We start from the raw sequence: 72,089 nt of genomic DNA on the forward strand, positions 1-72,089 counted from the left end.
TAGGTTGGTGCTGGTGGTTTTCCTTTTTATAAATATTTGTCCAATGTGTCCTCCTTGGTTGTATAATGATTTACCAGTTTGTCTGCAAAATCTTGAACAATGGGATGAGTTCCTTTCATGCATTAGGTATGTGAAATTTGTTGAGAATTTTATAAATTTCTTTGTTTGCAGATATAGAATTTTGAATTCTGTCTGAGTATCACCTTTTTTAGTTTTTTCATTGTGGATATGTATATTCTGTTATGTTTGTATAGCTGAAGTGTGCCTTGAAGGTTGTTTGAATAGAGCAAGGTTGGTTGCAGCTTTCTGATTTGTTGTTTTATCTTTTTTAGTTCTGTATTTATCTAAGGTGCTTGTTTTCTTTTGTCCTGTTTAGTTTTTCTTAGTGGTATTCAGATATCAAAAGCTTCCTGTACCTACGTGTAAAGTTTTTGAACAACATTTATGGTTTCTAGATCTGTGTTGGCTGTTAGTTGTGCTCAAAATTGAGTTTGTTTCATGGTCGATAGGAGGATGTATTTAAGGTGGTCTTGGGTGTGTTGATGTGTGGTGTTTTATGTTGGAAAGTAACCAAATGGTGGTCTGACCATGTGACTGGTGTAGTTCTTTTCAACGGTAACTAGTTCTGAGTTTGCAAAAACAACATCTAGACTGTGTCCAGCAATGTGTGTGTGGGATTGTGTACAATCTTATGTAGGTTCAATGTGACTAGGCCAGTCATGGTAGCTTTTGGATGGTGCATATTGGGTTTGTCAAACCTAGTGGCATATTTACACTCTGTTTGCGCCGAATGTGCATCAACAATTTTGACACACATTCAGGGCAAACTGTGCACCATATTTAAACTTTGATGCCCGAGTCCGCGGACGTCAAAATTCCTCTGTGTGCGTCATTTTTTGGTTGAGGGAAACTGACTTGCGTTAATGACATGCAAGGTAGGCGTTCCCGCCCAAAAATTGACTTTAAGGCCTGTGCGCCTTATTTATACTCCTACATCATTTTGATGCACAGGAGGGGGCAGGCCTTAAAAAACGGCGCACAGCCTGATGTGCGCCATTTTTTAACGCCTGGGTGAGGGCAGGCATTAAGGGACCTGTGGGCTCACTTACATGGTCTCTGGTCATGGAAGGAGTCCAGAGGTGCCCTTCACTGCCCCCAGGGACACCCCATGCCACCCTCGCCCACCCCTGGAGGACACCCATGGATGGGGGGACCCATCCCAGGTAAGTACAGTTAAGTTGAGGTAAGCATTTTTTTTACATTTTTTAAAAGTGGCATGGGGGGCCTAATTTGGGCCCCCCTACATGCCACTGTGCCCAATGACCATGCCCAGGGGACAGAAGTCCCCTGGGCATGGCCACTGGGCAAGGGGTCATGACTCCTGTCTTTGCTAAGACAGGAGTCATTTCAATGGGGGTTGTGCGTCAAAAAATGATGCAAGTCCGGTTTGAGGCATGATCTTTGCCTCAAACCTGACTTGCACCATTTTTATTACGCAGCGGCAGCTAACGTCATTCCTTAAATAAGGGGCCCGCATGGTGCGTAGGAATGGCGTTAGCTGGCGGTAAATTTTTTGACGCAAACCAACGCCGGCGCTGGTTTGCGTCAAAAAGTAAAAATATGGGCCCAAATGTTTAGGTCCCCAAGAATGCATAGGTTATAGCATAGTGTTAGAAGGTTTGAAACTGTGTCTAGAAATGTGTCTAGGATTATAGAATTGCTAGATGGTGGTCTGTAAAGGAGGAGGACGTTACAGGAGGAAGTTGGTGTAGGGTTGCATCTGGTGAGGAGAGCCACACAATCTTGTCTGAGGTTGCCTGTTTTGCCAAGATTTATTGCTTGTCCACCATTTTTTCCTATGCAGTTTTGCGTGATGGCTTGATAGCCTGGAGGAATGGCTTCATGCAACACTAGGGCAATGCCATCTCCCAACTACGATTCAGTTATGAAGAGTAAGTCATGTTGTGTCTCAGTGAGTTGGTCATATACATGATACTTGTTTTTAGAGAGTGATCAGGCATTTATGAGTAGGCAGTTTGGACATTGTGTATTGGAGTTGGTATGCATTTGTTCTGTAGCAGAGTTATCAGTATATGTTGAACTTGTAGCAGGTGTGTTATTGATGTGGGTTTTAGCTGTATGAGGATCACAATAGTGTTGTTTTTCTATATTGTGTTCCTTGTCCAGCAGGCTTGGAAGGCATTTTATTGGGTCTGCATGTGTTGGTGATGAAGATAGTGGCTGTGAGAGAGATGGCAAGTTGTGTTGGTTTGTAGAGTACACTTATGCAATAGACATGGTGATGTGAAATTATGAAGACTAGCATGTTGTATAATTCTTTTGTGTCTGTTTACTGTAGGGTGGAAGGAGTATGGGTTAAGGGTAGTGGTAGAGCATGAGTCTCTAAATTGTGCAATGGATGAGAGGTGGGTGAATGGATGTTGCTGTGTTGGGGTGTTTGTGGTAGATGTTGGTGAAAATGTGAATGGTGGAGTAACGTTGGTTTTGGATTTGAAGGGTGGTAGACGGTGTAATGGAAATATTTTGAAATTGTTAGTGATTTTGATGTGCTTGTGTGTGAGTGTTGTTTTGTTTTTGTGGAGTAGTGAGGGAAGAGATGGATGCAGTGTTTTTTGGGAAAGATCTGTGTGTGAGTTACTGCTGTTGTGTGGTGTTTGAAAAGTGTAGCGAGTGGTGATGTGTTTTGGAGAAGAGTAGAGGTTGTGAGTAAGAGGGGATGGGAAAGAGGTATGATTGTTTGTGTTAGATTTGATCACCGGAAGAGGTAATGTGTTTGGTGGACTAGAGCACAAGGAATCTATAGTTGTGTGTAATGGTAAAAAGAGGAGGGGAGTTTGTGGATAGAGTGATGGAAGGCTAAGTATAGGTTTGTCATTATAAAAAAGGGATCTGTTATGAGTATGTAGAGGGAAGAACCAGTGTTTTGTATGAACTTGTAGTGTGTGTCTGAATTAATTATATTTCTATATAATGTGGCTTTGTGTTGTATTTGTAATGTGTGGATGTGTTAGCGGTATGGGACAGAGCTGTATTTTGTGTGAGAATGAAGGTGTCATAGTGTTGCAGTTACGGTAGAATGAAGTATAGGTGTGGTTTATTTTGTTTTGTAGTGGTTGTTCAGACATTGAGATCTGTATGATGTTTGTTTGTAATGTATGTGTAGAATGCATTTGCCCTAGGTCCAAACAGTTCCAAACAGGCCCAAACAGGCAACTGCCTTGTCTTCTCCACCCTTAGCCTCGAAGCCCGGGCTGAGATGCCCTGAGACCTAGGCTTAAATAGCCCTATTGGCCAATGGGACCCTAACCCTAATGAATCAGAATCCTAAACCTAAACCCAAGAGCCAATGAGAGACCTGGGTCTATTAACCAATCACAAACCTTGACATCCAATAAGAACTGTGACCCTAAAACCTTAATCTAATAAGAACCTTAGCCCTAGAATCAATCAGAATCCTAGTACTCACAGCCAATCAGAACAATATCCCCAAACCCTTAGTCCAATAGGAACCCTAGCCCTCATACCAGTCAGAACCATAGCCCTAGCAGCCAATCAGAACAGTAAACCCTAGACCCTTAGTTCCAATAGGAACCCTAGCTCTAGTACTAACAAGAATGCAAACCCTAGACTCTTACACCAGTAGGAAACCCTAGCCCTAGAGCCAATCAGAACACTAACCCTAGGCTCTTAAGCCAATAGAACTACTAGCCCCAACAGCCAATCACAAAAACAAATGCAACAACCATTAGAAACGTATATAAGGGCCAAGTTACTTTAAGCCCAGGCCCCTGTGGAAGGGAGGAGGGAGGTGCTCCTCTATTCAGAATTTTCTTGGATCCAAACAGGCACAATCTATACTTCGAAGATAGCCGATTCTATTTTTCAGGTAGGGGACACATTTTAAACCACTGAAATATTGCTTGTTGTTCACTCCAATGTATGACATTTTTAAGGCAGAAGCCAATGGGATTGGGTGTGCCGTAATGGGCTAACTGCTGGCAGGATGGGGGGGGTGAGAGATGGGCACAGTCCCACTTGCAACTAAATAAACTGTGTTCTTTTTCACACAAATGGTGTGCCATCTCCACATTGTCTCTGCATCCAGCTTTGAGCCAGGACAGAGGAGTAAGGAAATTCCAAGCTCTTAAAAAAAACCTCTACAATTTCTCCTAACTTCAAAGAAGGCACCAGATATAAAGATAGGGCCCTTAGACGTAATTATCAGTTCACTTTCTGAACCTGCTGAAGGACTGTCAGAGGACTGCCTTCTGCTGTAGTTTGCTGTGTATCCCAGAACCCTGCTTTGCTGCAACTGGAAGGACTGCCTTGCTACCTGAAACCTACTTGGCACCTTCAGAGGCCAGTCCTACTTTTTGAGCCCTGCATCTTCAACTGAACTCAGGACTGTCAGAGCGATTCAAAGGGTTAGTTTGCAGGCCCCCTATTTACAGGGACATAAATAGCTCTCACCATTTTGAACCTGCACTTTGACCCAGCACGAGGGAGTCCTGAAGCCCCAAATGGAGTCCCACCAGTTCTGGACCCTGGGTTGTGTTGGCTAAAGCTGCCAAGATAGCCAAAATCAAAAACCTTGGACTTAATGATTTTTGGCTAGAAACTGCTCTGGGAACTGAAGGAAGACAGGGACCAACCTGCTTATTGATCTGTTCAATGTGTATTGCCAGTTGGCCTGACTTTGCACCTGTTCAAGGTACGTTCTTCTCTGCAGCAGCAAATCCTGCTGAGGGGTCCTTTTACAGGGATATCCGACCTCCTGGAATTGTCTTCGGCTACAGCCTCCTGCCTCATCCAGCGTGGAATTTTCATCTTCCAAAAAAACTACTAAGGCTGAATGTAGAAATCTTCACTGTGACTTTATCCAGCGGCTCCCCAGCTATGACATTCATTCCTCTGACACCACCTGCAGCCTTGTCCTACTAAGCTTTACCTTCACAGTACATTTTTATTGAAAATTGTTCTAATTGCAAAGGTAAACACCGAAAGGGCCTAATCTACTTCTTAAATATGACCCAAGATCATCGCAGTTGACCATATTTTTTTTACTTTGACCCAGTCTTGTGTGACTTGAGGCCTGTGGTCTGTGCTTTGATCTTTTAGGCAGTAGTTTTAACCAAACAATGTAAACATTCAGAAGTCCTGTTCTACTGACTGGTATTTTATCATTTTAATGTATAATGAATTATCAAAACTGACTCTGTTTTTCTAAATTCGTGTGAGATTATTCTTTAATTCCGTTTTAACTCTATTACTGTTTGTGTGCTGCATAAATACTTTACTCATTGCTGCTAAGTTAAGCCAGACGGCTTTTTGTGCCAAGCTTCCTAGGGTTAAGCATAGGTTAATTTAGTGATTTTTAGGCTCGTCCTACCAAGAACTGAGGATGTTATTTGACCAGGGCTCCCACCCAGTTGACCAACAACGCAACTTCTCACAAGCTCTTCACTCTTCACATTTCATAGGCCCAGAGCTCTGACCTCTAGCACATGACACACATCTTCAGTAAATGACTCAAGCCCTGCTCTCTGACCACTGACACACAACAGGCCCTGGTCTCCGACAACCAGCACAAGATACAGGTCCTGGGCTCTGTACATTGAGACACAACGGAGGCCTGAGATTATGATCCCCCAAAACATGCCCTGGATTTTATGCCACGCTGTTGACACAGGGACACTGGACTTACTACTCAGACACAGAGGCATATGGTTTCCACCTCTAACACAGGGATGTTGGCTGTCATGAACTTATGCCACTGAAACACAGAGATGCTAGTTTCCCATCACTCACAAAAGTGCTGCACTCCTTACACTGATGCATATGTCCTAGACTCCCAGGCCCGTATTTAGACTTTTTTAGCTCTGCATTTGCACCACTTTTTGACACAAAAGCGGTGCAAACTTACAAAATACTATTGTATTTTGTAAGTTTGCGCCACTTTTGTGTAAAAAAATGGCACAAATGCAGCACTAAAGAATTATAAATCTGGGCCCCAGTTTTTTTACTTGATCCAAGTCTCTCAACACACCCGTGACACATGGGGCCACATGTAGGTAGGTTCCAAATTGCGACTTGCAAATTGCGAGTCAGAGCGACTCGCAATTTGTGAGTCGCAAATTGGAATGTAGGATGGTGTCCCTGACACCATCTGCGACTTGCAAGGGGGTCGCAAAGGCCCACCTCATTAATATTCATGAGGTGGGTCGCAATTTGGGACCCCCCTGCGAGTGGCGGCATTCAATGGGATGGTGGCCTGCTGCGGAGAGCAGACCACCATGACTGTGACTGTTTTTTAATAAAGCCGTTTTTTTTTTTGGGAATGCTGCCCAATTTCCTTAAAGGAAAACGAGATGCATTACAAAAACGAAAAATGAAATGTTTTTGTTTAATTTTTTCAGAGCAAGCAGTGGTCCATCGGACCACTGCCTGCTCTCAAAAAATGTTTGCAGTTCCATTCACAATGGGGAAGGGGTCCCATGGGTACCCCCTCCCATTTGCGAATGAGTTACCACCGATTTCAAATGGGTGCAAACTGTGATTTCTTTGCGACCGCGTTCACAGTCATAAAGCAATCCTGCATTGCACTGCGACTCGCAATTAGGAAGGGGACATTCCTTCCTAATTGCGACTCGCAAATCCATTTCACGATTCGGTAACCAGGTTACTGAATCGCAAAACGGGTTTTGTGCATTGCAAAGTGCATTTTGCACATCGGAAACAGCAAAAATCTCTGTTTGCGACGTGCAAAATGCTTCCTACATCTGGCACATTGTTTCTAAACTTCCTAGTCTTTCTCACAAACATGGATCTCAGATTCCATCACCCACTATAGCGCTCGAGTCCACATGCTGACTTCAAACATCTAGGTGTTCACAGGAATTTTGTGTTCACACAATAGAGCCCTGACTCTAGAATTCGTATTTTACAAAATAAACCTAATGTCTATCCCAAGGCAGATTCAGATGTAGCTTATAAGATCAAAACGTAAATTCCATATACCCATGTCAAGATCCTGGCATGCCACTGTACCCAGTAAAAACACCTAGGCCCGTATTTATACTTTTTTTGCGCCGCATTTGCGTCGTTTTTTGACGCAAAAACGGCGCAAACTTGCAAAATACCATTGTATTTTGTAGGTTTGCTCCATTTTGCGTCAAAAAGCGGCGCAAATGCGGCGCTAAAAAAAGTATAAATACGGGCCCTAATCTTACATCTTCTCCTGTCCTCAAAAGCAGAGGTCTCAGGTAATCCCTTGCTAGGTATGAGTTGGTAATATATACCTGTTTTTTGTATTCTGGTACTTTTAAGCATGTGTGTGTAATTGATATAACAGAACTATAATACCCAAGAGCAAATGAAATAAACACGATTGGATTAGTTACTAGCACCTTAACCACAGAAAGTCACACCTTCCTCCCTAATTTGCTTCTAGAACCATTAAACCACTCAAATTCTTTTGCCCTTATCACCTCCCTACTGTCAGCGTTCTCCCACTCACTAATCTGGAAGAACGGAGCTTCTTACAGCTGCATAGTTCACCTATAAACATTTAACATCTTTCCTCACCCTAATTGGTCACCTCATAAACCATGCATAATTTATAATGCTAATTTGCTCAACAAACAGACATGTGGCTAAGGGCCAGATGTAGCAAAACGCCAATTTGCGAGGTGCAAAGTGCGAGTCCATGCGACTCGCAATTTGCACCTCGCAAATTGGTATGCAGTACGGTGTCTCAGACACCGACTGCAACTCGCTATGGGGTCGCAATGACCCACCTCATGAATATTCATGAGGTGGGTCGCAAATTGCGGCCCCATAGCGAGTATAGGCACTCGCAAACATGGAGGCCTGCTGTAGTCAGCAGACCTCCATGTTCGTGACTGCTTTTAAATAAAGCAGTTTTTTTTTTCTCTTTGCAGCCCGTTTTCCTTAAAGGAAAACGAGCTGCAAATAGAAAAAAATACCGAAACCTTTTGTTTCGTTTTTTTTCAGAGTAGGCAGTGGTCCATAGGACCACTGCCTGCTCTGAAAAAATAATTTTGTGAGCATTTTCACAAAGAGGAAGGGGTCCCGTGGGGACCCCTTCCCCTTTGCGAATGAGTTACCATCCACTTCAAGTGGATGGTAACTGCCAGTTGATTTGCGACCGCTTTCGCGGTCACAAATCAACTTAAATCGCGGTGCGAGTCGCAAATAGGAAGGGAACACCCCTTCCTATTTGCGAGTCGGAAACACATTTTGCGAGTCGGTTCCGACTCGCAAAATGTGTTTCTGCATCGCTTGAGGGCTTTTGCACCTCGCAAACAGCGTTTTTCGCCGTTTGCGAGGTGCAAAAGGCTACCTACATCTGGCCCTAAATTCTCAGCCCCTCTTTCCTCACAAAGTCACCTACATATTTGCTTATTTACAATGTTCCATGTGTTTTCATGCTGAGATAGGGATGCTCGTTCACTTGAAGGATACCGAACTCTTTAATGCACATCCAAAACTATATATATGTATATATATATATATATATATATATACAATGTTGATACACTTAGGCCCTCATTACAACCCTGGCGGTCGGTGTTAAAGCGGCAGTAAAAAAAATGGAATCATGACCATGTCGGAAACCGGCAACACATACAACCAGTTTAACACTCCGACCGCCATGGCGGTAGTAACACACATCGAAGCGGTAACCGCCAACAGCCAGGCGAAAGACAATGTTCCACATACAGAATTACAACCCGCCCATCCACCAACTTTTCCAGGGTGGTACCAACGACATCAAAAGCACGGCGGAAACAGTACTCTGAAGGGAAAACATTCACCTCTCGACACTCAAGGAAGAACGAGGACGCCATGGAGCCCGAGTTGCAGGTTTTCCCCATGCTGGTGTATCTTCTATATACCAGGAGTATTAACACCAGTGACGACAACCACTGTGAGTACAGCACCTAGCCCACAAGGGGGGGTGGAGAGTGACACACACACGCAACACATAACACTCCCACCCACACCCCCACCCCCACCCCAAAACCATACACACAACATGCTACAGCATCACATATACACCCTGTAACCCTCAGAAATAACGCAAGGACAAAAGGAATGGAGTCAAATGAGTGTAATATTAGTAATACTTAGAAATACGTTCATAAAGCAGAAACAGTATGTGCAAAATATACAATATATACAAAATGCAGGACAATGCCCACTCAAAAATTGTCCGTGGCCCACTGGACCAAAACACACAGGCCAAGCCCACACTTGACTCCTACCTCAATACGGAGAGAACACTGCAGGGGCATCAGGTCAAAAACACACAGGCACCTCGGAGCGATGGGGAATGGGGGGGCACCTCAGCCGAAAGATGGTCCAACGCCACTGCTCCTGGAGGGGGCTCCATACCCACTGCTCAGTGGGGAGTGCAAGGCCACAGTCTCTCAAGTGGGTTGTTTGCCCACTGCTTGGTGCTGGGGAGTGCAAAGCCACAGTCTCTCAAGTGGGTGCTTTGCCCACTGCTTGCCCCTGATGTGTACAAAGCCACAGTCTCTATAGTGGATGCCTTCTTCCACTGGTTCTGGAGGGGGCCTTGTGCCCAGTGTGCTTCATCCTGGCAAGGAGGGGCTGAGTAGATGCCTTCATCCACTGGTTCTGGAGGGGGCCTTGTGCCCAGTGTGCTTCATCCTGGCAAGGATGCAGTGAGTGGATGCCTTCTTCCACTGGTTCTGGAGGGGGCCTTGTACCCATTGTGCTTCATCCCGGAAAGGAGGGGCTGAGTGGATGCCTTCTTCCACTGGTTCTGGAGGGGGCTTTGTGCCCAGTGTGCTTCATGTGCTTCATCCTGGCAAGGAGGGGCTGAGTTGATGCCTTTTTCCACTGGTTCTGGAGGGGGCCTTTTGCCCAGTGTGCTAGATCCTGGTAAGGAGGGGCTGAGTGGATGCCTTCTTCGACTGGTTTTGGAGGGGGCTTTGGGCCCTGTGATGCAGGATGTTTTGGAGTGCAAGGTCACAGTCTCTCACCTGGGTGACACAACAACAGCTTTTGCAGGGAGCAGGATGCACTGCAGCCCATGTAGTCACCACTACACACTGCTCTCCGGTGGTGACGGCTGCTCAGTGAATCGCAGTTGCGCTGCAGGTGGCAGTGCTGGCAGTGGTGGTGGTAGCCTCCAGGCCCTCACCTGCAGCTTCGGACGGCTGCCCACTGGGGCTGCTGCAGCTGGCAGTGGTGCTGCTTGCGGCGGTGCAGGTGACGGTGCTGCCTGCGGTGCAGGTGACGGTGCTGGAGGTTGTGGTGGTAGCCTCAAGGCCCTCACCTGCAGCCTCAGATGGCTGAAGTGCCATGGCTGGTGTTCTGTGCTCCTTCCTGCCATTGGCAGATAGTGGTGCTTGTGCCAGCTGGAGTCTTTGACTTGGCCTTGCTGATTGGTTGTGCCTCCTTCCCCTTGCTGGCTGCTGTCCCCTTCTTGCCCTTGCCAGGTGGCGGAATGCTCTTGGGCTTGGCAGGTGTTGGTGGCACACTGGCTGGGTTGACGGGCGCCTCCTTGGAGCCTCTCGCAGCTACTGAAACCACAGCGGACGTGGACTAGGTTCTGGACACCCTGTTGCGAGGTGAAGGACGGGGGGAGGGGTAGGGAAGAGGTGAAGGGTGGCGAGGAAAAGCTTCTTAGGGACACTGGGGAGGGAAGAGGGAGAAGGTTTGGGAGTGGAGGAAGAGGGAGTGGTTGTAGGAGGTGTCAGTCTGCTGTGTTTGGGTGCAGATGCATGAAATGGATGCTGTTGTGAGGTGGATGGCTGTTGGGTTGGTGTGTGCTTGCGCTTGTGTACTTTAGGAGGAGGGGTCACAGACACAGTGGGAGAGGACATAGGGGACATGTGCATGGATGTGGTAGTGATGACTGCCAGTGAGGGGCATGTACTGAGAGGCGTGCTGGTGATGGAGGTAGTGTATGAGGATGTAGTGCATGCAGGTGTGAGGGGAGACACTACTGGGAGGGAGGTGGATGATGAGGAGGAGGGGGACACAGTGGAAGCAGTGGATGTTGGTGTGACTGCATGGGGATGGTGCTTGTGTGAGTGCCTGTGAGATGAGGTGTGGCACTTGTGTTTGCCTGAGCCACTTCTGTGTGTTGACTTGGGTGATTGCTGGTCTGAAGGTGTGCTTGGGATAGGTTGGGGTTGAGGGGATTGGGATTGAGTAGGGAAGTTGGAGGTGGGAAGCTGGAGACAGGGACAATGGCTGCCATCAGTGCGGAGGCCAGAGCCTGGAATGCTCTCTGTTGGGCTGCCACGCCAGAATGAATGCCCTCCAGGAATATATTTGTTTGTTGCAAATGCCTTTTGACACCCTGGATGGCATTCAGTGTGGTTGACTGCCCAACAGTGAGGGATCTCGGCCTCCTCACTCAGGGCAGCAGGGCTGACTGGGGCAGGGCCTGAGGTACCTGGGGCGAAGGAGATGCCCACCCTCAAGGGTGAGCGGGCACAGAAGGCACACTGAGGGGTTCCTGGGAGGGCGGTGGTGGTACAGGGGGTGGCGGCTGTACCTGTTGTTGGGGTGGGGACAGAGGTGTCCGCCACCACCAGGGAGCTTCCATCGGAGGAGGAGTCACTGTCGGTAGTGTCCCCTCCTGTCTCTGTCGTGGTGCTCCCCTCGCCCTCTGTCACACCGGTGCCCTTACCTTCAGTGGATTCGGCCTACAGGCCCATGTGGGATGCAGGTCCCTCCGTCGCCGGTGCCTCTGCTCCTCCGCCAGATGATGCTAATGCACACAAGGACAGGGTGCCAAAATAAAAAGGGGGGTGGAGACAGAGGATACACCTGGTCAATGGCCAGCAACAACACTACTGTTGGCATACACAACACACAGGGATCAGCCCTATGTCCTATGCCATGCACAACCGGTTACAATACTAGTCACCAGTCCATGGGGTAGATTGCCTAATGCCATTAGCTGCACAACTGAAACCAACAGGACCTTGCCCAGTAGTAGATGGCCACTAACACTGTTGGGGTTGGACCGCTTCAGAGTCTGCCCAACAAGGGACCTACCTTGCCAGTTTGCTCTGGCCTAGAGGCACCACAGCCCACAGCCCCCACCCAGGTAATACCTTAATGCGTGCAAAGTCATGATTCTGAATCTGTACTCACCTCCTTTTGGCTTCTGTGATACCTTTTAGCGCCAATCCAACTCCGGATAGGACACCACCAGGGTACGGAACATCAGGGGAGTCAGGGTACGATGGGCATCCCTTCCTCATTGGGAGGCCAGCCCCAGCTGGGCCTCTGCCATCTTCCTTGCCCAGCGGCACAGGTCCTCCCACCATTTGCGGCAGTGGGTGCTCTGTCTGTCAAAGACGCCCAGGGTCCGCATCTCATTGGCGATGGCACGGCAAATACCCTTTTTCTGATGGGCACTGACCTGCAGGAAAAATACAGCAGAAAAGGTATTAGTCATACTGTCAGGACTGTCATACTCATGGCCCACCATATCCTTCCCATCCCCTTACACACAGACATTGACCACCAGACATGCAGCACTCTGTCCAGGACCCCTCAGCCCACCCCCCTACACAAAGCTTACACACACAGCACTCTATACATTCATGCCCCACGCATCATGCTCACAGTGTACTCACCTGTTTGTCTGGAGGACCATAGAGTAAAGTGTTCTGGGGTAGGACCCCATCTACTATTCTCTCCAACTCCTCCGAAGTGAATGTGGGGGCCCTTTCACCAGACACTCGAGCCATTGTTACTTCCAGACACAGGTCACAGCAGCACTTGCAGTGCAGGTCCTCTCCTGTTGAAGGTCAGGTAGCAAGTGAGTGAACAGTTAGAAAATGGTGGTCACGTCCACGGCGGTGCATACCGTCACTGCCGGCGTACATCGCCATTTCCTCCTGGAACCCATAGGGCCCAATGATAACCAATGCAAAGTTGCGTGGCGGTCATCGACCGCCGACCGCAATGGCGAACGCCAGCAGAAATACCTAATTTACATTTGCCTCTCCTCACAGGTCAGGCAGCCGCCATTTCAGGGGGGGCACAGATCATGGCACTTAACTGCGCCACAGCAGACATTGGCACATCAACTGACCCTCAAATTCACATACTGTTTCTGTAAAGGAACAAATGCATTTTATTATAACATAAGTGTGAATATGACCCTCTGCTCACCGTTTTTCTCCCTAGACTTCAACCGCTGAGGATGAATAGGAGATGGAGACATCCCCCTGTGTACAGATCCCTGGTGGACCTGGCGATAATGAAGGACAGGCACATTATCCTGACCTACAGACTTGATAGGGCCACAATCCAAGAACTGTGTGCCCAATTGGAGCCAGACCTGATTTCAGCTATCCACCAGCCCACAGGTATCCCCCCTCTAGTGCAGGTCCTGTCAGTGCTCCATTTCTCGGCAAGTGATTCCTTCCAAGTGATAATGGCCGTGGCATCAGGGACGTCTCAGCCAATGTTCTCCAACGTGCTGACCAGGGTGTTGTCTGCCCTGCTGAAACTCATGCACAGCTAAATCTTATTCCCCCAGGTAGAGGATTTGGCCACAGTGAAGGCTGACTTTTATGCCCTGGGACATATCCCCAACATCATTGGTGCCATTGATGGTACACATATTGCATTTGTCCCCCCCCCTTAGAAATGAACAAGTGTTCAGGAATAGAAAAAGCTTTCACTCTCTGAATGTGCAGATGGTGTGTTTGGCTGACCAGTACATCTCCCATGTGAATGCCAAGTATCCTGGCTCTGTCCATGATGCCTTTTTCTTGAGGAATAGCAGCATTCCATATCTTATGTCGCAACTGCAGAAGCACCGGGTGTGGCTGGTAGGTGAGCCCATGGTCCCCACCCAGTTGATGTAGGTATGTGGGTGTGGGTTTGGCCCTAAGGGTGAGTGTCTGGCTAACAGGTATCCCTAAATATTTGCAGGTGACTCTGGTTACCCAAACCTCTCATGGTTACTGACCCCAGTGCAGAATGCCAGGACAAGGGCAGAGGAATGTTACAATGAGGCACATTGGCGAACAAGGAGGATAATTGAAAGAACCTGTGGCCTCCTGAAGGCCAAATTCCGGTGTCTCCATCTGTTGGAAAATGGGTTATTGGTAAGGGCAGGTAGGTACCTACACCTAGCAACAAGCCACTAACCTCCACTTAGGTCCAGTTAGGTCTCAGTAAATTAACCCCAGCTCAACCCTTGGTAGCTTGGCAACGAGCGTCAAGGCTTAACTTAGGAGACAATGTGTAAAGCATTCAAATATCACAAAACAGTAATTAAATAAAACACAGGAAACAGTTTAAAAATCCAAAACCAATTCATAAAAATAGTTTATATTTTTATCTTTAAAATGACACAAAAACGAATAAAATCGGATAAGGGGAACCGGAGATATGAATTTTTAAAGAATTATTATTTTTCTAGCGCTTAGAAACAAAAAGCGCCAATCGGGTCATCTGGTTGCACCTCGACCGGGGCAAAGTCAAAGTTTCAGGCCGACCGCGACGGAGCCCTGCTCGGCTACAGATCGCGGGAGGCCTCGGTTAAAAAGTTACCTTCTGACTTAGTCTTTATTTTGAAGATTTTCTTCAGCGGGACGAACCTGCCAGTCCTATCCGACCTCCTGGAGCCCTTCTCCGGATACGCGATGCTGGATTCCTCGTGGAGATTTTTACCTTCGGACATAGTCGTTTTTTCGAGGTGAAAATCCTTAGGCCGGGGTAAACCTGGATCTTGATCCGACATCCATGGAGCCGTTCTCGGATACGATGGCTGGGAGGTCCCGGTCAACTTTTTACCTTCGGACTTAGTCTCTTTTTTGGAGATTTTTCTTTACCGGGACGAACCACCAAATCAGGCCGGGTCGCGGTTGAGGCAAGTCGGCTAGAATTTCCGCGGCGGGTCGGTCCCTCTATGGAGCTTTTTTACAAAAAATCTCAAATATTCTCCAAACTTCTGGGGTTTCACCCAGATGTTCTTTTGAGGTTCTTTTGGGGTCCACAGCTCACCCCAAGGCTCCAGAAGTTCTGTGATGGTCCTTGGGGGGTGCGGACTACAACTCCCAGAATGCTCCTGGCGCAAACTCCTTTTTGGCCACTGGACAGTGGTCAGCTGGTCACTTTCTTCAGGAGTTGGTGCAGGGGACTCTGGATAGCAATTTTTCACCTGTAGCAAACAGGGAGTCCCTCCTTGAACCAGTTGAAGCCAGGCAAAGTCCTTCTTGTGGTGAAGCCCAAGTGTGCAGCTGGTGCAGTCCTTCTGAGTGCAGGTTCCAGGTGCAGGCCAGGGGTCCAGCAGGGCAGTCCTTCTTCTCCTTTAGTTCTTTTCTTGTTGAAATCTGGTGGGGATCTGAGGTGTGGGTGCAGGTCTGCCAGTTTTATCCTTGCTCCTGGGTGAAAAGCAGGGGGGTCCTGGTTCTCCAATCAGGTACAGGGTCGTCCCCCTGTGATGACCACTTCCTGGGAAGTGTGGCAAAAATCCATCCCAGAAGGCAACATTCTCTAAAAATCCAACATGGCTGAATCTGATTTTTGGAGGTTACATCTGGCTGAGCCCACCCACTGGTGTGGCTAAAAATCATAAACACACCCCTCTCCTGCCCTCTCCTAATCTAATCAAGGGGACACTTAGTTGTCTGGGTTTGCAGGATGTGGGGGTGTTGCTGGTTGCTCCAAATGTCCTTCTCTGCCTTTAAAGACCAGTTTGGCAGCCCTCCCCCTTCCTGCCTCACCATCTGCTGAGGGGATATTCTCTCCCACAGGCACATTCCTTTGTGTGAAGCCAGGCCACTTCACACCTCATCAAGGCAGCTTGGCTAAGCTGCTGCAGGCTGGCCAATCAGAGCACAGCAGCAAAAACAATGCAGGGCTGAAATTGGCAACTTTTTAGGTAAAGTCTAAAACTTTTTACCTGAACAAGTTATATTAAATCCAACAACTGGAAGTTGTGGGATTTATTACAACAATTAATTTGATACCAAATTCTTGGTATGCAACATTTAAGGAGACTTTAAAATTTAAAATAAAGTCTCCCCATTCTAGCCTATGAAGGCCATTTACTTCAATGAGGGAAAAACGAATTTGGCTGTTTTTACCTCACCAGGGTTTATAAATCTATTTTTATAAAGTCCCTGCTTATAGTTACATGGCACCCAGCCCTAGAGGCACATAGGGCACACCTTAGGGGTGACTTATATGTAAAAATAAGGTAGTTTAAGACTTTGGAACTACTTTTAATTCCAAAGTCGAATTTGCATATGACTTTAATTTAAAAGCAGCCAGCAAGGCAGGCCTGCCTTTAACATGACACTGGGCACCTCAGCAGTGCACTTATGGGTGCACTAACTATGCTGTGGTCTCTAAACCTACATGCCCTACCATATACTAGGGACTTATAGGTTGGTTAACTTAGCCAATTATAATTAGCCTAATTTGCATATTGATTTTACACAGAGCACAGGCCCTGGGACTGGTTAGCAGTACCCAGGGCACCATCAGAGTCAGGAAAACACCAGCATGAAGTGGAAAATGGGGGCAAAAAGTTAGGGGGCCTCTGCAATCAGCCCTGTTTTCTCACACAAGCCCCCCCAGACCACACGCCCAGGAGACTCAGCCCAACCCTGGGAGAGTCTTCCTGGCTTGTTAGGCGAGGAAGACAGTGAAGAAAACTGGCTGTCCCTTTGCAGGGCCTACTCTGTCTTACATCCTCCTGTCATGGTCACTCCCTCTGGGTAGTGAAGCCATCCCAACAGTGAAAGGACCCATCTCAAACTGAAACTTCCCTCTAGGGGGGTCTTCCTCCTCTCTCTCTGCCAACTTGGGTAGTGAGGTGCCCACCTCCCCTACTCCTAACTTTGCTAGGGCAACACCTAGCTTACCCAAAGAGGTCACCCAACACTTGAGCAACCCCACCATGACCAACAGGGTCAGGGGGCCTACTTTGCTATTGGCCCTGGGGTCTGCCTCCCAGGCCAAGTACAGTGCTGTCAGGAAGGCTAGCACCCAGCAGAGGCTACTGACAGCTGTCAGTACCCAGAACCACACCCTAAGCTCTCCACTGACAAGTGGCTGAGCTGCTTTAGGGGCAACTTTGGGGTCCTGGCACCCCTCTTGCTGTCTAGAGTGGGGGCTACCACCTCCTGTGGCAGACACCCTCCTTCCACTCTCCCTTCTGTCAGTGCAGGGGCAACACCCTGCATCTGGACAGCTGCCTGACTTCTCAGGACTTCCTTGGGGTCAGGGGAGGCCTCACCAGTGCCAACTCTGGGCTCCCCCCCTACTGGGGCAGAAGGCCTTTGGCTCCCTGGAACTCTCTTTAAGAGTGGCCTACCCTTCTTTTTCTTCTTTCCTTTTCTTGGAGACCCCTGTCTCCTAACTGTAGGGACTGACTCCCCAGGACTTTGGGTTGGGGTGGCGCCCTGGGCGACCGCCCCATCTGGGACCAGACTCACCTCTGGGAGGTCATTGCCCAGGATACAATCTAGGGGGAGGTCAGCACTGACTACCACCCTAAACCAGTCAAGGATACCCTCCCTCTCTAGGGGCACTATGGCTACAGGTTTGGAGGTGACCTCCCCTGTGGCTATCCTGACTTTCCTGGTCTCTCCTGGGACATACATGTCTGGGGTCACTAACCGGTCACTCACTATAGTGTGACTGGCACAGGTGTCTCTCAGGCCAGTGATAGGGATCCCATTCACCTGAATGGGTGGAAGTGCCTACTTCCACCCTCAGGGATCACCAGCTTACCATCTGGTCCTGTCTCCCAGCTCAATGCTAGGAGGACTTCATCATCTGAGGAGTCCTCCTCCATGGCTACACTGGACAGCCCAGTGCTAACCACCTTCTTTGGACAGGCTGCATCTCCTCTGAAGTGACCTGTCTGCTGACAGTCAAAGCAAGCCCTACTGTCCAAGAGCTTTTTAAAACCCTGGGTCTCCCTGTCTCTGCTTGTCGGAGTGGGAGTGTGATTTACTCTCCTCCTTCTTAGGGTTCTGGGGTACAGAGGGAGTCTCTGTGGTGGGCTTACCACCTCCCTCCTTAGGTTTTTGGGGACCTGACCCCCCCCTTCTTGGAGTCTCCTCCCTGGGACTTGACAACCACCCTGGTTCTCAACCACTCATCAGCTGCCTCCCCTAGCTCTCTAGGGTTGGTCTGCTTAGAGTCCACTAGATGCTGGCGTAACCTTTCTTGGGTACAATTGGTCAAGATGTGCTCTCTCATGATCAGATTGTATAACCCCTCATAAGTATTTACTTTGTTACCAATAATCCAGCCCTCTAGTGCCTTAAGTGAGGTGTCTACAAAGTCAACCCAAGACTGGGTACTGACCTTATTTTGTGTCCCTGAACTTCATTCTATACTGCTCTGGGGTCAGACCAAACTTCTTGGTTAAGCACCTCTTCATACTAGGGTACGAATCTGCCTCCTCCCCCCTTAAGGTCAGAAGCCTATCCCTCCCTGATTTGGGGACCAACTCCCACAAAAGGGAACCCCAGTATTGAGGCCTAACCCTTCTCATTTGGAGTGCCCTCTCAAAGGCCTCCAACCACTTGTCTATATCATCCCCCTCTACATAAGCAGGAACCACCCCCTTGGGTAATCTGGGGCAAACTCCCCCACCCATGGACACCTCAACTTCTCTGTCGCTGCCACCATCTCTTTTCTCTTTCTTTGCCCACTTTTTCTTTTCTAGGGCCAGCTTGTCTGCTTCCAAAGCTATGTTTGCTAGCTGGGCCTCCAGCTCTCTTTCTCTGATGGATGGGTTCTCTCCTCCTGAAGGGACCCCCTTCCCACCACTAGCTTTGGATCTGCCCCTAGTGACTGTATGTAATGAGGACCGGTCTTCCTCATCCTCACTTAGGCTCAGATGCCCTCCCTCCCCTGAGTGATTAGAGCTAGCATCCTCCCCTGTTTCTCCCTCCTCTGGAGCTTCCCCTGGGTCTACCTCTTGGGCCTTAGCCCATGCTGTCAGGGATTTGATCAGGACTTGCTTCCTGAGGTCAGTGGTTGCAGGTAACCCTCTTTCAGTACACAACCCCCTAAGCTGGACTACTGTCAGTGTGGGTAGGCTAGCCAGATCAAGCTCCATGCTTCCCTAGTTTTGTGTCAACAAAAACTTTTTGCAAAAATTGGAAACAATAATTTCGAAAAATTACAAAAATTCAATAATAGAAATTAATCCAAATTAAATATATATATATTTTTTTTAAATTAAAAAAAACAATTTTTGCACTAGGACAATTTAAAGGATTTTTAATTTGTTTTACTTAAAACTGTAACGTGATACTGAACACAAGTACAGGATCCCACTGCTGCCACCAAAAATGTTGGAAAATGGGTTATTGGTAAGGGCAGGTAGGTACCTACACCTAGCAACAAGCCACTAACCTCCACTTAGGTCCAGTTAGGTCTCAGTAAATTAACCCCAGCTCAACCCTTGGTAGCTTGGCAACGAGCGTCAAGGCTTAACTTAGGAGACAATGTGTAAGCATTCAAAAATCACAAAACAGTAATTAAATAAAACACAGGAAACAGTTTAAAAATCCAAAACCAATTTATAAAAATAGTTTATATTTTTATCTTTAAAATGACACAAAAACGAATAAAATCGGATAAGGGGAACCGGAGATATGAATTTTTAAAGAATTATTATTTTTCTAGCGCCAATCGGGTCATCTGGTTGCACCTCGACCGGGGCAAAGTCAAAGTTTCAGGCCAACCGCGACGGAGCCCTGCTCGGCTACAGGTCGCGGGAGGCCTCGGTTAAAAAGTTACCTTCTGACTTAGTCTTTATTTTGAAGATTTTCTTCAGCGGGACGAACCTGCCAGTCCTATCCGACCTCCTGGAGCCCTTCTCCGGATACGCAATGATGGATTCCTCGGTGGAGATTTTTACCTTCGGACTTAGTCGTTTTTTCGAGGTGAAAATCCTTCGACCGGGGTAAACCTGGATCTTGATCCGACGTCCATGGAGCCCTTCTCGGATACGATGGCTGGGAGGTCCCGTCAGCTTTTTACCTTCAGACTCTTTTGGGGTCCACAGCTCACCCCAAGGGTCCAGAAGTTCTGTGATGGTCCTTGGGGCTTGCGGACTACAACTCCCAGAATGCTCCTGGCGCAAACTCCTTTTTGGCCACTGGACAGTGGTCAGCTGGTCACTTTCTTCAGGAGTTGGTGCAGGGGACTCTGGATAGCAATTTTTCACCTGTAGCAAACAGGGAGTCCCTCCTTGAACCAGTTGAAACCAGGCAAAGTCCTTCTTGTGGTGAAGCCCAAGTGTGCAGCTGGTGCAGTCCATCTGAGTGCACGTTCCAGGTGCAGGCCAGGGGTCCAGAAGGGCAGTCCTTCTTCTACTTTAGTTCTTTTCTTGTTGAAATCTGGTGGGGATCTGAGGTGTGGGTGCAGGTCTGCCAGTTTTATCCTTGCTCCTGGGTGAAAAGCAGGGGGATCCTGGTTCTCCAATCAAGTACAGGGTCGTCCCCCTGTGATGACTACTTCCTGGGAATGGCTGAATCTGATTTTTGGAGGTTACATCTAGCTGAGCCCACCCACTGGTGTGGCTAAAAATCATAAACACACCCCTCTCCTGCCCTCTCCTAATCTAATCAAGGGGGCACCTAGTTGTCTGGGGTTGCAGGATGTGGGGGTGTTGCTGGTTGCTCCAAATGTCCTTCTCTGCCTTTGAAGACCAGTTTGGCAGCCCTCCCCTTCCTGCCTCACCATCTGCTGAGGGGAGATTCTCTCCCACAGGCACATTCCTTTGTGTGAAGCCAGGCCACTTCACACCTCATCAAGGCAGCTTGGCTAAGCTGCTGCAGGCTGGCCAATCAGAGCACAGCAGCAAAAACAATGCAGGGCTGAAATTGGCAACTTTTTAGGTAAAGTCTAAAACTTTTTACCTGAACAAGTTATATTAAATCCAACAACTGGAAGTTGTGGGATTTATTACAACAATTAATTTGATACCAAATTCTTGGTATGTAACATTTAAGGAGACTTTAAAATTTAAAATAAAGTCTCCCCATTCTAGCCTATGAAGGCCATTTACTTCAATGAGGGAAAAACGAATTTGGCTGTTTTTACCTCACCAGGGTTTATAAATCTATTTTTATAAAGTCCCTGCTTATAGTTACATGGTACCCAGCCCTAGGGGCACATAGGGCACACCTTAGGGGTGACTTATATGTGAAAATAAGGTCGTTTAAGACTTTGGAACTACTTTTACTCATCTGACAGGTGGATCCCTGTACTACCCACCCAGGAAGGTGTGCCATATAATCGTTGCATGTTGCATGTTGCAGAACCTGGCCTTGAGACGCCAGGGGCCTTTTTTGCAGGAGGATGAGCCTGGAGATGGTCTTAGCAGTGGAGCCTGTGGAAAGTGATAAAGAGGAGGCAGAGGAAGAAGATTTGGACAAGAGACGTACACTGATTCAACAGTACTTCCAGTGTCACACAGAGAGGATACTGTAACTTCACCTTCCTTTGCATTTATGTGTTTGACATTGAACATGGCAGCCTAATTTCCGCATGTCTACGGCCACTTACAGTACCCTTTGGAATCTCTATTTTCAGATCTCTGTGCTCCACTCTGGCTCCTGGGGTGTTGACTGCTGCCCACTACAGGTTATACCTATGTGAATATTACAGTAGATTAGAAATGCAATGTTTACAGCTTGTTAAACGAATACATATTTGAATAAATTGACATACTCCATACTTGCATTTGTTCCATGGGTGTTTATTTAGGTGCTAATAAGTGGAGGGGGTATTGCAATGGGCTGGGTTGCTGATGGAGGAAAGTCCAGGGTAGAGTCCAGTCTATTTGTATCACAGGTGCATTGTGCAAAGGGGCATAGAAAGTGGATCAATGGCAGTTCAAGGTGGATAAGGTGACAGAGTGGGGAAGAAGGGTGACAATCAGGAGAGTCTTATTTCCTGTCGGAGGTCTTGGCAATGTTCTCTGGCTTCTGCCTGGATCGCAGGGACCGTTTGCGTGGTGGGTCTCCTTCTGCAGGGGGTGGGGTGCTGGTGACTTGTTGGCCCTGTGGTGGGGCCTCCTGTCCACTAGCGCTGGCGGAGGTGGAGGGCTGTTCTTCGGTGTGGCTAGTGTCAGGGGCTAGTGTCAGGGGCCCATTGGTGTGCCACTGCCTCCCTCATGGTTTTGGCCATGTCAGCCATCTCCCCTGCAATGGTGACCCTGATGGTGTGGATGTGTTTCAGGTCCTCCCTGATCCCCAGGTACTGTCCCTCCTGCAGCCACTGGGTCTCCTGCAACTTGTACAGTATCTGTCCCAAGGTCTCCTGGGAATGGTGGTATGCTCCTAGGATCCCTGCAAGTGCCTCGTGGAGAGTGGGCTCCCTAGGCCTGTCCTCCCCCTGTTGCAAAGCAGTCCTCCCAGCTTCCCTGTTGTCCTGTGCCTCTGTCCCCTGAACCATGTGCCCATTGCCACTGACCCCAGGTCTCTGATTGTCTTCGATTTGTGTTGTTGCCTGGCGTCCCTGTACTGCTGATTGACGTGTCCTAGGGACAGAGGAATGGGCCCACTGGGTAGGTGATGTGAAGGTGTTTCCTGAGGGGGGAGGCTCAGTGGTGGGTTGGGATTGTGGTAGGGTAACCAACTGTCCAGAGATCCCAGATGAGCCAGGTTGGTCATCATGATCCAGGCGTGCAGAGCTGCTGTCATCACTGTGGGCTTCTTCTGGGGTGGGACTGGATGTTGGTGACACCTCATCTCCGGTGACGTTGAGTGTGGGTCCTGTGGAGATGTAAATGCAATGTTATTGTATCTGTGTGTGACATCTTGTGCGTGGATATGTTTCCCTCTTTTGTTGTTATTAGCAAGGCAGCTTTGGCTTGTGTGAGTTGTGCTTTTGTTGGCTAAGTGATTGTCACTAGTGTGCATGCTGTGGTGATGGGTATCCATGCAGGTCTGTGATGGGTGTCCATGCATTGGTGTTGTATGCAGGTCTTGGTATTGGGTTGGCTGGGTTATGATAGTGGGGTATATGTGAGATGGTGGAGTGATGGGGGTGAGGGTAGGGGTAGGAGTTTGTGATGGCATGCAGGTAGGGTGGGGGATATAGTGGTAAAGATTTGACTTACCAGAGTCCAGTCCTCCTGCTACTTCTTTGAGGCCCTCAGGATGAATAATCACTAAGACTTGCTCCTCCCATGTTGTTAGTTGTGGGTGAGGAAGTGGGGGTCCAACGCCAGTCCTCTGTACAGCTACCTGATGTCTTGCAACCATGGAATGCACCTTCCCCCGTAGGTCCTTTCACCTCTTCCTGATGTCATCCCTTGTTCTGGGATACTGTCTCATGGCGTTGACCCTGTCCACAACTCTCCGCCATAGCTCCATCTTCCTTTGCAATGGATGTCTGCTGCAGCTGTGATCCGAATAGCTGCGGCTGTACCCAGATAATTTCCTCCACCATTACCATTAGCTCCTCCTCAGAGAACCTGTGGTGTCTTTGGGGTGCATGGGTGTAGTGTGAGTGGTATGTGTGAGGGGGTGTGGGGTGCTGTGTTGGGGTGTGTGCTATGTGTGCTCCTTAGTCACTTAACACAAACACACTCACAATATTTCCCTCAGCAGGTAATTTTTAGGAGCTTGTCAATTTTCTAGCAATTTTGCTCATGCTCTTTGTCTGACGCACAATCACTCACTCACAGCTTCTTAAGCTTCCATCACTCATCCTCAGATTCCAAGCTACTCACAACATCCTCTGCCCTCGATCACTGAATCCGACACCCATCTACTCACATCTCGTTTGCCCCATCTATTGCTCACCTAAAGCTACTCTTTTACAGCTTCCCTAAATCTCAGTTGTTCATCCTTTAATGCTTAGAGTGCCGTATTTCTCCAGCTGTTCATAAAAACAATCACGTCTCGGGCCTCCTACCATCCATACTAATGAACAACTTTTAACCTACTGCCACTTGTATTTGGCCCCGTAGGCCCTAGACTCAGCATTTTTCTTCATCTGGGTGGTGAAAGGAGTGATGCCCAAATGCTTGAGCAGCATGGTGTAACACAGATTAGAAGCTTGACGTGGGTGACATAACTGTGAGGATGCCGGTCTGTTGTTGTGGTGCAACTAGAAGTCATGGGGTGAAGGAAATGAAGTAAATGTCCCTGTCAGTACCTTGAATAAATGGGGGACTCATCATGTAATAGATCCTTTCTATTTTGACATTGTGTTGGAATCATCAAGGAGAAACCCTCAGTCATTCCAAAGTTGTCTTTGAATTATCCTACATTGATTTACTCCCATCCTAACATTGTAGCAGATCTTTTTAGAATAATCTATTTTCATCTCAACTCATCATACAGTCATGTAGGTGAACACTGTACTGATCCTGAAGTTGTAACTGAATCCTCCTGGAATAATATGCACTCATCCTGAAGTTGTCATACAATTATCCACAAGTATTTTTCACTCATTCTAAAGTTGTCTTACAATCATCCTAGTGTAATCTGCACTCATCCTGAAGATGTAACAGGATCATTCTAGTGCAAAATACACACATCCCGAATTTGTCTTAGAATCATCTTGGAGTAATCCAAACTTATCCTGAAGTTAACAGTTGGTATTCCTACAGTAGTAGAAGATCAACACACACTTTTAATTGTAGTAATGAGAACCCCATCTCCCAGTAGTTTTTGTGGCAATTCTGGAGTAATCTCATTTAAATATTTCAGCTCATAAACATTCTTCAGAATGGTTTGGTATGACTTCTCCAAATATTTAGACATTACTGGAGAAAGGAGTCATCAGATGACTTCAGAAGGACTCCCAATGCTCATATGTTGTCACCAGTCCCAACAAGAGCTGATCCCCTTCCCAGTTTGTTTGACCCATCTGAGGATGAAAAGATTCTCCTGCATTGTGATGGGGTGAAAAAGTAAAGTTGGGTGGGTCAACACTCGTTCTGCACAATTTCTGTTTTCTGATCAACATGAAGTTGCTTTGTCTGGAATTCTTCTGGTCCCATTTTCTTCTGGCTCCCTGTCAGTGCAGCTGAGGTGGTTCCTGCAGCATAATCCTGCTTGTATCTTAGCCTTCCTGGTTGTCTTTCATTTCCTGGTGGGCAGTCTTTATTCTCTTTATACTTCCCTCTCTCGTTTTTTACAGGTGCTTACACAGTCCGGGATTGGAGTATACAACAGCTGGACCTGACACACTCAGGTAAGTATGAACCTTTTTGTGACAAAGGATTGAAAACACATGCATAAATATACATCGTGTCCATTAAAGCTTGCACAAATGTGTGTACAGTTAATTAACCTTGAATTTACAAAAGAATCTCCAGACTACTTCTGGCAGTTGCAACTTCCTAGGCAGAAGTGTGAAATTTTCAGAAAATTGTAAACAAAGTTCTATGGTTATTATTCGAAAAGGAATTTTAAATAGTACTTCTAAAATAATCTTTTATGTATATTTACATGCTGCTGTGAATTAGCCCCAAAACATCTAAAATTCAAATAAAGAAGGAATTGTCAGGAAACATTTGTATACAAATAGTACAAATATAAATACCTGCATCCTCTTTCTACCTGCACTGTAAAGTAATTGGATATTTTGTGGAGGATGCCCAAAGGTGTGCAAGAGTATATAAAAGGGCACTCCTGTACTATTACTTTCTGTACTCATAAATACTTTTTTGAATGGGTCTCATTGGGTCTGCTCATCGGAGAATTGGTCAACTATGCTTTTAATGCACCTAAAGGTTTACTCATGTTTTCTGTCAATCTTCCCCCAGGAAATTGGAAAAGAGAAAATTGATAATACTTATAATTTGATGACTGGAAGAATAATGCATGAAAGGTTTTAAAACAAAACTATCATATATGTTATGTAAAAAATCACTACTGAATACATTATAGATGACAATTACTGTTCTGCTTGTAGAAGTGTGCTCTGTGCTTCATCCTTGCACTGCTCTGCCTCTGCCTGTCATCCTCTCTTCATTTTTCCTCTCTTTCACTTGCTTTTTCTCTTACTGTTTTTCTTTCACACACACTCTTTCTTACTTACTTGTTTGATCTCTCACTATCTTTTTAACTCTCTTTCTCCCTTTTATTCCTCTATTCATCTCTCTATTGCTCACTGTATTTCATTTAAAGTAATTACAATTGCTTTATTGGCACAGCTTTCATATTCACTGTTACCCAAGGTTTATGTGTTACATGTTAGACATTTGAATTGAAAACTATATCCCAGATTTAAGAGGGCCTAGCACCTCATTGAGCCACATTAGCATATATTTTATGATGCTGATGTGGTCCAACAAGGCCAAATTTGTCACAACATATTTACAAAGTGGTGCAATGCATGCATTGCACCACCTTGTAACCCCTTGCACCACATTATGCCTACGTCAGGCATAATGTATGCAAGAGGGCATTCCCCAACTGCGCCATTTTACCAGCTATTTTTAATGCCTGCACAGAGCAGTCATTAAATGGGGGCTTATGATTGTTTTCAATTGGACCCTATGTACTCTGCAGGATTAGTGCCAACATATTGGTACTAATCCTGCACAGTACATCAATAGCGTCAAAAATGTTGATGCTATTGCACCTACCTACCCTTTGCCATGGTGTGCTCTATATAATACAGCGCACACATGGTGGCGTTAGGGGGAGCGCTAAGGGACGCAAGAAACGTGGCGCTGCATTGCATGCAGCACCACTTTTCTTAAATTCAGGCCTATGTTCGGTATACATACTGTTAATCGCTATTCTTTCCTAGTGCCGATTTCCTTTGGTGCTTGAATGGCGTCAATGCCTCGCAGAAATTCTGCAGAGTTTTCCGCAAACTTGTTTTTTCGACAAAGAGAATTTGAATCATTTGTTCATCCTGCAGTGTTGTGAAGTTAGCCAAGCTCCTGGAGAATTCTCCATGGTAACAGTTCATTGTTTCTGTACGTCTTATTGTAGGCAATGCTTTAGGAACTGCGTTTCATTTTCCACAAAGCCCACCTTACCTTGCTGGCAAATTCACTTTTCTCTGCTTTCCCTCACCACCTGTGTCACCCTGCTTTAATCCCCAGGGTGTTTTTACGAAGTCTGCAACCTGGCATTATTTCTCGTTGTTTAGTTTGCTCTATTGTAAGCTTTCCTTATTCCACTGTGGCGCAGCTTCTATCTCTGAGGCATTTGCTTTCCTTGTGCATTGATCAGAGATAACTGGTACGTTTTCGACTTTTGTTCCTTTTTTCGTTACTGTGTTTGCCACTTACACCGCCATGAAAACTTACAAAAGACTTCCTGACATCCTATCCCCTTTTTCATTGACAGTGCATTTTAAAGTAAACATTGAACTGTCCAACGATTTAACTGAAAACTCTTTTTTATTGCAAATCAAACCCACCCTCAATATTAAATGCAGTTTAACAAATTAACTACTAAAACATTTAAGAGACAAGAATGAGGTTTAGAGGCAGATGCGGTTTAAACACATAGATTTGGGTCAAAGAAAGAGTCATAGGTGCATTACTGTTAAAGCAAGGAACATAAGGCCTCTAAGAATCCATTTGGTGAAAGTGGTTGCAATTTGCACACCGACTTTACCAGAATGTGCTGCTAGGTCGGTTCACAAAACTCAGAATGGTAGTCGGTCACATTTAGACCTACTTCATTAGTATACATGAGGCAGGTCGGAAAGTGCAACCCAATGCGTTTGTTTTAATAACAGGGATGGTGGCCTACTGAGGTGAGCAAACTATCATACCTTTAATCAATGTTTTTTTTCTTAAAAGTAGAATGTACTGCATTAAAAAAAAGTTAACCAAAGCATTTTTTCGGAGTAGGCCATGGTCCATGGGCCTATTTTATGTCAGCATTAAAACAGGGGAAGGCCTTCGTCACCTTGTGTGAATGACTTATCACTTGCTCTAAGTGGATAGTAAAATATCAGTGTTTTGCTCCCTTAGGGCCAGATGTAGCAAACTTTTGCGAGTCGCAAATGGCCCGATTCGCTATTTAAGCCCCGCAAAATCGGAAATGGGATGCAAAAATCCCATTTCCGACTCGCAATATGCGATGAGAGCCATTACCGACTCGCAAAATTAGCGACCCTATTTTGCGACCCGCAAATAGGAAGTCGCAATTTGCGAGTCGCAAACCATATGCAATAGCAACTCGCAAATTGTGACGAGTCGCAAAAAGCCCAGTTTGCACTTCCAATTTACCACTAACTCAGAGCAGGTGGTAACCATTACCAAAGTATAAAAGGAGACCCAGAAGGCATCTGGGTTACTCAAGATGGCGGAGATATACCTGATAGCAGTGAGGAGGAGAGCCCACGCCGCACAGCAGAGGAGGAGGAGGAGCCAGAGACAGGAGACGATTTACAGAACAAGGCAGACCCTCTTCCAGCAAACTGAGGAGGAAATTTATGACAAATATAGACTTAGCAGCGCAGCTATACTAGATTTAATAGATTTACTCAAACCACAGCTAGAATGCCAAACTGTGCGCGGCTGCGCCATCCCTATGCATGTGCAAGTGCTATGCTCACTGCACCTCTTGGCCTCGGGTAGCTATCGGGGGTCATTGCGGTGGCAGGTGGGGTATCCCAAAGTGCACTATCACGGTTCTTTAGGGCATTCCTAGACGCCTTACTCACACACATGTCCCGATACATATACCTACACAGGAATGAGGCAGAAATCAACAGTACCAAGTTGGAATTTTACCGGATTGCCAACTTCCCCCATGTCATAGGGTATGTAGACGGGACACATATTCAAAAATGCCCTCCTGCAAACCTGGAATATCTGTTCCGCAATAGGAAGTGTACCCACTCACTCAACATACAGGTGGTATGTGACGCTCATTATATCATCACTGACATGGTTGCCAAGTTTCCAGGCAGTACCCATGACTCCTACATTTTTAGGCACAGTGGGATACACCAACGCCTGGAACGTGGGGAGTTTGGAGACGGATACCTCCTAGGTAGAGCTGAATACACCTTGAAGACATGCACACAGGTCAATGTGCAAACCACCCATGCCTTGCTAACAGTGTACGTTTTGTGCCCAACAGGTGACAGTGCATATGCACTACGTCCATGGATACTGACTCCGTACTTAACACCCAGCAATGATTGCGAGAGGCGATACAACAGTGCACATAAGAGGACCAGGAACATTATAGAATGAACCTTCGGACTGCTGAAAGCAAGGTTCAGATGCCACCACCGAAGTGGAGGTGCCCTCCAGTATACCCCAATAACGGCATTCAAAATAGTTGTTGCATGCCCTATCCTGCACATCATTGCCACCCGACGTGGGCTACCTCTCACCCCTGAAGACCCTGATTCTGAGGATGAAGAGCAAGAGCAACCACATCGCCATCATGGGGAATAGGAGCATCACAAATCAAGGCAGACTGAGATGGGAACACATTGCAAACCAATACTTTGGAAGGTACGTGCCAACTTCTACCATACTCACCAATATAACAAAGAGTCCATGTGTTAAGTGGAAAGAAGAAATGATTTAATAAGTGCAAATAACCAAACTATGTACATGAAAAACAGTTCAGGGGCTTCAATAGTCCACCTGGCATGGGACACATTGACATCATGTGCCCCAACCCCAGGGACAGTGTGGAGCTCACACCCTATGGCGGGCTCGGCCAGCCTGGCTGGTACTAGGTGGGTCAGCAGTGCTCTGCCTTGTGCTTCCACTACGTAGCACCCTGGTGTCACCGGCAGAGACACTGCTGACAGTGGAGCCCTCCTCACTGTCCTGTGGGGTGTCGCCTCTGCCCCTGGCCACCTGCTGTGCCTCCATTAGGTCTATTGCATGGTTGATCCGGCCCAGTCCCCATGCCACATCACCCGCAAAGTGGCCCATGTCCACCTGGAGGCTGACTGTTCGCCTAGACAGCCCTGTTGTGTTAACAGCCAGCCTAACTATAGAGGAGGCCATCCTGTCCAAGCGTTGCAGCAGCTGGCACTCCCTGCGCCGTGCACTGTCACTCTGTGTTAGCAGTCCTGCCACCAGGTCACGCATAGACAGTGCAAGGTCACCCGTGTTGTTACCAATAACCTGCAATTCCGAATGCATCTGCTGCATACTGATGGCATGATTTCTTTCAAAGCGTTGCAATACCCCCCTAATCCTCCTTAATTGTTGGTTTTGCAGGCACTGACCCCGTAGCAGTTGGGCCTCTGTTGGTGTTGTGGAGGTATGCCCTGACTCTGCCTGCTGCTCTGCTGTTGTTATCCTACGTCACCTGCGCAGCGGTGGAGGCCCTGTATTGTCTGATGTGGCACTCTGGCTTGTACCTGGTGCAGGCTCGTACACCACTGTTGCAACAGGTGTTTCCAGAGAGGGCATGGTGTTGGTGGTGCAGGTAGCAGTGGTGGCTGGTCCTGTTGTCTCCTCTTTGTGCTGGCTGACCATTGGCCCCTGGCTGCTTGGGCTGGTGGGGGTGTCTTGTGGGAGACCTGTGGGACATAGGGAACAAACTGTCAGTGTCTACTATCTGTTATCAACTTCCTAATAAACAATTGCCTATGAACTGACTGCTTGACTACATTGCCCATAATGCATCATTCTGGTGTTTGCTACTCTGAAATGGAGCTATCTTGGTTGTGCATGCCCCTGTGTACAAGGTGGGTGGGGGTATGGCATTGATGGGGGTACATGCATATCACATGGTACTCACCGGTTGATGGTCCTGGCTCAGAGGTGTCCAGATCTCCCATTCCACTGACAGCCTCAGGCTCAAGGGTCTCCTCTACCCTTTCGTCCAGGGGTGTGGGTGGTGGTACCGTTGATGGTCCCCCTCCTGTGCCTCTCATCTCCCGGAGCCGCTCAGCCACCCTCTCCTTGGTCCGGGAGCGCAGGTCATACCACCTTTTCTTAAGTTCTTCCACACTCCGGTGGCTGACCCCCAGGGAGTTGACCTTGTCCTGGATATCCTGCCAAATTCTTTTTTTTTCTGTGTCTGGCACAGTGAGGGCTGCACTGCCAAACAGCTCATCATGGTGCTGACAGCACTCATCTGTTAGCACCTCCAACTCCTTCTCAGCAAACTTTAGCTTCCTTTTCCTGGAAGTGTCAGCCATGGTTGCTGGAGCTCTGTTTGTTAGCTGTGCTGCAGTTAAAAAGGGTGTGGTCCTCCCTCCTCCAAGGTGTATTTGTAAACTTCCTGGCTGTGAAGTCATCATCATGTGCCAGGAAGTGTTTTCCTGAGTGTTCTGAAGTGAATTCCAGAGTGTTCTGCAGCACCTGCTTTCAATTTTCAGCACAGTCGCAATTTGCGACACCCACTCGCAAATTGCGAGTCCGTTTTTTGCGCGGTCGCAAAAAGCGACCTTGCAAACAGCGGACTCGCTATCTGCGGTGCGACTCCATGTGCGAGTCGCAAATTGTCCTCGCACTTTCTACCTACGTTGCAGTTAGCGACTCACAAATTGCGAGTCGCAAATACTCGCAATTTGCGAGTCGCTATTTTTTACCTACCTACATCTGGCCCTTATTTCGGTTGCAAACATTAATAGTAGCATAAGAAATTGATATTTAGAAGGGACACCTTAAGCACTCCTCTTCCTAATACCAATTCCTTATTGTTTTCTAACACCATTTAATGATTAGAAAAAGCCTTTTCCGAATTGTTAATTGTGTTAGTACATTTAAAAAAGTATTTTAGCAATCACGAAATCTGTGGGTTTGCGACCGTCGAAACACTTTCTACATGAAACCCGTAGTGCTAGCATATCTGTCACGGGAAGGGTCAGAGTTAATGTTAGCATTAGCGTCAGGTCACCTGGTGGCCTATGGTCCGATTTATGACAAAGTATGTAGTGAGAGTCACATCAAGTTTGGGTCACTGAATATCTTTGGATCGAAGGACTTCATTTAGAGTTTGGCAGACAGAATACTCCTTCACAGACATGGCAATATTATAAGTGCTGTATGCTGTAACACACTTGCAGTATACACCAGTTTTCTGAAAGAGTATCCAGTCTGAAAACCTCTAAATGATTCGGTAAGCACTAACTGAATCCCAAAATGGGTTTAGTAAATACCCAAAAGCCCTTTAGCAGCCCTACACCTTGTAAGTTAGAGAAATTTGCACCCATTAACTAGCTTCGTACATCTGGCCCTAAGTTAGGTTTGGGTGGGAAATTGGGAAAGGTCGAAAGAGCTCGATTATGGTGACGGATATGTTTAGATGTTAAAGTGCCTTTTGAAAAATACAATTTTAGCAGAATACTTAAAAGTGTAACATTGAAAGTCAATACCGTTTTTCAATGAAACATTATTTTTCAATGAAAAGGTCAGTTCATTGTCAATTGCACAGCAGAGGAGAAAACACATTTTAAATTGTAAGGATTTTATTGCAATAAAACAGGATTTCTCTGTAGTGCCTTGATCTGAAATTACAAACAGTCCCTTCCGAGTATGAACTTGTCTGCTTGCCAGACGACAGAAGGAAATTAAACTTAGAAGAAGAATAAAATAATTAGGTGTACTTAGCAAAAAAAAATTATGAAGCTATTTTCTTTTTCACAAATAAACTTGTCAGGCACTTATAAATTGCAGGTATAACATAAGCAGGTATAATATTGAGTGTATTGTAAGGGGCAGAAGAAAGCATGGTGAAGGACAGGCAATGTGAATTAGAGAGACTCATATACCAACAGCTGATGAAGCACAAGATTTTCTCCTTTGCTCCCATGTCGTAAAGTTCTTCAGATCAAATTTGTTCTAAATTGGGGGGCATACTCACAATGAATTTTTGCAGCGCTGCCATATGACAATTTGAAAGGGCAAGAATGCACCAAATTTAGGAGATGAGGGCACATATTTATACTTTTTTAGCGCTGCATTTGCACCATTTTTTGACGCAAAAGCGGTGCAAACTTATAAAATACAATTGTATTTTGTAAGTTTGCGCCGTTTTTGCATCAAAAAGTGGCACAAATGCAGCACTATTAAAGTATAAATATGGGCCAAGGTGTTTTCAGCCAGTGCTGGCACACAATTTGCTGCCCAGCGCCAACACAGGCACACTTGCACCATAGTGCAAGGGTGTCTGTGTTGTTGGCAGGATTGCTTTTGTGCAGTAAGGGGGCTCCTTCCTGCACAGAAACACCCATGGAGGCTTTTTTCTCTTTCTGCACAAAGCAGCACAAGTAGAAAGAGGAACATATTTGGAGAAATAAAGCTATTACTAGAGGGCACACAGTTTTGACACATTTCCAAGTTGGAAAACCCACCACAATCACCATGGAACGCCCCTCTGATGCAGTATAAAGCAACACAGGGATCTCTATGGCCTCAGATCTATGAGGGAATGAAAAGCTACTCAAAGTGGCTTTGCGTGGCTTTATAAATATGGGTCGACACTCTGCTCCGCTATACAAAAATGACGCACCGGCCGTGCAAAGGTCTTCTAAATAAGCCCCTGAGTGTTTACCACTACAACTTTGGGGATAGATGCGGATACTTTACGTAATTTTCCTTAGAAAGGAACATGACATTAAAAACACGCACCTGTCTGCTTAGTTATCAGATAATGTCATCAAACCTAGAAGAAGAGGTTCGTTAGACCAGTTTAAAGTCAAAAAATGGTATTTGTGTCAAGAATATTCTGTCATGTTTAAGAGGGAGGGCACTGAACGATGGCAAGAACTCTCAAATTAAATTTGTGTAAATATAGATTTAGATTATTATGACAACAATGTAATGCCATCCATGAACTATCTGATCCTATTGATAACATAACACATTAATTCAATTGGTTCAATGGTGCCCTTCCACATGTAATACAACCTGTGACATTAGGTCCCTTAAGTAATGATGGACTAACTTGTCCCATGTTCGCCACATACACACCACATCCTGAGGTGCAGGCTATGCAAGTAGCTGACATATGCACACTTTACAGAGAGCTAGTAACAATTTATAGACAACTGATATAGTTCGTAATGCTGACTTTAAATACCACTCAAGCAAGGGCTGCTCCAACTGTTCATCATTAAGCCATTATAGGAATTAATCCTCAAACAGTACACTCAACAGTGGGCAAAGCACCCACAGAATGGGAAATATTCTGTTCTGGACAGCACAAAAAACAAATCAACTGGAAATAATGTTTCCCCATACAGGACCTCAAGATAAACATAGAATATTCACAATGTGCTTGCAATTTTGCATGGTACTCTCAATAGAGGACTGCACAACTTGGGATACAGTCTCTGCTGCAATTTACATGACCACACATGGTACCCTGACACGTACCAATCTACCAGCAGTGTTAAAAAAATAAACTCAAAATGAACAAGGAGCTGCCCCACCCAGAACTTGGAGATGAAACTGATGCATAACTTCGATACAGTCTCCTCAATCATCTGAAGAAATATTAAAGGAGAGGCAGCAGCATTGGTCATTCGCCAACGGCTCCAGCAGATTCGTCAACAGAACGAGGAGTGCGAGCTGCCAAAGCTGATCTCTGAAACATACTACTTGAGATGAAGTTTTCGCTGCAATTTACACTACCACACATGGTACCCCAACACTTTGCCGTAAGTGTTAAAACAAACTCAAAATGAACACAGGGCTGTCCCAGCCTGGACTTGGGGATGAAACTGATGCATAACTTCGACACAGTCTCCTCAGTCATATTAAGCAATATTAAAGGGGAAACAGCGCAGTGCGCGAGAGCTGGCGACAAAGATGGCCGCCTGATTACGGAGCTCCGCGCATCGTCTGGCGAGTTTCTACTGCCAGAGCCATTTTTTTGCAACTTTTTAATGTTGTTTTACTAGGAACAACTATGGGATGTTTTGGTAAGCATTTTTATCATTTTATTGGGCTGCCTAGCTTATTTCCTGACTGTAATTATGTTTTCTTACTTCTCCTCATGAGTGTGGCCATTTGACTAACTTTGCTCACCATTACATTATACTTTTTTGAATATTTGACTTTCTTTTTTGCACAAACCTGGTTATTTATTTTTGCTGTTTCGTTAACATAATTTTGGAGTTCCTAAGTCACTTGCTTCCTTATTGAAGGCTTTTTATTTTTATATGGGCAAACTATTTTAGAAATGCTACTTTTAGAAAGTGAGCATTTAACTGCACTTCAATCTCTCTGTGCCATACAATCCATGTCTGGCTGGGTTTAGTTGACAGCTCCTTGTGCATTCACTCAGATACACCCCAAACACAGGATACTCACCCTCACTTGCATACATCTGCATTTTGATTGGGTCTTCCTGTGTTGGGAGGGTGGAGGGCCTGCTCTCACACAAAGGACTGCCACACCCCCTACTGGGACCCTGGCAGGCAGGATTGAACTGAAAGGGGACCTGGTGCACTTCTATGCCACTCTTTGAAGTCTCCCCCACTTCAAAGGTACATTTGGGTATATAAACAGGGCCTCAGCCCCTTCCAACTCAGCCACTTCCTGGAGAAGAAACTTGGAACCAGAACCTGCAACCTGCCGAGAAGAACTGCCGGGCTGCCCAAAGGACTCACCTGACTTCTTTCTGTGAAGGACTGCTGCCTTGCTGTTGCCCTGCTGGCTTGCTGCTCTCTGGCTGAGGTAAAGAAGTGCTCTCCAAGGGCTTGGATAGAGCGTGCCTCCTGTTCCCTGAAGTCTCAGGAACAAAAATATTTAATCTCTTCAAGAAGGACTCCTTTTGCGGCGAAATTCGACGCCCAGTCTGACAGAAACGCCGCACAGCCTGCACCGTGGTGAAAACTTCACCGCACGTCGAACTGAAATGATGCAGCACGACTTTGCTACGAGAAGACCAATGCAGCACCAGCGTAGCAACCAGAAATTGGATGCAAGGCCCACTGGATCGACGCACAGCCGAGCCGTAATGATGCAGCCCGACTTCCAGAGAAGAATCGGCACAGCGCATGCCGTGCAGTAGAAAATTCGGCAGAACACCCACTGGATCGACGCAGCTCCTGTGACTTTGTCCTGCCAGCGCAGGAAATCCATGCATCTGAAAACCCCGCAACCCGAAAAGGATCCACATCCGAGCGCCGGAAATTGACATCCCTGCATGGAAACTAAATGACGCATCGATGTGTGCAGGCCGAGAAATCGATGCACACCCCTTTGTTTCCTCGCCTCTCCTCCTCTGCCGCCCTTTGCGGAGATTTTTCACACAAACCAGGTACTTTGTGCTTGAAAGAGGCTCTGTTTGCTTTAAAAAGACTGAAGACACTTTGGCCCACATTACAACCCTGGCGGTCGGTGGAGAAGTGACGGTAGTACCACAAACAGGCAGGTGGTAAAAAACATGAAATAACAAGTATGGCGGTGATCGCCATGCCAAACCGCTACTTCTCAAATTCGACCGCCAGTGTGGTAACAACCACTGGGCTGGAGACTTCGCTCTCCAGCCCGGCAGCTGTCACTACACCTCCGGCGGTATCACGACCCCACATACCGCCATGGATTTCGTGGGGTTCTGTACCACCACACAATCCATGGCAGTAGGTACTATCAGTGCCTGGGAATTTGTTCCCTGGCACTGATAGGGGTCTACCCCACTCCCCCCCAGAGTCCTCCCCCCAATCCCACAACACCCCTACCACCTCCCAAAGGTAGTAGGACCCCCTTCCCACACTTCCCCTCAAAACATTGACACACACACACACCCCTACACGCACACTCACACAACAACTACACATACACACACACATACACGCACACATACACACAGACATGCACACAGACATTTCCCATACACACAACACCCCCTGCATGCATACACGCACTCACACACCCTCTCCACACACTCACACGCACACCCCCATGCACGCACACAACACACAACACCCCCATGCCCCCCTCCCTTAACGGACGATCACCTTACCTGGTCCAGTGATCCTCCAGGAGGGAACGGGATCCATGGGGGCTGCTCCGCCGCCAGCTCCCGGTCACCAGAACACCGCCACACCGAATCCTGGTTTGGCCATTACGTGGCGGTGGAGGTGGAGCAGCCTCCACTTCACCGCTGACCGCAAGTATGGCTGCTGGCGGCTCTCCGTCCAGGAAAGGGTGGAGTACTGCCAGTAGTCATAATACGTTGTGCGGAAAACCGCCTGCACTGTCAGTCTTCAGCACTGCGGTACCACGCCCAAATGAGGCCCTTTATATTACTTTTCAGTGATATCTTTATATTTACTTATTGCATCTTTGATCATCCAGATAAATATTATAGGTTTTTCTAAACACTGTGTGGTGTATTTTTGTTGTGAAATATGGTGTTATTGTATGATTTATTGCACAAATACTTTACACATTGCCTTCTAAGTTAAGTCTCACTGCTCAGTGCCAAGCTTCCAGAGGGTGGGCATAGGATAATTTGGATTGTGTGTGACTTACCCTGACTAGAGTGAGGGTCCTTGCTTGGACGGGGGTAACCTGACTGCCAACCAAAGACCCTATTTCTAACAGGCCCTAACAAGCCTATTTTCAGCGGGAGCAAGACCATTATCTTTCATATGGCCCCATACCTCTTAACCGTAAAGAAATGATCCTATAACTTTAATTTTGTACATTTCTACAGCTGGGGAGAGCATTTTTGGTTTTGTTTGTTTGCTATCTTAATGACAGCCCCTGATTCCTGCTGTAGCATGAGGACGCTCTTACTAAATTTGAGTGTCCAGTCAATTTTATCGGACAATCAAACTCCTAAGTAGACAAAATCTTGTACTCGTTCAAGAGGTTCTTTCTGTACATTGTGGGTTTTCACATCTTTGACGGGGTAAATGCCATATAAAGAGGTAGAAAAGGGTCAACTACAGCCTGTAGCCCTGCAGGTATTTCAGAGATTAAGAGTGTGTCATCTGCAAACAAGAGCATGGGAATTTTAAGAGCACCCAATTTCCTGGCGTTATTACAAGGAAGTGTAAAAATTGGACTAAGTAATTTATGTATAATGTAAAGAGAGTCAAGGCCAGAAAACAGCCCTAAATGAGTCAGATAGCTCACTCTTGTTTCCAAATCTGACATGAGTATTACTAGTTTAAAGGAGTCTTATTATAACTATTAGATGTTGCCTGGGATCCCCAGGTGACCGAAAACACCCCTTCATTTGTGATGAGGAATCAAATCAAAAACTGGTTTTACATTAATAAAGGGTACATATCAGTAGCCCTTCTCCAGGACAGCATTTTTCCAAAAGATTGTACAAAATATTCTGTCAATTGTGCTAGTCTTTTGGCAAAGCCTGTTTGGAGGTCTGACAAAATATGATTTTGAGAGGCCCACTCAGGCAACTTCCCCAATAGTGGGCAACAATATAACTTCTACAGTCCATGAATCAGAGTGATGGACCTATAGTTACAAGGATTGTCTCTAATGCCCCTCTGCTAAGATTTAGGATGGATCGAGAAAGTCAAGGTGTGCAATCAGGACCAGGCACATTCCCAGAAATATGGCCTTTAATGTGCCTAGAGATTCTTTATGAGGTATTTCAAGAGATATTATTTGTTTGATTTGATTTCATAGGCCCCTGTTTTGTGACTTCCCCTTAGGGCATTCACTTATCTGAATATAGCCTCTCAATGTACTCCACCCACACCTGGGGTTGCAAGTCGTAGTTGACCTGTGAGACAGCATGTCTTCTATGGGCAATAATACCCCCAGCTCTGATAGCTTTTATCAGATCACCCCAAACCTAATTTTCCCAATTTAATTTAGCTTTGGCAAGCTCTTCTTTAAACTTTCCCCTGGCCCAGGGGATTTAATTCCAGTCAGTTTTTAGCTTTGAAAGACCTAATTAAATCCATGTTAGGAAACCTACACTGGCTGTTAAACCATGGGTGCTGTGATTTGTTTTTGTTTGAGCTTCTGCATGCCCTTGTTAACAATTCACAGAATCTATTAAACAGATCATCATGGTGTTTACGTATAGACTTTAGTTACTCACTATTACTCATCATTTTTATTGTGTTGATTACAATGTACAAATTTATACTATAATTTGAGTCGGCCAGATACATTTGCCCATTTTAGAGTCATATTATTTGTAAGGTTGAGAGCACCCGAGAGCCTAGACTTAACACTCAGAGGATTGGAACCACATGTCCTTTTAATTTTAGTTTTAGTTTTAATGCATTGTGGTCACTATCAATCCAGTCTAGAACTGTCACATCCACCATGCATGACCACAATTGGACAGCTGACAAGATATAATCGATGTGTTCGAGCCCCTCAAAAGTATGGGCTCCTGTCTGGTCCAATAGGGCTCTGCTATTCCAGGCTCTTAAACCCAAATTTATGGTTCGACGCAATAGTGGGTTAAATATCATGGTTCACCTTTTAACAGGTGAAAGATCTAGCTGAGGAGCACCCCAGGTTGCATCTTCCTCCTTCGTTAGGTCTGATTCAGAATTGTCAAATGGCCCAAAGGTTACATTGAACTCCCTAGCAACTACCATTGGCTCCTCTGGTGGTAAGTAGTCAATGAAGTATTCAAGAGTGGTAAGAATACCAGATACCTTTTTCTGCCCATCTATGCTATTGCAAACATCTGGTGGTAAGTGGTCAATGAAGTATTCAAGAGTAGTAAGAATACCAGACACCTTATTATGCCCATCTATGCTATTGCAAACACCGAAGATATAAAGATTTGTGTTGCCCTTGAGAGTGAAAGACCAAGAATCTCAGTGGAATTTATAAAAAAGTTTCCTAATTCCACAGTTTAATGCCTCTCTCTTGTGAAGTTGCTACACAGCAAAAGTTCATATAAACCAATCTGTAAAGTTACTCTATACTCCAGAATTCTTGTAGTAAATATAGAACCCTCATGATGGGTCTGGAATTTTTGATTTCAGGCCTGCAGTGTTCTACTATATTATGTACTATTCATCTTTAGTGGAGGAAAGAGAGATTGGTTGATTGATTGATGTCTGGCGAAGAAAGCCAGTCCTCTCTTGTCTTTCCTTTAGTAGAGTAGAGATGGTTTAATGGATAACAGAGTGGATGCCAACTCTAGTTGAGGTGGCATTCTACTTTAAACTGATGTTCGTTGGCATTGCACAATGGAATCAACACTCCATGGCAATTAGATTCTGAGCTGGCAGCATCATTTCAATGAAGTCAGGTTAAGCTACTGGTGTTGAACAATGCCTAGATCCTACTATATCCTGACATTTGCAGGCATTAAAAAGCCAATGAGTCACTGTGTTGATCAAAGTTTCATTATGTTCTTTTGCACCTAGCACCTTGCAGCAGCCTGGGTACAATATATATATATAAATATTGTCCTTTCCGCCTCATTTGTATGTTATGCCAGACCAAAATGACAAAAATCCAATCAATAGAAATGCAGATATGCAATTTTAAACATTTAAGTGAAAATAGTGCCTAGAAGCATAAAACTGTGGTTATGTTGTTGTGCCAGGCTTAGAAAAAATCATAAGTTCAGGCTGACCTTGATGGAGTGTCAGCCAGTCATGGGAAACAAAGGCTAGATGTATGAAGCATTTTTGCTGTTGCAAAATGCCTGATTCCAAAAAATGCTTTTCGTAATGTACAAATCAAGAAATTGATATTCAGTAACTCGTTACTGAATCACAGTTTGGGTTTGCAAACAAAAACAGAAACACTATTTGGAATGGGTGTGCTCAGGGTGTCCTTTCCAAAAATGGAACCTGGGGCCAGATGTAGCAAAGGGTTTTACCCATTCTGTGTCAATGGGAAAATGTGTTTGTACAAATGGCCCCTGATGTAGTAATGTTTTGCACACGAAAAGTGGTCAGAAAACATTTATACTTTGCCACTAAATTAAAGTTGGTAGTAAACCATTTGCAAACCGCCCCTTGGAATAAATTCCCCTTTTAGCATGCTTATTGATTTATTTTTTAAAGAACAGGTAGTGGACCCACGGACCACCGCCCACTATTAAAAAATGAAAATGAAATATTTTATATTTGATTTTTAACCATGCATGCATTTTCCTTTTAGAAATATGGGATGAATTTCGAAAAAAATGATTGCTTTATTTAAAAGCAATCACAGACATGGTGCTTTGTTGACCCCAGCAGGCCACCAGGCCTCCAACCTTGTGATGGCAGCGAATCCTAGTGGGTCACAAATTGCAATATACTCCATTAATATTTATAAAGAAGGTCTATTTTTGACCCGCTAGGAATCGCTAATTGGAAAGTTGTTGAGATTTCACTGTCGTACATTGGTTATAGAGGTTAATAAATAGCGATTCACATAAATTGCTATATGGTAATTGCTATTACTAATGTTCCTTTATCAAGCCCCAAGATATGGCCTGCCAAACAATGCACAGTGCTTGTTCTGAGGAAGCAGAGGGCTGGCATATGAGGTCCTGCATCGTGGATGTATTGAGCAGCAGCAATTCTAAAGCGGCTTTGAAGTGATGCATCACGCTGCAACTATACGGCCTGCAGGACCACAGCTGGGATGGCAGAGCACCTTCAGGCCCACGTACAAGGGCACAGACAGGGATGGAACAACTTGAGGGATAGGACTCACAGCAGACAAAGTCCAAGTGCTGGTTTCTAGGTGGTTGGGCCCTTTTTTACCCTGAGGCTCTGATCAGAATGCCAGCCAACTAGCCCTTGGAATCACTCTGGTGGTCCTTGGTTCAAGAATCAGGTCCAATCCATCTCACTCAGGTAGCAGAGCAGCAGGACAAAAAAATAGCAGCTCTTTCTTGTAGACAGCACAGTGGTCCTTTTTAGTCTTCCACAGGTCCAGAGTTGTACTGTTGAGTTGGGTCTAAGGGTCCATAATGTTCACATTGAAATAGGAGATGTTTCTACACACTTCCACCCCCAGAGGTGCATTGAATTTCTGACCACCGTGCCCTGGTCCCAATGTATCTCAAGTCACTAAAAACCAGTGTCAAACCCCTTGTGAGTGTCCTCCGGCAAAGTGTTTGTGAATTGTAAGTGTGGTAAGTGACAGCACCTCCCCCACATCAAATCAGAGATGGCCCATTCTGGAAAAACCTATTCCCCCATTCTCTAGCTGTCTGGAAGCAATGCAGAAAGACCAACTGTGAAATACACCAAGTCATGTGACTGATAACACATGCGAGAAATAATTAGGACAAGGAAATGCCAACTATCTAGAAATTATATTTTCAGAACTGTGACTTGAAATATGACTTTACCATCCCAGCGGGTTTAAATTTACAATTCTTTGAACACCAAACTCAATATTCCTACCTGCTTCCAATGGAACTTATGAAGTGTAATAATGTAACCCAATGTTATCCTATGGGAGAGGTAGGCCTTGCAGTAGTGAAAATCAAATGTAAGAGTTTCTCACTACTAAGACAAGTAAAACTTAAAAGAACATGCACAACCTTAGAGATACATTGCATCCTGCCATCTGACTTGTTTAGGGCCTACCTAGGGGTGACTTATGTGCATTAAAAAGGAAGATCTAGGCCTGGCATAAGTATTATTTTGTCTGGTTGAAATGGCAATTTAAACTGCTAACGCAGGCTTTGCTGATGTACTTGAGACATGTTTAAAGGGCCATTTATGTGGGTGGCACAATTAGGGCTGCAGACCCTTTAGTAGCACGTAATTTACAGGCCGTGGATACATATAGTACCACTTTACTATGGATGTAGAAGTACATTAAATGAGAAATCTGGATGTATGCCAATATTACTATATTTAAAGGACAGAGCACACGTTCTTTTGCACTAGTTAGCAGTGGTAACTAGTGCAGCGTTCTAAAGCCAGCAAAATCAAAGTCAACAAAAACAGGAGGAAGGATGGCAAATTGTTGGGGGAAAACCAGACCAAGGATGTCAGGTCCAGCAACTGGAGACAGCAACAGAAAGTGATGGGGGAGAGAAGCACACAGGTGAGAGAGAGGAACACAGAGAACTGGTGGGAGTAATACACATACAAGAGCAAGCAACACGCAGCATGCAGGGAGAAAAGCACATAGGGGAGGCCACTGGAAAACACATTCACTATAATTGAGTGCAGCAAAAATAAAAAAGTAGAGTTATGAATATGAGCAGTAGAAGGACACAAGTAAAAATGATTTGCTCTTTGGGATGGAAAAAAAGAAGATGGAGAAGACATGCCCTTGATGTGACTTAAGCCAATAAGAGTGAAAATGAAGGTCAACCAATGGAAAACAATGGGTAGATTTTATACCCACTAGATGTTCTTGCTATGACGACAAGAGGTCTATAACTAGGGGCCTCATTATGACCCTGGCGGGCGGCGGAGGCCGCCCGCCAGGATGCCGCCCTCCAAAATACCACGCCGCGGTCAAAAGACCGCGGCGGGTATTACAAGTTTTCCCCTGGGCTGCTGAAAAACCGCCCGCCAGCCCAGGGGAAAACGACCTTCCCACGAGGATGCCGGCTCGTAATCGAGCCGGCGGAGTGGGAAGGTGCGACGGGTGCAGTGGCACCCGTCGCGTATTTCAGTGTCTGCAAGGCAGACACTGAAATACTTTGCGGGGCCCTCTTACGGGGGCCGCGCGACCCCCCCTACCGCCATCCTGTTCATGGCGGTTTTCCTGCCATGAACAGGATGGCGGTAGGGGGGGTCAGAATCCTCATGGCTGCGGAGCGCGCTCCGCAGCCATGGAGGATTCACACGAGCAGCGGAAAGTCAGCGGGAGACCGCTGACTTTCAGCTTCTGACCGCGGCTGAACCGCCGCAGTCAGAATGCTCGTTGGAGCACCACCAGCCTGTTGGCGGTGCTCCCGTGGTCGGTGGCCCTGGCGGCCACCGGCCGCCAGGGTCAGAATGACCCTCTAGGTCTTTTGCAACTATGCAGTTTGCACTTCCTGATTGTCTTGACCAAACAACAGCAATACCAGTCAACCAAAAGGCAAAAGCCCACTCAAAAAGAGGGAGTTTTTCATAGAAGCATATATTGACAAACCATGTTGGCTTGTTTGTATCTTAAACACTTCTTAATCTCCTATTGGATGGTGTTCTGTCTGTAGGTGGGCCAGGAGCTGGTGGGCCTGTCAATAAAATAGGTTGGGGTTTCAGTTAAGTGGACTTTATTGATGATAATTGTGGCTTTCATGGCTGACAAATAGATCTGGTGGATTTATTTTAAGGTAAGGATTATGTAGTCATTTAGAGCCCTTAATGAAGGCTGTAGGTCAGAATTTTAATGTTGTGTTCTAAATATTGTTTATAAAAATAGTGTGCTATTGTGTATACATTTTCTAATATCGAACTAAAATAGGTGATGTTTATGTAAACTATATAAAGGCGCAATATGTTTTGTCAGATAATGATATTTAGTCATTTACAATATAGTACCATGTTGCATAATTCCTATAAAGGGGCCAATGTGGAATCTTTAAGGCTGTGGATCCAGCATCCGGATTCAAGTGTAGAGCATTTTCATCAGCGATTGTAAATTCAGTTTTCATGAGGTTTAGCTCATGCAGGTGTGATACATTCAGATCTGGTTGAGGTGCAGGAAGCATTTGTGGCATTCAATGCGAGTAGATTTTAGGTGGAGTTGTAGGTTGTCACTGTCCATGTGTAAAGTAAATGGTATTGTTTTGCTACGTAGAAGAACCACATTGACAGTGATTTCCATTTGAAATTTCAGAGAGTGAATGTGGGTGGGATGGATAACCTTTTCTGTAAACTATGAACTATGGGGCTCATTACAACATTGGCGGTAAAAGCTGCTTACCGCCGTGCAGAAGACTGCCAGCACACCGCCGTGGCCGTGGAAATCTGCCACAGCTATTATGACCCACATTCCAAAATCCGACAAAATTCAGACACCCACACAAGTCCGCCACACCAAAGGTCAGTGATAAACTGGCGAAAACAAAACATCCACCGTCACGCCAACAGAAATACGCCCATGCTATCATGACCCACGAATCCACGTGGCGGTCTTTCAACCGCGGTATTCCATTGGCGGTACACACCACCGCGCTCAAAATACACACACATCTCCAAAACACCACCACATTGGACAATTCGAAAGACACACACCTGATACACATACACACACCACTCCCACACACTCAATACTATATAAAACACATACCCACATCACCCACAAACCCCTACGACAAGAAAATCTGAAAGAAGGCCAGAGAGAGACACCACCATCCACAAACTAGCAGCCACAGGCACTCAACACCATCACCCACACTACTTCCACACACAAAACACCACACACCACTACATATCACCACACTTATCACCACACACACCACCCCACACATCACCTACACCACCCCATGGCACGGCAAAGACACCCCAGGTTCTCCGAGGAGGAGCTCAGGGTCATGGTGGAGGAAATCGTACGGGTAGAGCCACAGCTATTTGGATCACAGGTACAGCACACCTCCATAGCTAGGAAGATGGAGCTATGGCGAAGAATAGTCGACAGGGTCAACGCAGTGGGACAGCACCCAAGATATAGGGAAGACATCAGGAAGAGGTAGAACGACCTACAGGTGAAAGGGGCGTTCCGTGGTCTCCAGACACAACATCGCGGTACAGCGGACTGGCAGCAGACCCCCACCTCCTCCCCCACAAATAACAACATGGGAGGAGCAGGTCTTGACTATTCTGCATCCTGAGGGCCTCGCAGGAGTCGGTGGAGGAATGGACTCTGGTAAGTCAAACCTTTAACTACCATATCCCCCAACCTACCTGCATGGTATCACAGACCCCCACCCTCGCCCCCTCCCCTATCACTCCAACTCCTCACAAATGTCCCAACATCACAAACCACACATCCCAACATTAAGCCCTGCATGCAGCAACAAAGCATGGACACCCATCACTAAAGCATGCCCACTGCACATACCCACACAACACCCTAAACCATCATCACACAAGCTCCCACACAGGAATGCCAGCACTGGGGTACACGGTCACCCACCCATTGCACACCATGACACACAGAGATGCAATAATCATGCCCTTACACCCCTGCAGGACCACTACCCAACGTCACCAGACAGGAGGGTCCAGACATCTCCACCCCACCCACAGAAGAGGCCCACAGTGATGACAGCAGCTCTGTCCAACTGGATCCAGATGATCAGCCCGGACCATCGTGGGCCTTGGGACAGTCGGTTCCCCACACCCAGTCACAGGCCACCACAGACCTCCCACCCTCTGGTAACACCAGCACAGCACCCACCCAGCGGGCCCATACCTTCGTACCCAGGACACGTTAATCAGCTGTGTGTCCACCACTACAGGGAACCCAGGATAACCCAACAATAACAGGGACCTGGGGGCAGTGGTAGTGGGCACACAGTCCAGGGGACAGAGGCCCAGGAACACAGGGGAACTGGGAGGGCTGCTGTGCGACAGGGGGCGGACAGGCCTAGGGAACCCACTCTCCACAAGGCCCTCTCCTCCATCATGGGAGCATACCACCACTCCCAGGAGACGATGGCAACGCTACTGCCCAAGTTTCAGGAGACTCAGCGGCTGCAGGAGGAACAGTATTTGGGGTTCAGGGAGGAACTCAGAATCATCATCATTGCCCTGGGCACCATCGTAGGGGTGCTGAAGGAGATACTTAACACCAGGAGGGACACTGTGACACTACAAGGGGCCCCTGACACTAGCATGGACGATGAACTGCCCACCACCTCCGCCGCCACAGGACCACCACACCAGCACCCCACCCCCTGCAGATGGAGAACCACCCCGCAAACGGTCCCTGAGATCCAGGAACAAGACAGAGCATGATGCCAAGACCCCCGCCAAGAAATGAGACCACCCTGATTGTCATCCTACTGTCCTACTTTGTAACCCTGTCCATATTGGAACTGCCCCAGCTCCACTTCCTATGCCCATATGGGCAATGCACCTGTGAGACTAATAGACTGGACTCTGCCATGGACATTCCTCCACCATCACCCCTCACCATTTTACCACCCACTCCAATATTGAGCACTTAAATAAACACCCTTGAAGCACAAAACAATCTGGAGTCAGTCTGTGATTTTGAAAATGTGTATTAGCAATGACAGTGACAAAATGTATTCTCAAATGTAATGTCAACATACCTATGTCACACACCTCAAGTCCATGATGAATCTAAGCAGATAACACACGTTGGAAACCACACCTGTGAAACCGTAATGAAAATGTACAACTCAGTTACCATATACTGGTTGAAATCGACAGACAGGATAGAAGTAGAAGTGTGAAAGTACTTGTAGTAGGAAGGAATGTATTCTCAACTGTGTGTCACTGGAAATATTGCTGGATAACTGAGTCCCTGTTGTCAATGTCTTCTTCCTCTGCTTCCTCCTCATCACTGTCCACAGGCTCCACAGCTGCCACAACACCGTCATCTGGACCATCCTCCTGCAGAAAAGGCACCTGTCGTCGCAAAGCCAAATTGTGAAGCATACAGCAGGCCACGATGATCTGGCACACCTTCCTTGGTGAGTAGAATAGGGAACCACCTGTCATATGGAGGCACCTGAACCTGGCCTTCAGGAGGCAGAAGGTGCGTTCGATCACCCTCCTAGTCTACCCATGGGCCTCATTGTAGCGTTCCTCTGCCCTGGTCCAGGGATTCCTCACTGGGGTCAGTAGCCATGACAGGTTGGGGTAACCAGAGTCCCCTAATAGCCACACCCGGTGCCTCTGGAGTTGACCCATCACATAAGGGATGCTGCTATTCCGCAGGATGTAGGCGTCATGCACAGATCCAGGGAACATAGCATTTACCTGGGAGATGTACTGGTCTGCCAAACATACCATCTGTACATTCATCGAATGATAACTCTTCTGGTTCCTGTACACCTGTTCACTCCTGTGGGGGGGACCAGAGCTACATGGGTCCCATCAATGGCACCTATGATGTTGGGGATATGTCCAAGGGCATAGAATTCACCTTTCACCGTAGGCAAATCCTCCACCTGAGGGAAAACGATGTAGCTCTGCATGTGTTTCAGAAGGGCAGACAACACTCTGGACAACACGTTTGAAAACATAGGCTAGGACATCCCTGATGCCATGGCCACTGTTGTTTGAAATGACCCACTTGCAAGGAAATGGAGCACTGATAGCACCTGCACTTGAGGGGGGATTCCTGTGGGATGGCGGATTGCTGACATCAGGTCTGGCTCCAACTGGGTACACTGTTCCTGGATTGTGGCACGGTCAAACCTGTAGGTGATGATCAAATGTCGCTCCTCCATTGTCAACAAGTCAACCAGCGGTTGGTACACCGGAGGATTCCGCCATCTCCTCACATGCCCCAGCGGACGGTGCCTAGGAAGGACAACAGCGACCACAGAGTCAAACAACTCAGAGGTATGTACCCACAGTCTACAAAGAACACCATTCATACACAAAAGGTGGCCTGTATTTGTGTTGTGCGGCAAGGCCTAGGTCTGTGTGACGCAGTTGGTAATTAGGCCATGTGGGCCCCTGAAATGGAGCTGCCTGACCTCTAAAGTTGGACAATGGGATGTGAGGTAACTGCGCTGGCGTTGTACACCATCGCGGTAGGCGGTCGAAGACCGCAGCGCAATGCTGCATTGGTTAACATTGGACCCTATGGGTCCCAGGAGCCAATGACGCGGTATGCTGGCGGTTATGCTACGCACCGCCGCGGACGTGACCGCCATTTTCTAGCTGTTGAATCACTCGATACCTGATCTTCGACAGGAGAGGACCTACACTGCAAGTGCTGCTGTGACCTCGGCCTGGAAGAGACAATGGCTCGTGCGTCTGGGTAAAGGGCCCCTGCCTTCACTGCAGAGGAGTTGGAGAAGCTTGTGGACGGGGTCCTCCCCCAGTACACCTACTCTACGGTCCTCCAGACCAACAGGTAAGTACACAGGGAGCATGTTGTACGGGCTATGCCTTTGTGGAGAGGGCTGGTTGTAAGAAGGATGGGGGCATAGTTCTGAGTGCATGAAACACGGTAAATGCATGTGCCATATGGCAAGGGTAGAGATGCGGGCCACTCACTTTGACGGTGCAGTTGTTAATGACTTTTCTTCTTCTGTACATGTCATGTAGGTCAGCGCCCACCAGAAGAAGGATATTAGGCGTGCCATCGCCAAGGACGTCCGGACCCTGGGGGTCCACCACAGACGGAGCACCCACTGCCGGAAAAGATGGGAGGACATTCGCCGCTGGAGCAAGAAGACGACGGAGGCTCAGCTGGGGATGGCCTCCCAACGTGGGAGTGGTGCCCGTTGAACCATGACCCCCCTGATGTTCCGGATCCTGGCAGTGGCCTACCCTGAGTTGGATGGGGGCTTGAGGGCATCACAGCAGACACAAGGGGGTGGGTACAACATCATTCAGCGGACTTTGCACGCAGTGAAGGTGTCTGGGTGGGGGTGGAGGGCTGTGGGTTACCCCAGGCCAGGGCGAGTTCCGTAGACTAGGCCCCTCCGTAATGCAGGCCATGTGGCACCCCACCCCGCCTCTGTCGAGTGCAAAGTACAGGTATACATGCCCCCGTGTCATCTATGTGTGCAGATGTCGTCCATAGCCATTGAGGCCATATCACAGGAATTGCACCTGTAGAGCCCAACAGCGTGGCGTAGTGCAGGGGGCTGCTGTGTCTGTATTGTCCGCCAAAGGTAGCGGTAAGCCATGCACTCAACCTGTCTTTCTTCTGTCGTCCCCCCTTTTTGTGGTCTCCCTGTTCTTGTGTGCATCAGCATCATCAGGCAGAGGTACAGTGGCACCGGAGCACGAGGGAGCTGCATCCCACATGGCCATGGTGGGCCGCACCACGGACTCGGAATACACCAGTGGGACGGAGGGCGAGGGGAGATTCACGGTGGTCACAGGATCTGCAACGAGCAACACAGACTCGTCCTCCGATGGGAGCTCCCTTGTGGTGGTGGCAAAATCTGTGCCCCCCACTTCTACAAGTACAGCCGCCACCCCCCCTACCAGCACCACCCTCCCAGCAGCCCCTCAGCCTTCGCCCCATGCCTGCTCACCCAGGAGGGTGGGCATCACCTTCGCCCCAGGCACCTCAGCCCCTGCCCCTGTCACCTCTGCTGCCCTCAGTAAGGAGGCCATTGACCTCCTCAGGTCCCTCACTGTTGGGCAGTCTACTATTTTGAATGCCATCCAGGGTGTAGAAAGGGAATTGCAACACACAAATGCATTCCTGGAGGGTATTCATTCTGGTCAGGCTGCCCTTCATCGAACCCTGCAAACTCTGGCCTCAGCACTGATGGCAGCCATTGTCCCTGTGTCTAGCCTCCCCCCTCCAACTTCCTCCACCCAGACCCAATCCCCTGTACCCCAGCCTATCCCAAGCACACCATCAGACCAGCATGCACACAGCTCACCACACAAGGGAAGCTCTGGCAAACATAAGCACCACACATCCCACAGGCACTCACGCAACCATCACTCACATACAGACACAGCAACATCCACTGCCTCCACTGTGTCCCCTCGTCGTCATCTCCCTCCTCCCTCTCAGTCTCGTCTACACTCTCCCCTGCATGCACTACCACTACAGCCACTACCTCCCGCACCAGCACACCCACCACCACACCCCGCTCACGTGCACTCACCACCCCCACTACCATTTACACGTCCCCTGTGTCCTCTCCCAGTGTGTCTGTGATGCCCCCTCCCAAAGTACACAAACGCAGGCACACACCCACCCAACAGCCATCCACCTCACGACAGCCTCCAGCGCATGCACCTTCACCCAAAGTCACCAAACGTACACCTCCTACAACCACTACCACTTCCTCCACTCCCAAACCCCCTCCAGCTACCCGTCCCAGTGTTCCTAAGAAACTTTTCCTGACCAAGTTTGACCTCTTTCCCACCCCCCCCCTCCAATTCATAGGTCCCGTACTAGCACCTCAGCCAAAAAATCTCCGGGACCAGTGGTGCCTGTTGTTAAAGGTATGTGGAGTGCACCGGGCACCAGGGCAGCCAGTGTGACACAGAGCCACAGCACAGCCAGTCCCCCCCCTGTGAAACACCAGCAGTTTGACAGTGCCCAGCGGGACAGGGGGAAGACTCCAGCCAGCAAAGCCGCTCACAAGGGTTCCGGGGGGAGTGTCGACTCAGCTGTGACTCCTCCCAAGGTGGGGAAGGGGCAGAAGAAATCGCCAAAGTCTGGGAGGAGCAGCACGGTGGAGAAGACCGCCATCATCCTCGCTGCCCAGGAGGCCACCGCCAACCCAATCGTCACTGGCCAGGAGGCCACCGCCATAGTCAGTGCCCAGGAGGCCAGCACGATCGTCACTGGCCAAGAGGCCACCGCCAGACACAGCCCAGCTGCCCAGGAGGGCCCCGGCAGCCACAGCCCACCTGGGCAATTAAGGACCGCCAGCCCCAGCCCAGCTGAGCAATGAAGGACCGCCATGGCAAGCACCGCTGAACAGGGCAAGCACCGCTGAACAGGTCAGAAACTGCAAAATCAAGCACCGCTGAACAGGGCAAAAACCGCCGTGGCAAGCTCCGCTGAACAGGGCAAGCACCGCTGAACAGGTCAGGAACTGCAAACTCAAGCACCGCTGAACAGGGCAAAGACCGCCATGGCAAGCTCCGCTGAACAGGGCAAGCACCGCTGAACAGGACAGGAACTGCAAACTTAAGCACCGCTGAACAGGGCAAAAACCACCATGGCAAGCTCCGCTTAACAGGGCAAAGACACCCAACTCAAGCCCCGCTAGCCCATGGGCGACAGGGGCACTAACGCAACAGGGACCGTCACGGGGTGAGTGATGCACTCTGGGCTCCAGTCCCCCTCCAGAACCAGTGGAGACATGCATCCACTACCTCTGTCCTTCACAGGATGAAGCACTCTGGGCACCGGTCCCCCTCCAGAACCAGTGGAGACATGCATCCACTACTCTGTCTTTCACAGGATGAAGCACTCTGGGCAATAGTCCCCCTCCAGAACCAGTGGAGACATGCATCCACTACCTCTGTCCTTCACAGGATGAAGCACTCTGGGCACCAGTCCCCCTCCAGAACCTGTGGAGACTGTTATCCACTTGAGAGACTGTGGCTTTGCACTCCCCAGGATGGTACAGCCGGCAACCCGCCCACTGTATGGACTTGAGATACTGTGGCTTTGCACTCCCCAGGGTGGTACAGTGGGCAACCCACCCACTGTAGAGACGTGAGAGACTGTGGCTTTGCACTCCCCAGGATGGTACAGTGGGCAACCCACCCACTGTAGAGACTTGAGAGACTGTGGCTTTGCATTCCCCAGGATACATCAATGGGCATGGAGCCCCCTTGTGTATCTGGCGTGGTGCACTCATCCGGCTGAGGTGCCTCCCCTTTCCTTCCCCCTGAGGTGCCAGTTGTATTTCTATCTGATGCCCCAGCAGTGTTCTCTCCGTTTTGATCAGGCATCTAGTGTGGGCCTCGCCCATGCATTTTGGGCACAGTGGTCCACGGACAATGAATGGTGCATTACCTGCACTACTAATCGTGGTGTATATTTTGTTTAATATGTAAATATATATATATGTATTTATTTGCTTACTGTATTTTGATATATTACAATGGTTCAACTCATTTCCTTTGGTCTTTGCATTCTTCCTGGAGGGGTTGGGGGTTGTTACTGTAATGTTTGGATGTGCATTGGTGTGTGTGTGTTGTAGTGGGTGAGGGTCGGGTGGGGGTGGGGGTGTTGCGTGTGTGTGTCCCTGTCTTTTGCCTCCCCCTCCCCTATGTCGTAGGTGCAGTACTCACCGTTGTCTTCGCCGCCGCCATTGATGATCGTCATATAGGAGCAGGAAGACTAGTGCAGGAAGAATATGGAGTTCTGGCTCCATGGTGTTGTCGTTCCTCGTGGATTGTGTAGTGGTGAACGTTTTCCCTTTGAAATGGCTGTTTCCGCTGTGTTTTTATCCGCGGTGAATCCACCCCGGAAAAGGTGGCGGATTAGTAGGTTGTGATACTGTGGGCGGTACTTTGTCTCCTGCCTGTCTGTTGGCGGTGACCGCCGCGCTGTTTGTCTGTACCGCCGTGGCGGTCGGAGTGTTAAAGTGGCTGTCTTTGTTGGTGGTTTCCGCCACAGTCATAATTCCCATTTTTTTACCGCCGGCCTGTTGCCGGTCTTACCTCTGCTTTAACACCGTCCGCCAGGGTTATAATGACCCCCTATGTCTTTAAAAAGCAAGGTAGCTGCCTGTGCAGTTTGCAGTGTGATGTGAAACTGAATTTGGAGTCATTCAGGAAGTGGTGATTGTCAAATTGATCTTTAAGTTGTGGTAGACTGATGATCTTGTAGATGAGGTAGGTGAGTAGTGGGCCAGTACCTGGCACGCTCTTTATGATCCATTGTAGTTTTCATTAGCAACTACAGGAGCTTACCTTTCTTGAGAAGTTTCAGGAAAAATGGAAAGCAGCATTGACATAGATAAGTAGAGATGAGATAGGACACGGGTAAAATATTATCTTCATTGAAAGTGGCTTTGGGAGAGTTGAGGATGGTGGTAAACATGTGCAAGACAAGGACTTGAGGATGACCATTGATGGATGTAACATAGAACAATTGGTCTAAGGGGGAAGAACGCGTTGTGGTACTGATGTGCTGTCTGTTGAATTCACAGAACTTTTTTAATGAAGAAGTTGATGGGATTGCACTGGTCTGTGAAGCGTGTGATAGGCAGGTGGTTAAAGCATTCAAGATGACACATTTGGATAAAAATGCTCACACCTGTAAGGAATAGATTCCGATTCATATTTTGCACATGACAACGTTTCTTCCTCCAATCCCAAGGTGAAAGATTATTTGCACATTAATCAAAAGGGGTCAACCAGAAAGAACACAATGAATATTATATACCAATTACAATGGCCCTTTCCTGAGCGAACTGATAGAAAGAGCTGCTTTCACCCAGGAGCCACAATTCATTGAAGCTAACTCAATATTTTCAGACTACCAAACTGCATTCCGTCCAGTAAGAGGCACTGAATCTGCCTTCATTTCCATCTGGGCTGACCCTAAAAACACAATAGACCACAATGGAGAGTTCTACTGGACCTCTCAACTGCCTATGACACAGTTGACCATTACACTCTAATGCAAAGACTCTACAAAGACGGCATGAAGTGGTGCTACTCTCGACTGGATCACATCCTACCTTCATAATGGAACCAATGATGTCATCCATACTCCCCCTTTTTCGCCCAAATCCTACTTCGCAAAAGCAGGGGTCCCTCAAGGGTCAATCATCTCACTCATGCTTTTCAACATCTACATAATGTCATTACCAAAACTGACCAATGAATTTCAACTCACATGCTACAACTACGCATATGATACACACATACTCCTTTAAATGGAATGCCCCAAAGACATTGCATACTCACAAGTCTTCAGTTGCCTCAGAGCCATTTATCAGTGGGTGACATGGAGCCATCTAAAACTGATTGCTTCCAAAATAGAAATACTCTCATGAGGCGATTGGAAAATTATGACACACTCTGCTCCTAGCCTGACGGTCTGGGTCCACCTCCTAAACTATCTAAGGATTAAGAAACCATGGATTTACCATGGACTCCAAGTTAACAATGATGCTCAAGTGGACAAATTAGCAAGATCGAGCTTCATCACAATCAAAACTCTGCAACACATCTTCCCCTCATGGTTTCACAAAAGGAGCAGCCTACTATCTCTCTTTTAGTACCTAAACTGGATTACGCCAATGGCCTCCACCATGGATCATCTATATCTACTATGAAAAAACCTACAACACATTCAAAACATGGCTGCCAGACTACTCCTACTTGTAAAGTCACTAGCCCACATCCCCCATGCCTAGAGGGCCCTACATTGGTTACCCGTCGCCTTTCAAGCTGTTTTGTATCACCCACAATGGAATACATGGAACAGGACTGCTTTTTATCAGGAATAAAATCACCAAATACATTCAACAACAAAACCTTTGCTCAAGACTAGCACCCCACCACAAAACACCACCATACAAGAAAAATGCAATAGGTGGTACATCCTTCTCTGTTCAAGAGGCCAAACTACACAATTAATACTCCCAATATAAGATCCAAAGATAACTATCTTATCTTCAGATAACTACTGAAGACTTGGCTCTTTCCTACATAACCACTATACTCAAACATAAATGGACTGCATAGCCCCATGTAGGTAAACATGTTATAATTTAATTATGTGTATATATCTAGATATGTGTATTTCTTTGCACAGATATGTATAATAACTATTTTATCTTAAAATATATACATACTCTTTGGGCCTGTTTTACAAATGTATATTTTATTCCAATTAAATATATATATGAATGTATTTCTATGTGTAGGAGTATGTATGTCTATAAAGATTATGTATATGTGTATGCTTCTATGTAAATATATATGTGTGTAAAATATTCTACACTTGATATATTCATAGGTCATTGTATAGTTTTTACATACGTTGCTTGCTTAGATGCTTATGAGTCTCTGTTTTTATTTTATCCATCACAATAGGTACATTTTATCTTAACTATTTATCTACAAACATTTTACTATTGAAATATTGAGGAAGGTAAAAGAATGTTATAAAATTACACAAATAAATTAACTTAAAATATTGTAACTCTTGAAAGCGTGTGTTTATATGATACAACACTGAGGGCCTAATTACAACCTTGGCGAGAGGGATACTCCGCCACCAAAGTGACTGATATCCCGTCCGCTGTATTACAAGTTCCATTATAACCTATGGAACTTGTAAAATGGTGGGCGGGATATCCGTCATGTTGTGACGGAGTATCCCATCCGCCAAGGTCGGACTCATACCCTAAATCTCAAGAAAATATATTCTGTACACATGTATCCCCTTAATTCTGTAATGATGTATTTATATGTTTACTACTCTAATCCTATTGTAAAAGAGAGGGAAAACACAGCAAAAAACATGTTATTCTCTCGAAAACTTTTCTCTATCTGACCATAACCCTATCCCTCTATCGATCTACCCTCTGTCCCCACCCTCTGACTCACCCCAAACCCATTCTACTACTATGATCTCTAAAATAACCCTTCCTAGGTTATTCCCTCCTCTACCCCTCCTGCCTCACCCCAAACCTCATTTAAGACTATGATCTCCCAAATAATCATATTAAATTCTCCCTCATTTATCACTACTTTGACTCATCCCAAACCCCATTTAACTACTATGATCTCCCTAATCGCTTTCTACAGACTCTTCCATTCTCCACCTCTCCTTACTACTTTGATCTCCTAATTAACTCTTCTGGATTCTTCCCTCCGCTATCCCTCCATTATTTCATTCAAACCAACTAATAGACTCATATAACATCTGCTTAAATTAACTCATACCTCTCTATACAAATACTGTACTCATATTTCACTATACTAATCCACCATTAATCCTTTTGGGGTCCAGAGTAGCGTGCTACTCGATGAAAAGTGCTTCAATGCCTCGTCTGGGGTAGTAAGCACTGTAATAATTAAATTACAATTATATTAAGAAGCTTTCAGTGAGGGTTGTGGTGTGTATAATTGGCTGTGCTTAAAAAAAAGCTAGTTTTGGTAAGGTTGACTCTACTCTCATATCAATGTAATAGTTGACAATTTTTTCCAGGATTTGATTGCTCTTTTGTGGCTGCTTCTTTCTTCTGTGATACTGCTTCTTCATATGAAATAATAATTATGCAATTATTATGAAGTTGATACCATCTGTGGTGCTGTAAGCACTGAGCTGCTTCAAACAGGTAATGTTATTGTTGATAGGGATGTACACATGCTGGTGACAGTAGTGACAATAAAATATGCACCTGTGCTTCTAGTGGCAGCTGGGATAGAGTTCCTGTTACTCTGTCATTCTGCTGATTAATAGTGTGATCTTTACCAAGCAGTGGGTCGTTTGGCCGTGACTACTCCTTCGATTGGTGGCATGTTGCTGTGCTCAATTTCAAACCAGCAAATCAAAAATACAAACAATCAGAAGTGAAAGACAACACAAATGCATGAATCAAAGGAGCATTTCAATGATCCAATTAATTTGACAGACTGATTAATCTAAACTAAACTTTCATTACCTCTGACCCTGTTTACCAGGCAGGTCGCTCCCCTCACCGCCACGCAGCCCCCTGTGTGACCGCTGACTGCTGCTGTATTCTTCTGCCTGCGTCGAGTGCCAGTGCCCTCCTTCTCTTCTGTTCCCATGAGAGAGTGCCTAGATTCACCCCCAGTGTACCTGTGTCTGTTTGCTATCTGGATTGTACCTCCTTCTCTTCTGATCCCACGAGTGAGTGCCTGTATTTCGCCCCCATTATACCTGTGTCTTTTGCTGCCTTGAATTGTTCCCCTCACCTTTTTTGCCCAGATTGTGGTCCTTTATTTTTTCTGTTTCCCTGCGCACCGCATCTCCCCCTCGCCGCCCGTTTCCCGCCGCCCCCCTCGCAAAGGCGCGCCTAAGGCAAGCCCATCTGCGTCCGTCTGCGCCTGGCCAACGCCCAGCGCCAGACCCCCTGGCCCCCGCAGAAGCCAGCCCACCCGCAAGACCTACAACGCCGCCACTCTCATTGCAGTCAACACCGGCCGGATCCCCGGCTGCTGCAGAGCCACCCCTAGATGCACCCACGGGCCCTTCACCTGCCAATCCTGCAAGTTCTCCTGCATCCGGACCCGGACCGCACCCGCCAAGCCAAGCACCAGCAGCAACCACCTGAAGTGCATCCTGCTCAACACCCGCTCTGTCCACAGACACGCAGTGGAACTCTGGAACCTGCTCGACACCACATTCCCAGACGTCGCCTTCCTCACGGAAACTTGGATGAACGCCTCCTCAGCGCCCGACATCGCCATCGCCATCCCGGACGGATACCTGATCACCCGGAGGGACCGCGCCAACCAGACAGGAGGAGGCATCGCCATCGTCCACAAGAACACCATCCGCATCACGACCAGCTCCGACGACACCCTCACAGCCGCCGAACATCTTCATTTCCAGATCCACACCGACCCCAAGACCACACTCAGAGGCACCCTCATCTACAGACCCCCGGGACCCCGCACACAATTCAGCGAAGACATCGCAGACTTCATCAGCCCACACGCCCTCCCCTCCGCTGACTACATCCTCCTAGGGGACTTCCACCTGGAGAGCAACAGCGATATCAACACCACCACCCTGCTATACAACCTCGCCAACCTCGGACTCAAGCAACTGGTGAACACCCCCACCCACTACGCCGGACACACGCTTGACCCAGTCTTCTCCTCCAGCAAGCACATCTCCTTCAGCCACTCCACAGGACTCCACTGGACAGACCACAGCTGCGTCCACTTCAGCTTCAGAAAAAACACAACTCACCACCACCAGCAACAGGTTCCCCGCAGGAGCTGGAACAAGGTAACCATCGACCAGCTTTCCACAGCACTGCGCCAGAACCCTCCCGCCAACTCAACAGACCCCAACCAAGCAGCCAACAACCTCACACAGTGGATCACCAACTGCGCCAACGACCTCGCACCCCTGAAAAACCATCCCAACAGGCCCATAAGCAATACAGCCCCCTGGTTCAACGACGACCTCAAGAACTCCAAAAAGAACTGCCGCACCCTCGAGAAAGCCTGGCGAAAAAACCCAACAACAGCCCCACCCACACCAGAGGGACCCCATCCCAGGTAAGTACAGGTAAGTATTTTCTTTTCTTTTTTAAAGTGCCGTTGGGGGCCCTGAAATGGTTCCCCATACATGGCACAGGGTGCAATGGCCATGCCCAGGGGACCCTTGTCCCCTGTACTGGCCATTGGGGTGGTGGGCATGATCCTATCTTTTCTAAGATAGGTGTCATGTGATATGGATGGTTTTGTGTCAGAAAATGACTCTAGGCAGGTTAGAGTCATTTTTTTACTCTAACCTGCGTAATGTTATATTTTGGTGCAAAAACCCCTTCTTCCATACAGCCAGCCCCACCCAACTAAAGTCATTTTTTTTTGCAGCTAGCCTACCCTTTGCACTGGCTTGCACCATTCCATAAATATGGTGCCCAGCTGGTGCACAGAAATGGTGCAAGCCGGTACTAAACTTTTTGGTGCAAAACTGAGTTGGTGCAGTTTTGCACCAAAAAGTATAAATCAGGGCCCTAAAGAGAAGTGAAACAAATCGCAAGGCTGAACTGACCGTACCAGCCATCTGGCATTTTCACTCAAGGTTGGAAGGGTGGAAGGTGCTTTTGTTACTGTGGGGCTGGTTTTATAGCAGTGTAGTAATTTTAAAAGCACTGCAGATTTTCATGTATAACTAACAGTTTTCAGGCAACCTTAAAAGTGGCAAGATAGCTCTGGTGATTAATGTACCTGCTGGAGAGAGATCATGTTTTGTCTAGTGGCAGTTTTGACTCATTAAAGGAAGTGCAGAGGGTTAATATGTCTGCTTCTAAGAACATGTATTATGCAGATCAGTATTTTAAGTGCAATGCTCAGTAGAATCTTACTTTTGTAACAACAATTGTTTTGTTAATGTCCAGTTCGTAAATTACAATCATAATCTAGCACAGTGAGGTTTGACCTGCCATCAAAGAGCTGCATGCAAACTGCATAGTACAGGTTAGAATGGTATGCTTTATGGATCAAATCTGTTTATTATTTTCAAGTTATTACCATTTCAAGTACAACTCTTCACAATAAGACAGCCACAATGCAGGAGTACTAGCCTGGAAGCGTGGGGGTAGTCCATAACAATCCACTCCTGGTCAACCATGCCCAAATAGGCCACGTAATCGCCTCCTCTATGTACTCCCACCCCTTAGGGGGTCACCTACCATCATGTGCTGCACTGTGAAGCGATCTCCATGCATGGTAATATACAACATAGAAATGATTAGTGAAACACCAACATTGTTTCCCTGAAATGGCCCGCCATACAGCAGTCACTCGAATCCCCCACCCTACCCCTGCATGGTCCCGGTTCTCCCAGGAATCTCTCCCGCAAACACACTCCAAAAAGCTCAGGTCAAGCCCAGCACTCTCAAGTAAGCCGGACATGTCAACTCCGTGAACTCAGTGGATAAGATCTTCAAGAATGGTTGCCATAGGTCCCTGAAATCACCGCCCTGCTGCTGTGTGGTCAGAGTAAGCTTCTCCATAGCGAGAATGAACCACAGCTTATGAAGCCATGATGTAAATGTCGGAATCCTGTCAGTACCCCACATCGCTAATAGTAGCTGCAACGCCGCATTGAGGGCTAGGGCCACCTGCTGCCCTTTCAATGATCTCAGGGAGAAGGTGAGCGGGTTGGGCAGGCCCAACAAGATATACGATGGGAATCTGGGGATCTGAGTACCAAACGCTACATCAATAGTGTATATAACAGTCTCCCAGTATCTATGAAGTTTGGGGCAATGCCAGAGTAAGTGCACAAGCGTACCCCCACGCCCCCTCCAACAGAGGCTAGACTTAGTGGGATCCCAAGCGTGAATCCTTGCTGGGGTGAAATACCAATAGGAGGCCACCTTATATGCTGTCTCTGTGCCTGCCGCATTATAAGCCGTGTGGTGTGTCCTATAAAAGATACTATCCCAATCTTCGTCAGACTGTTCCCTTTCCAGTTCCCTCTCCCATCGCAACTGACCTTTAGATTTAGGCGGACGACCCTCCCCCTGCAATATTCCGTAAAGCTCCGAGATCACCCGTTTATCATCCTTCTTCAATAGGAGCCATTTTTCACACAGCGTTAGTGGGCTATTAATTAATGCTCTATTAGCTGGCAACAGGGCCCAATGCCGTATTTGATAGTACATCATCCTGTCTACCTCTGTTAAGCCATATGTCTCCCTCATCTAGTCAAAGGAGATCACCCCCTGCTCATCAAAGAGACACCCCACCCTTTTACTGCCCCCTTCATACCATTGGCGCAACACTTCCCCTTTTAGGCCCGGTCCAAAGTCATGGTTCGCACTCAGAGGGGTCATTGGGGATGGGAACGTCGTCAGTCTCAATCGACCAGCCACCACGTCCCATACACGCAACGTTACTTCCATAATTGGGGATGAATAAAGACCGCTCCCCCTGTGCCGGCGTCGGAGACAGGGCTCCTTCCATATATGGGAGCCCGCCACCGCTTGGTCCATGAAGCACCAATGTTTCTCAGTAGACGGGCGACTCCACTCTAGTAAAAAACGCAACTGCGCTGCCTGAAAATATCGTAAGAGACAGGGAACTGCTAATCCCCCCATCCCCTTGGGGCGGTACAGAACCTGACGTGGAAGACGCGTCGCTCTACCCTCCCAAATGAATCTCAGAACCGCCGTTTGAAGGGTTGCAATCGTTCGGGGCAGAGGCGTCAGGGGAAGCACCTGGAACACATACAGGACACGTGGCAGGATAGTCATCTTCACCGCCGCCACCCTGCCCAACCAAGACAGCTTAAGTCTCCCCAGGTCTCTAGATCCCGCTGCACCTCGCGAACCAATTTCATGTAGTTCAGAGCCGCCGTTCTACCTACGGAAGGTGCCAAATCAATCCCCAAATACGGAAGTCGCGAGGACGACCATATAAAATGGAATCGGGCCCTCAGGTCACTTTCATGCTCAGCGCTAATAAATCGACTCAGGGCCTGTGACTTCTGCATATGCATCCGGAATCCCGAGACCTGGCCAAATTCATCAAGTATCCCCATTAGCGCAGGCAGCGAGGTCGTGGGCTCCGCCAGGCTAAGAATCACGTTGTCCGCATACAGGGAAATGAGATGGTCATTGCCCCCGAATTTCACACCAGTGATCTGAGGACTATCACACAGCTGCTGCACCAGGGGCTCCATAAAAAGCGCAAACAATAGAGGTGAAAGTGGACACCCCTGCCGAGTCCCTCGCTGGATTGAGAACGCCAATGATAGCGTCCCATTGACCCGGACCGCCGCCCGAGGCACCTGGTAGATATAACAGATCCATGCCATAAAGCCCGGGCCCAACCCAAAGCATTCAAGCACCCTGAACAGATATGGCCAATGGACTCTATCGAATGCCTTTTCGGCGTCAATAGAAAGGAAAAGCGCCTCCCTGCGTGAACGGTCCATTTTGTCCAGCAGATGAAGCAATCGCTTCGTATTATCGCTGCACTGCCTGTGCGGTATAAAACCTGCTTGGTCAGGATCCACAAGGCCTGGCATGTAGTAATTAAGGTGATGAGCAAGTATTCCTGTAAACAATTTGGCATCAATATTCAAGAGTGAGATCGGCCTATAGGAGGCGCATTCCTCGGGGTCTTTCCCTGGCTTAGGAATAACCACAATAGTGGCATCCAACATACTGGCTGTTAGAGCTCCCGTCGTTTGGAAGGAGTTGAAAAGCCGCACTAATATCGGTACAAGTTCCACACAAAAGGTCTTATAAAAAAGAGCCGTGAAACCATCCGGACCAGGGGACTTCCCCACCTGCAAACGCGAGATTGCTGATATGAACTCTTCCGCCCTTAGAGGCTGATCTAATGAAGCAGCCTCCCTCTCACACAGAGGAGTAACTGCTATACCCTCTAGAAATGCATCAGGAACCACATTACATAGATCGTCAGCCTCATACAATCCCCGATAGAACTCCGCAAACGCCTCCGCAATTTGGTCGCTCGTTCGCGCTTCCGCTCCCGAGGGAGAACGGACCAGCTTTATCGTCGACGCTGCGCATGGCGCTCGTAACCGGTGTGCCAAAAGCTTCCCACATCTATTACTCACAATATAATACTTGTGCTTAAGGTGTGCCACAGCATACTCTGCCCTGTCCCAATCAAGCCGTTTCAGCTGCTTCCTTACTTTCTCCAGCTCCCGCCAGACTCTAGGGGCACCCGTATGTTTATGGGAGTGTTCCAATACCGCCACCCTCTGTTCCAGCTCCTCCCTCATCAATCTCCTTGCTTTATTATCCCTAGCGGACAACGACATCACCTCACCTCTCACTACCGCCTTCAGTGCCTCCCAAACTGTCGCCAAGCAGGTGCTCCCATCATCATTAAAACTAAGGTAGTCCGCTATTGCACGTCGGATCAACTCCACTGTTGCAACATTCTGAAGCATTGAGTCCCTGAATCACCACCCGATGCCCCCACCCACTCCATGGTCATAGCAACCTCTACAGTGACAGGAGCATGGTCCGACAGGGCCGAGGCTCAATCGCCGACTCCCTAACTCGGGAGAGGAACTCTTGCGAAGCCAAGAAAAGGTCGAGCCGAGCATATGTCTTGGTCGGTGCTGAGTAAAAGGAAAAATCCCTAAGCGTGGGGTGTGCCCTTCTCCACATGTCCTCCAAGCCACACTCAACCAGCCACTGGCGGCCAGCCGCTGTCAAGGACCCGGTCTGCCCATGGCGGTGACCGGAGCAGTCCAGATCACCATCCATCACCAGGTTAAAATCGCTACCCACCAAAATGGCGCCATCCGGCAAGTGCAGCAGGGGGGTCAGAGCCTGCTTCAGGAATACTTCCTGTTGGGTATTAGGAGCATTTAGGGAAGCAATAGTAAAAGAAAAGGCCCCCAACCTCATCCTTATGGCCAAAAGCCTGCCTTGCACCTCATGTAATTTTGCCACCACTTCCCCGGGGAATGAGCGCGCTAATAATATCGCAACCCCTGCATGCTTCGCGGAAGCTGAAGACCAGAATTGCGAAGGGAACCACTTAGAACGCATGCGGTAGATGTCCTTCTGCACAAGGTGTGTCTCCTGCAACAGGCAGATATGACTCCCCGACCTCTCTAGGGCCGGCAAGATGGCAAACCTCTTAAGCCCCCGGACATTCAAGCTTATGCATTTAATAGTCATACCTCAAGATGAATAAGGCGGTTTAAAAGGGAGAAACCTCACGGGAGAACTACAACCCAGACCAGACCATCAACCACTGCAAACACCGGGGCCAGAACACACCTCCACATAAAAGACAGCATCTCAGGGAAACACGCCAACATACAACCAGTGCGCACAACAGGTGCTCACAACCAAAAAGTCCTCGCATGTCCATCTCCACGAGCTAAAGTGTCCACAGGGCTGTAAAACCACTCAAGTTCATCGAACCAGGTCCATCGCCCCCACCGCCCCGGCCCCTCTTCAGCGGTCATCGGTCCGAAAACAGTACGACCATCAGCAGTCCAACTCTCCTCGGCCACCGCTCCCCTAGGCATTAGTTCCAGTGGCCACGCTGCTCAAGACAGATTCCCACTCCGACCTCAGCTCCGAGGCCGTAGGGCGCCGTAGTTTCCTCCTTTTCTCCTTCCGCCACCAGCATGGGCGATCCCCGCCAGCCAAGCCAACCTTTTCGCCCGAATCCTGGCTGGGATCCTCCAAGCCCAGGATCTGGTTTGCCTCCGATATGGACCTCACCTGCCGAAGCTGCTCCTCCCACCGGAAGACAAGGCAGAACGGATGGCCCCAGGAGTAAGACACTTCATGCGCTCGCAGGTGCTCTGTAATGGGCTTAAATTCTCTCCGCCTCTGCAAGGTCCCCATGGAGAGGTCCTGGAATAATTGGAGCTCATGACCTCTGAAATGCACCTGCTGTAGATTACGGGCCCGCTGCAAGATACGCTCTTTAAGCCCGTAGTTGTGGACACAGGCTAGAATGTCCGGTGGTTGGTCTCCAGCCCCACCGGCACATGCCACTCAATGAACTCTGTCCAAGGTAATCTCCTGGGACTCTCCTGGGACTCAAGTAATGCGCGAAACAGTCCCACCACGAAGTCTCCAATGTCCTCCTTCTCAGCCCCCGTCGGGACCTCTCTGATGTGGATATTATGGGGGTTATTACAACTTTGGAGGAGGTGTCAATCCGTCCCAAAAGTGACAGTAAAGTGACGGATATACCACCAGCTGTATTACGAGTTCCATAGGACATAATGGACTCATAATGCGGCTGGTGGTATATCCGTCACTTTACCGTCACTTTTGGGACGGATTAACACCTCCTCCAAAGTTGTAATAACCCCCTATGTCTCCTCGAGCGATTTTCTAAATCCTCCACCGCTATTTGGAGGAGGTCCTGCTGCTCCCAGAGGCGGACGACCTCCTGTTGCAGACCCGCCACCTCCTCACCCCGAGAGATCTCGTCGTCTTCCATCTGTGCTACTCGCTCCCCCAGGGACGTTACCTCACCTCACAGCTCTCTCACCTCTCTCTGTTGCGCCGCGCAGCGAGTTCTCAGGACGCGGCGCGCCCCGAGTCTTCTTTGTACAGCGCGAGGCCCCAGATATTATTTTGGGCCTCGCTCTGCCTTCTGTGGTGTCCCTGTTCTCCCCTGACCCCTCCTTACCTGTTTCTTTTTCTTTCTTCTTCTTCTTTTTCTTCTTTACTTTTTCGAGGCATTTTCTGTCCTTTCTTTATGTCTTTCCCCCTTCCCATGTTACCTTTTTCTTCCCAGCATTCCTTGGTCCCTATTTTCTATGGTTCCTGTTCTATTCTATCCTATGTACTTTTTCCCTATCTAAAATGGTGTCTTTTTACTTCCTGTTGGTCACTTCCTGTTTCTTGGTATATAAGGGCTCTGTTTTCTCCCTTTCCTTGCGCTGCATCACTTTCTGCTCAGATTGTGTCTTCGCTCCTGATTCTTAGCCTTCGGTTCTGAATCTTTTCAATTTTGCATTTACCTGCATTTTGTTCCTGTTTGATTCCTGGTTTTGTTTTCGTTTCAGGAATCCATTTTTTGGAGGTTTTTTCCCCTTTATTGGGGTTTTTTCCCTCTGGCACTAATTCTAAAGGGCACGGTCTGTTCTTGGCGTTTCCACTGCCTGCAGCACCGTGGCTACTAGAAAGAGTCACCCCTTTCTGGGCCAAAGCCGAACCCTCAAGACCTACGCCACTAGATCTGTGGTTTCCAGGCGCCAGCAGCACGTGAGTCGTCACAGAATGCAGCGCCAAACCATTCTGACATCTTCTGATACTATGGATGACACAGTGGCGGCGGCTGCAGATCCTGATTCATCTTTTTTGACTACTATTCAACAACAAGCTCAGGAATTGCAACAATTGCGCAACGAGAATGCGGTCTTACGACAGGCTTTGGCCCTCCGCAGTGGCGATGTTCCGACTATCTCCGCCTCAACGCCTCGCTTCTCTGGTGAACCAACTAAACTGCGTGAATTCCTGGATGCATTAACGGTTTACTTCACCTTCAGACCTAGCCAATTCTCTCATGACAGGACAAAGGTGGGATATCTTATTAGTGCATTATCCGGTCCTGCCTTGGCCTGGGCAACCCCGATGGTGTCATCCAACGATCCAGTATTGTCGGACTATTCTGCCTTCGTGACCCGCTTCAAACAAATGTTTAGTCGCCCAGGATTGGAAGCCTCGGCAGAGGAAGCATTATGTGATATCCAGCAAGGTTCCCAGGATGTCCTCCGATATATTACACGTTTCCGTCAATTAGCGGCAGAGACCACTTGGGTGGAGCGTACCCTGGTAACTTTGTTTCGCAGAGGACTTAAGGAAGAAATTAAGGATGAATTAGTACATTCCACCAGAGTTGAAGATCTTCGTGGCCTCATGGATCAAGCACTTTCCATCGAGTATCGTCTTCAAGAACTACGAATGGAGAAGAGAAGGAGTAGAGGAGCGTCTCAGCCAAGCTCTTCACGGATGTATCCACCTCATCCTGAGGAATCTCGTCCTCCTGCTAAAGATATAGAAGGGGAACCCATGCAAGTGGATACTGCTCGAGGGCCACTCTCTGCTAGTGAGAAGGAAGACAGACGGAAGAAGGGATTGTGCCTCTACTGTGGTTCTGCTGGTCACCTGCTTCGTACATGTCCTGTACGTCCACCTAGACCCTTGGGAAACGCCACCTCCCGTCCTCTGTAAGAAGGGAGGGGACGGGATCATCGGCTATACCTTCTATCAGCTCATTCAACGACAAAACAACTTACTTGTTCGTGTTACCAGTCATATTACAACTACCTGATGGCCGCCAAGAAAGAACTATGGCATTATTGGATTGTGGTGCTAGTGGTATATACATGGATAAGACATGGGCCACTAATCTGCAAATTCCCACTCAACCCAAAGACATTCCTGAACAATTACACACCGTGGATGGATCTTTAATATCCTCAGGTCCAGTCGATACTACGACCTTGAGGTTAAATTTACAGTTTGGTAATCATCAAGAACACCTCTCTTTTGATCTCATTTCATCTCCCAACCATACCATTATTCTCGGAATTCCATGGTTTACTAGACATAACCCATATGTGAACTGGGTAACCCGGACAATTTCTTTATCCTCACAGTTTTGTCAAGAAAATTGCTTTGCTTCCGATAAATATTGGTCACCAAACAGATTAACACCTATGAAGAGTACTACGGAGTATTCCATCAACACTGTCCAAGGGGTTCCTGAACATTATTTAGAGTTCCAAGACGTGTTTCAAAAACCATCCAGACCTGTATTACCTCCACATCGAGAGTACGATTGTGCTATTCCTTTGGAACCTGGAACAGTCGTTCCCTTTGGGAGGATGTATTCTCTCACGGAACCTGAAAGGGAAGTTCTTAAGGAGTATCTGGAGGAAAATGTACAGGGTGGTCTCATTGTTCCATCATCTTCTCCAGCAGGGGCTCCTCTCTTTTTTGTACCTAAGAAGACCAAAGATCTTCGTCCTTGCATAGACTTTCGAGGCCTAAACAAGATAACTATAAAGGATCGTTATCCTTTGCCCCTCATTAAGGATATTTTAGAGGCAGTCAGAGGGGCTCAACGTTTTACCAAGTTGGATCTTCGGGGAGCTTACCACCTTTTACGTATTAAAGAAGGAGACGAGTGGAAAACAGCATTCAGGACACCGTTCGGTCATTTTGAATATAAAGTCATGCCCTTTGGTCTTACGAACGCTCCTGCTATATTTCAAAGGTTTATGGACTCAATATTTTCTGATCTCTTGAACCAGACACTCGTAATCTACTTGGACGACATCCTTATTTTTTCCAGACACCCCGAACTCCATTCTTCTCATGCGAAACAAGTCCTTCACAGACTCCGAGCACATCAACTATTCTGTAAACCCGAAAAGTGTGAGTTCGATAAGACGGAAGTCAAATATCTGGGTTATCATTTAAGTTCCACTGGCATAGCTATGGACCTAGAAAAGGTACAAGCAATTCTAGAGTGGCCTTCTCCCTCTTCTATCAAAGAAACACAATGTTTCCTAGGATTAGCAAATTTTTACCGACAGTTCATTCAAGACTTTGCTAAACAGACCAGCCATATAACCCATACCTTAAAGAAGGAACATCTAAAACAGGGGTTTGTCTGGACCAAGGCGGCTGAAACAGCTTTTCAAGAATTAAAGAAGGCATTCACTCAAGCTCCCATCTTGAGACATCCAGATACCAATAAACAGTTTATCGTCGTTACCGATGCTTCCGAAAAAGCTATTGGAGCAGTCTTGCTTCAACTTCAAGAAGATGATGGTCTTGAACATCCTGTTTTCTATTTGTCCCATATTCTCTCTTCAGCTGAACAACATTACTCTGTACTAGAAAGAGAGTTGTTAGCTCTGAAGACAGCCTGCATCGAATGGAGACAGTTTCTGATGGGATCCAAGGAGCCTTTCGAGGCGAGAACAGATCACCGTAATCTGCAATGTCTACGTAATTTTGCATGCCAAAATAGTCGCCAGGCGCGTTGGGCCTTTTTCTTTAGTCAGTATGACTTTTACATCACCCATATTCCTGGATCTCAAAACATTCTGGCTGATGCTCTGTCTCGACGCTATCCAGATTGTACTCCTTCCCCATCTCAGTTTCTACTGGAGCCTAGTAAGATCATTGGAGTTGCTCAATCTTTTCTGGATGAGGTACAACTGGAGTATTCCAGCCTGTCTAATAGCGAAATAGAGAAATTAAGAACCTTTTTATGCAAGAAAGAAGGATTCTTTTTTCATCAGAAGCTGTTATTCCTCCCTACTAACAGAGTGCGAGACAAAGCATTACAGATGTGCCATGATTCACCGGTTGCTGGACATAGAGGTATTAAGGCCACACAAGAACTTCTTTCGCGATCTTTCTGGTGGCCTACCTGGAAATCAGATGTCGAAAGATATGTTCAGGCTTGTCCCATATGTGCCCAAGTCAAGATTCCCCGTAGCAGACCTGCAGGATTACTACAGCCTTTGCCAGTTCCACCAACGCCATGGCATACTATTTCCACTGACTTTATGTGTTCACTTCCGCCATCAGCTGGAAACCAGGTTATCATGGTCACTGTTGATTCTTTCACTAAGATGGCCCACTTTACTGCTCTAAAGAAATTACCAACATCCCAATAATTGAGCCAGATATTTATCGACCATATTTTCCGTCTCCATGGACTTCCACATACCATTGTGTCTGACAGGGGTCCCCAGTATATTTCCCGGTTTTGGAAACATTTTTGCAAGACACTGAATATCAATATAGCACTATCATCCGGTTTCCATCCTCAGACCAATGGACAAACTGAGCGTTTGAATCAAGGACTAGAACAATACCTTCGTTGTTTTTGTAATTCCACCCAAAGCAACTGGAACACTTATCTTCCTATTGCTGAATATTCCTACAACAATTCTGTCCATAGTGCCTCCAAGGTCACTCCCTTTTTCTGTTCCTATGGCTATCATCCGACCTCTTTTCCTACTGCTCCTCAATCTACCTCTCCTCTGCCTGCCATTACATCTTTTTCCAAACGTCTCCTGCAACTCCATAAGCTCATTAGATCTAATTTATTGCACACTAAGAGGTATATGAAGAAGATCGCTGATAAGAAACGTGGACCCACTCCTGATTATCACCCTCAGGATAAAGTCTGGCTTTCTTCCAAATTCTTGCCCTCTCGTCTTTCTCTGAATAAGTTCACGCCTCGCTATTATGGGCCTTTTCGTATTCTTCAGTTGCTCAATCCTGTCACTGTTCGTCTTCGCTTGCCTCATACTTGGAAAATTAATCCGGTCTTTCATGTATCCCAACTCAAACCTTATGTCCCTGATCCTTTCTCTCGTCAGTTTCCTTGTCCTCCTCCTGTGTTGGTGAATGATGTCCCTGAATATGAGGTTCAAGAAATTTGTGACTCTCGCCTTTTTCACCGGCGTCTTCAGTATTTGATTCACTGGAAGGGTTATCCTCTTAGTGAATGCTCTTGGGAAGATGCTTCTTCTGTTCACGCCCCTCTTTTGATTTCTCGTTTTCATCGTTTGTTTCCCTTCAAACCTGGACCTTCGGGGGGGGGACCTACTGTTGCGCCGCGCAGCGCGTTCTCAGGACGCGGCGCGCCCCGAGTCTTCTTTGTACAGCGCGAGCCCCCAGATATTATTTTGGGCCTCGCTCTGCCTTCTGTGGTGTCCCTGTTCTCCCCTGACCCCTCCTTACCTGTTTCTTTTTCTTTCTTCTTCTTCTTTTTCTTCTTTACTTTTTCGAGGCATTTTCTGTCCTTTCTTTATGTCTTTCCCCCTTCCCATGTTACCTTTTTCTTCCCAGCATTCCTTGGTCCCTATTTTCTATGGTTCCTGTTCTATTCTATCCTATGTACTTTTTCCTTATCTAAAATGGTGTCTTTTTACTTCCTGTTGGTCACTTCCTGTTTCTTGGTATATAAGGGCTCTGTTTTCTCCCTTTCCTTGCGCTGCATCACTTTCTGCTCAGATTGTGTCTTCGCTCCTGATTCTTAGCCTTCGGTTCTGAATCTTTTCAATTTTGCATTTACCTGCATTTTGTTCCTGTTTGATTCCTGGTTTTGTTTTCGTTTCAGGAATCCATTTTTTGGAGGTTTTTTCCCCTTTATTGGGGTTTTTTCCCTCTGGCACTAATTCTAAAGGGCACGGTCTGTTCTTGGCGTTTCCACTGCCTGCAGCACCGTGGCTACTAGAAAGAGTCGCCCCTTTCTGGGCCAAAGCCGAACCCTCAAGACCTACGCCACTAGATCTGCGGTTTCCAGGCGCCAGCAGCACGTGAGTCGTGACACTCTCCCTACGAAGATCCTGGATATCACTCCGGAGCGAGTCAAACAAGGAGGTTAGGAAGCCCTTCGTGACCGGGGAGCTCTCGTCCAGCTCCGTCTCCGCCCGCATCTCTGGGGACTACATCGCCGGTGGTTCCCCAACCGCGCCAACCGGTGTCAGGCAGGCCCCGGCCAACATTTCTTTAACTGATCGCTCCCGTTTGGATTTGGATGCCGCCATGGCACATGCGTGTTATCTCGATCGTACAGGCTGCCCTCCTGGGCCCCTTCTCAGGCTCCCTCTGGGACCAGACCACCAGAAGCTCCCCGTGCCCGGGACCGCAACTGGCCTTGTGCTCTTATGCTTCCTCTTGCCAATCGTCGCCCTACTATGTCGCCAGAACAATCACTCAGGGGCCCAGTCCTGCCCCTCCACCCTGCCTCTTCCTACTTCAAAGTCGGGGTGACCCAATGCACCCTCGTACCTCTGCCGCCACCTCCAGGCCTCACGTCGACCAGGGAAAGTCCAGCTGGGGGGGGCTCCCCCCGACCCCAAGAAAAGCCCAGCATACAGGGTGACTCCACTTCACAGGGGCATCAGCGACTCACAGCTCCTCAGGCCCTAGCGCTGCCCTCACCACATTCTGGGCCCAGCACCGTCCTCCTTGGCCTCCGCCCCCGTGGCTCCACCTCCAAGGGAGCAGCCAGATCAGGGCCCACCACGCGGCTCGGTCCGCTGCACGGAGCACTCTGCACCTCGGGCACAGGCCAAGGCCAGCCGCTCCTCGCCCGCACTTTGCAGTGCCACGTGCTCCCCGTCTCCACTGGGCGCCCTCTGGTCCGCGGCACTGCTCACCATCCCTGGGGGCCTCGGGCCATCCCCGTGCAAGGCCGCGCGTCAGTGTTCTGGGGCCAGGGCGGCGGAGCTCGGACGAACACGTCCACTCACGCTGCCATATTGGCTACGCCCCCCAGAATGGTATGCTTTAGTTGTACTTTTTTCAAGTCTTTGATATCCTAATTGTGCTAAAAAAAAAAATGTTTGAGTAGAAACAATTTGTTATGACTAAAGTAAATCCTAAGCACTGTGTTCCATTCTGAATCCTGAGTTTATTCTTCTCCAGACCAAGCACTCCTAAAAAAATGCCTACAAGTAC

Source organism: Pleurodeles waltl, chromosome 2_1 (genome assembly GCF_031143425.1).
Source record: "Pleurodeles waltl isolate 20211129_DDA chromosome 2_1, aPleWal1.hap1.20221129, whole genome shotgun sequence".
Classification (NCBI taxonomy): domain Eukaryota; kingdom Metazoa; phylum Chordata; class Amphibia; order Caudata; family Salamandridae; genus Pleurodeles; species Pleurodeles waltl.